Raw genomic sequence first — 72,089 nt, forward strand, 5'->3', positions numbered from 1 at the left:
TTTCATTATGTCGTTCAGGCTGGTCTCAAACTCCTGACCTTGGGATCCACCCGCCTCGGCCTCTCAAAGTGTTAGGATTACAGGCTTGAGCCACTGTGCCTGGCCTCAAGAGTCCAATTTTCAACAAAAAATTGCAAGGCATACCAAGAGAGAAAAATATGGCCATTTTCTCAATGAGGCAAATCCCTTAAGAACATAAATGCAAAATCACAACAAAATCAAGAAAATTGAATCTAGCAACTTATAAAAATTATCATATACCGTGCCCTAATGTCCAGACCCGGCCTGTTTCTAAATTTTATATGAAAATGTAACTGCCCAATGGGTTCACCTTGCCCACTTCCTAGACAGAGCATATTTATCAAGACAAGGGAATTGCAATGCAGAAAGGGTAATTCACACAGAGGAGGCTGTGCAAGAGACCGGAGTTTTATTATTACTCAAATCAGTTTCCTGAAGCATTCGGGGATCAGAGATATTAAAAATAATCTGGGCCGGGCATAGTGGCTCATGCCTGTAATCCCAGCACTTTGGGAGGCTGAGGCAGGTGGATCACCTAAGGTCAGGAGTTCAAGAACAGCCTGGCCAACATGGTGAAACCCCCTCTCTACTAAAAACACAAAAAAGTAGCCAGGCGTGGTGGTGAGCACCTGTAATCTCACCTACTCAGGAGGCTGAGGCAGGAGAATCGCTTGAATCCAGGAGGCGGAAGTTGAAGTAAGCTGACATTGCACCATTGCACTCCAGCCTGGCCAACAAGAGTGAAACTCAGTCTCAAAAAAAAAAAAAAAAAGAAAAAATGATAATATGGTGGGTAGGGTATTGGGAAGTAGGGAATGCTGATTGGTCAGGTTGCAGATGGAATCATAAGGGGTCAAAGTGAGGTTTTCTTGATGTCTTCTGTTCCTGGGTGGCATGACAGAAATGGTTGAGCCAGATTACTGGTCTAGGTGGTGTCAGCTGACCCATCCAGAGCAGGGTCTGCAAAATATATCAAGTACTGATCTTAGGTTTTACAACAGTGATGTTATCCTCAGGAGCAATTTGGGGAGGTTCAGACTCTTGGAACCAGAGGCTGCATGACCCCTAAATTGTATTTCTAATCTTGTAGCTAATTTATTAGTCCTGCAAAGGCAGACTGGGCAAGAAGGGGGTGTGTTAGGGAAAGGGCTATTATCAGTTCTTTTTCGAGTCAAACCATGAACTGAATTCCTTCCCAAAGTTAGTTTGGCCTACGCCTAGGAATGAACAAGGAGAGCTTAAAGGTTAGAAGCAAGATGGAGTTGATTAGGTCTAATCTCTTTCACTGTCTTAATTTCCTCAGTTATAATTTTTGCAAACGCAGTTTCAAAAAATGCAAGGAACCCAGAATATATAAAATGATCTTGATAAAAAGCTAATTGGGATAACTTACACTTCTTGATTTCAAAACTCACTACAAAGATATAACAATCAAATCAGTGTACTACTGCATAAAGATAGATACAAAATCAGTGGGAAAGAACTGATAATTCAAAAATTAATCCTTACATTTAAGGTTAAATTGTTTTTGCACCTGTGCAAAAACAATTCAATGGGCCCTTTTCAAATGATTCTGGGACAACTGAATTCCCACACCAAATATAATAAAGTGGAATCCCTACCTCAAATCATATACAAATAATTAACTCAAAATGAATCAAAGACATAAACATAGATATAAAATTATAAAATACTTAGAACAATACACATGAGTAAATCTTCATGACCTTGGATTAGTCAATACTTGCTCAGATATGATATCGAACATATGAGTGACAAAAGATAAATAGGCAAACTGGATTTTATTAAAACTAAAAACTTCTGTGCTTCAAAGGACATCCTGAACAATGTGAAAAGAAAGCCCACAAAATAGGAGAAAACATTTGTAAATCATATATCTGGAAAAGGACTTGTATCTCAAAATGAGGAAATAGCAGACAAACTCCAAATGAGGAACACTCTATTAAAACAAAAGGAATGGAGACTATGTTCTTCAAAAATCTCAATGTTCTAAACGAAGAATTGTGTAAATGTTACAGACTAAAGGAGAATAAAATGACATGGTACCTAAATGCGATACCTAGCCCTAGACTGACTCCTGTGCTAAAGAATAAAAAATTACTATAAAGGACATAATTGGTCAATTGACAAAATTGGAATATAGATGTTAAATTAGGTCAAAGCTTTGTATTAATGTTAAATTTAATCAAGTTAATAGCTACTAAAATAATAACTCTTAAAATCAACAATAAAATGACAATATTCCAATTAAAAAACAAGTAAGGAATTTAAAAAGATGTTTCTCCAAAGAAGTTATACCATGTCAAATAAGAACATGGAAGTTGCAAAACATCATTATTCATTATCATCACTGCATTTGCAAAAATGTAAATCAAAACCACAAATCAAAAACAACCAGCTCACACTCACTAGGATGGCTATAATTTGAAAAAAAAGGAAAATAACAAGTGTTGGTGAGAATGTTAAGAAACTGGAACAATTACACATTGCTGTGGATGGAGAATGTAAAGTGGGGCAGCCTCTATGGGAAACAGTGTGGCAGTTTCTCAGAAAGTGTTTAAAGAGTTACCATGTAGTCCAGAAATTTCATCACTAGGTATATGCCCAAAATAATTGAAAACATATGTCTACAAAACACTTATACATGAAAATTTATAACAGCATTTTTATAATAGCCAAAAAGTGAGAATAATCCAAATGCCTATGAACTGATAAACAGATAAGCAAAATGCGGTATATCCATGGAATGAAATATTATTCAGCTATAAAAAAAGTGCTAAGAATGCCATGCTAAGACATGGGCGAACCTTAAAAATACCATGCTATGTGAAGGAAGCCAGACACTTAAAGGCCACATATCATATGATTTCATTTACATGGAATGTCCATAATAGGCAAATTCATAGAAACAGCAAGTAGATTAGCATTTCCTGTGAGCTGGAAAGAGGGTCAGAAATGCCTGTTAATGGATATTAGGGATTTTTTTTAGGAGGCTATGAAAATTTCTGAACTTACAGAGTGATGATTGCACAACTCTGAATACACAAAAAATATCAAAGGTTTTATTTCGTAAGGTGAACTTTATGGCATGTGGATTATATCTCAATAAAACTTTTAAGAAACAATAGACAAACAAAAAGAAAACAAAAAGAACACCAATATCAATGACAAGAAGAATTATTTCTTACCCCCAACTTTTCTCAGTCCAGGCATTATTCTTTTTTGTTTAGCTCTATTGAAATATAGTTGATATACACAAAATTGCACATATTTAATATATACATTTTGATAAGTTTGAACACCTGTATAGACCCACGATACCACCACCACAATCATACTAATCATATCTGTCAGCTCCAAAAATTTCCTTGTGTTCTTTCTTGTTCTTTCTGTAGTAAGAACATTTCAAATGAGATGTATTCTTTTAACATACGTTAAAATGTACAACACCATATTGTTAACTATAGGCACCATGTTGTACAGAAAAATCTTAGAATTATTCATCTTGCATAACTGAAACTTTACATCCAATGAGGAAAAATTCCCCATGTCCTTCTTACCCCAGGCTCTGGCAGCTAATAGGCATTTCCCTGCTTCTATGAGTTTGACTATTTTAGATACATTATGTAAGTGGAATCATGCAATGTTTGTCCTGCGACTCACTTATTTCATTTAGCATAATATTCTCTATGTTCATTCATGTTGTCACAAATGGTAGTGTTTCCTTTATTAAGGCTAAACACTGTGCCATTTTATGCATATACCGTATTTTTAAATCCATTCATCTGCTTGTGGGTATTTAGTTGTTTCTATATCTTGGATATTGCAAATAATGCTGTAGTGTTCATGGAAGTACCGATATTTCTTCAGGATCCTGATTTCAGATCTTTTGAATATATACCCAGAAGTGAGATTGCTTATGAAAGGAAGAAAAGAAAAACTAAACCTTAAGAATAAGCTTAAGTAAAGATGTGAAAACTATAGTTTTCACTGAAAATTATAAAACATGGATGAAAAAATTTAAAGATTTAATATTGTTAAAATGTCCTCATTACCCAAAGCAATCTATACATTCAGTGAAATGCCTATCAACATTCCAATAACATTTTTCACAGAAATAAAAAAAGAATCCTAAAGTTTAAATGGAACAACAACAAAAAAACCCCATATACCAACATGATCTTAAGAAGAAAGTTGGAGGCATTACACTTCCTGCTTTCAAAATATTACAAAGCTATGATAATTAAAACAGCATGGTACTGACATTAAGACAGACATATAGACCTATGAGACAGCATACAGATCCAGAAATAAACTCTCACATACATTGTCAGTTGATCTTTGAGAAGCATTCCAAGAACACACAATTGAGAAAAAATATTTTCTTCAACAACTGGTATTGAAAAAATGAAACATCCACATGCAAAAGAATAAAATTAGACAGTTATCTTACACCACACACAAAAATAAACTCAAAATAATGACATAAACATAAGACCTAAAACTATAAAACCACAAAACTCCTAGGGGGAAAAAAAAAGAAACTCGGGGGAAAAAAAAGAATCTCAGGGGAAAAAGCTTCTTGACATTGGCCTTGGTAATGATTTTTGGATATGACATTAAAAACACAGGGGAAAAAAAGCAAAAAATTATAAGAAAGACTACATCAAACTAAAGATCTTGTGCACAGCAAAAGAAACAATCAATGGAATAAAAAAGACAACCTATGAAACAGGAGAAAATATTTTCAAACCATTCATCTGATAAGGAGTTAATATCCAAAATACAAAAAAAAATCACCTACTTCTCCATAGCAAAACGAAACAAAATACAAGTAACCCAATTTTTAGAAAGGACAAAAGACTTCAATAAGCATTTCTGGAAAGAAGAAAGACAAATGGCCACTTGATTTAGGTTTAGGAAAAAGTGTTAATCATCAGGGAAATGCACATTAAAGCCACAGAATTATCACCTCATGTCTTACCTGTTAGGATAGATATTATCCACACCCACACCTACCTATGAAGAAAAAAGTGTTGGCAAGTATGTGAAGAAATTAGAACTCTTGTACGCTGCTGGTAACAATGAAGAATGATGCAGCTATTATGGAAGACTGTATGAGGGCCCCTCAAAAATTAAAAAAAAAATAAAACTACTAGCATCACTCTTAGGAAATAGATTTCCTGGTGTTTTTGATGCATCCACATATTTCCTTAGCTATAACATGAAAATACATTTGTTATTTTTCACTCAGATTGTTTTTCAATGTGGTATTCTTTTCCTAAATGATATCTCCCAAACATATTTTCCTTTCTTTAAATTTAGATCACCTTCTCTGTAATTCTGGGGCCTATTAAGAGCTTGGCAGATAAACAATATTTTGCAAATGTTGAACCAAATGAAAGCAATGTACTTTAGTCTCAGCCTTTGTTAACTCATTGATGACTTTAGATGGGTTAGTTATATCATCCTGCTCAGCCTCGGTTTTCACATCTTCAAAATGTGGATAACAATAAATTGTTTCCACAGTTTTACTGTTTAGATGAAATGAGATCATAACTGAGGACCTCTATTCTGAATTTTATTTTTTATTCACTTGTATCTCTAAAATATATTCAAATATCAATATCAATGTGGATAAACCACATTGCTAATTCTTTCATTTCTATTATTGTGCTTAATTATTTTTACAAACACATATTGTGCTAATGATATGCTGGATTTAAGTAATTTATACATTTTAACAAACTGCATCTGCCTAATTACCCTATGAATTGGGTTCTATTATACCTATTTTATAGATGAGTACATTGAGGCACAGATAAGCTGCCTAGGTTTATGTCATGATTCACAGAGTTTGGATTTAAATCCATTCGTGGTGGTTTAATCACTCCACCATTCTGTCTCTTGGCTGGAAGAAACATATATTCTCAGGATATCCAGCAAATATTTTTATAAAATGTTAAAACACAAGAAACAAAGTTGGTGTATATATGTATTTTAATATATACTCAAAATTTCTGTCCCCAAAATGTTGCCCAGCCCTACATAGACCACTGGAGGTCCAGAGCTGTGCTTCTCGACCTGTAATATGTATATAAATCACCAAGGGTCTTGTTAAAATGAAGACACTTTTTCACTTGGTTTGGAGTGACCCAAATGTCTGCATTTTTAATAAGTTCTCAGCTGCTGTTGATATCATTGGTGGATGGGTAAGACTGTCGGCAGCAAGGTTACAAACCCCTGGAGGCTATAGACAGGAAGTGTTGTGATAGTGATGGAGTTTTAGGATGATAGTGATGGAGTTTTAGGATGATTTTTCAGGAAAAGATGAGGCTGGAGAAATCTGAACACCTTCAGATATCTTTTTCTGTCTTAAGTTCTCTTCGCATTTTCTTGCAGTATAATTACTTTAAGCCTTTCAAGTTTTATTTTATATAATACAGAAAAATCAAATTCTTATCCATGTCCAAATTATCACAATTAGTTTGCAGATATCTTACAGTCAGAATATGAATTATATACCTGACTATCACACAGGATAAAGCAAATTCTAATATCCATGGTAAGAAAGCAATCACTTTCAGATAGAATGGAGGGCTGAGATTCAGAGTTATTTGGATTCTGCTAAGATGGTAGCAGAAGAAACAGAGGACATAAGGTATGCAAAAGACCCTGGAAAAGAAGTGAAAATTCAGTTTGCGAATAGTGTGTATGAGGTGGTGAAGGGATCTGGCCAAGATCATTTTAGGCAGTTCCAGGACCCACTTAATGCTGCAAGTATGCCACTTTCTGACAGCAAACAGCTGCTTGAGAAGGGATACCCTCAGGAGTGAAGCTGATAGCAGAAGAGGAACATCTGGAAGAGAGACACAGGGGTGAGATGCCTCCCTTGTGGCACCTCAGCCTATGTTTCAGAAAATGCAGTGCTCACAGAACTTTTACTGCTTCCAAAAGCACATGACTCCTAATTATGGAATCAGGAGCATTTGTAGTTAGTTTACAACCTTGATTACCTCATTTGTCATACAATTTTAGCAATGGTTCTCTCATTATTTATATACACCAGGCAGGGAAGAAGGAATGGGAAGCGAGGGAGAAAGACACAGTCCCAAACATCAACGTACTCATTGTTCAGAGAGAATAATAGAAAATTGTAATTAAAGAGGATAATTTCTATAACATAGGTACTTTCAGGCACAAAGGGAAAGCATGTTGGGAGAGTCATTCTGCCTGAATCAATTGACAAAAGGGACAGTTTGTAGATTATGTGACCCAGGGAGCAACAAGGAGTCTGCTTCTCCAGATCTTTCCCAATAACCTGATTTTTTTTTTAAAGCATCTGCTTTAGATCTGTAGATGGAAAAGGTGAGGTCAGTAGCAAGGACAGCCTCTGTTAAAATCTGGCCTACTTAGGGTGCAATGCCAAGAGTCCTTGGCCTAATCTTATTTAGAATAGCACATTAATGACTTTGCAAGGAACAGAGATTTTATTAAACTTGACAATGCTGTTTCATTAATTAACACAACATTCCACCAACACTCATGCATTCGTTCCTTTACCAATTCAAAAACATTTATTAAAGAATTTCTCAAGTATACCAACCTATCATCAAGCTTCTTCACATGTTTGAAACTCATTTCATGTTAAAGCCTGTCATTACATGCCTATATTTAGCTATTTATTTGAAGATGATGAAATGCTTAAGACAAATAACTTCATAAACTGATAACATTCAAACCTTTCCTGTTAAATGATAAAAGTCAAATGCCTTTGTTCAAAACATCATAAAAAAATCACACTGGGCTATAGCCAATCTTAGAGGCTGTAAAAAAGCAAAACTGAGACCCATAGAAGGAGAATGACTTAGTAAAGGTCACACTGCTAATTGACAGCTGTGACATTTAGAATTTAAGTTTTGCTCCAGTGAGTTTCTTTTTGAGAAAATGGAGTTTTGCAGAAATCAAGCAAATAACCTGACAAGGTAGAGATTTCACTGATGGTAGGGGGAAAGCTTCAGAAAGACTGGGAGAAGCTGAGAGAAACAGCAGAGAAGGGAAGGAATGATGGTATATGTGATGTGTCCATTAGAGTTTATTTTAAAGGAATCCTCAGTCTCTCAGTGAGGTGGCAGAGCACCATGCATTGAAGGACAGATGATGACATTGCTTGGCTTTGGATCCCAGTTCAGTCTGCTACTGGTGATGTGAACTTCACCTACGTATTGAAACTCTGTGTCTTAGATACTCCATCTGAAAAGTGCAGGAAAATAATACACTATCTCACAAATTACTGAGAAGATTAAATTATGTTCGCACATTTCAGAGGAAGTGAATAGCCTACTCTCCAAGTTGTGTTAATTCTTATTAATTATGGCACTGGCCTCCAGGAGGACTGTGTTTGTCCTGAATTTGCTGCTCTTATGGAGAAATAGAATCGTTGAGGAGGAAAGCTTGAATGATGAAGACCTTGGGGACTTACTGTTCAACATGTAAATTTTGAGTTCCAAGGTGAGGGATGGAGTTGTAAAGTACATATTCTTCTGTGTCACTAGAAAATCAATCACACTGATGTGAGTGGATACAGCAGTGCAATCTGGAGATAAAAGGAGAAACATTTAAAAGCATGTGTAGTACAAATGGATGAATGGTTAAAACACAATGTCCTCATTTTCTATGGTACAATAATGAAATCCTAAAACATCAGATATGTTAATGATCATTGTAAGCATATTAGGGATCATTTAGTCCGCAGGACCATTTTACAGATATGGATCCTGATATTTTCGAAAGCAATTTTTATCAAGATCACATATTACCACATAGAATAATTGGAAGACAACTCAAAGGTTCTTGACTTTCAGTCTAGTAAACCCAGGCAAGTAGAGTTAGTCCTAACCAAATTAGCATGGGCAGCATTAGCATCTTTTACACGTGGATTCCCTATTTCTTTGGTATTTCCACCCTGACACACAGTCTGAATTTCTTTTTTGTAGAATGGACCAAAACAGAAAGTATCAGAAGCTAGTGACTAGGCAGCGTAGGGGAGGCAAAAATTTAGCTCTATCCTCTTAGCGTCTCTAGCCGAGCCTAGGGATTAAATAGACGTATAATAGATTAACAAAGGAAAAGCATACACATATGTTTAACATGACTTGGGGCCCTCATGGGAAAATGAAGACCCAAAGAATTAGCAAAACCTAAGTACTTTTATGTCAGGTTGAACAAAAAGGGGCAATTATAGAAAAGTAACTAAATTATGTTGTAATATAAAAAGATGGTAAGAAATTATTTTAATGAAGTCTGTACAGAATTGTGTTAGTTATGACTCCTCTTTGAAAAATGTTTTATTTTCCCTAATTTAGGGAGGACATCTTTCACATGGGAGCTTTTCTCTGCTGCTTTTAGGAAGAAAAAGGAGATTAGGATGCTCTTCCTACATCTGCTGTTTTTCAAGTAACTTTAGCTCAAAATAATCCTAAGCCAAAGTGGCATATGTGAAGTGACATATTCTGCTACTCATCAGTATCCAGGGGCAGGAAAACAGCCAGGAGTTCCAGGAGCTAAGCCTTCCACGTGGAGTAGCAAGACCATCAAGCAAACAGGTTATCAGCACAGCCACTGCAACCAAACATGAGTGAGTGAAGTACAGTCTGTACTCCAAGATTATATTGTGGAGGTCTAAACAGAAACACAGCATCAGAAGAATGTCTGTATTGAACTATGAATAAACAGCAAGGGTGTTACCTCTTCCTAGAACAGTAGAATTTTATGAAGTTTTAGGAACAAGAATTAAAACAAGAACCCAGTTACAGTCACCAGAACCAGGCCATAGGGTCATAGTAGTACTAGCTAACAGACTGACTTAATGTTGAGTCTCAGAGATAGCCTTAGGCCCGTCACATTTCTGCTGATTTTAGGAATAAGTTGCCAAACTTAGGAAATACACAAACTTGCAGTAGGGCTAAGAGTCCTCAGCAATGTCAGTTTGAATGTGTGTGAGCAAAAAAGTCATGAGAATCATTAAAGGTGTCTGGCTTCTCTGGTTGGATGTCCTGTGTGCTTATAATCTTGAGTGCAAGTTAGACCAGTGGTTCATAAACTGAATTGCATTAACACTAGAGTTACTCAGAGATGCTCCTGGCTTCTAAGGTAAAGGCAAAAGGGTCAAATAGTTGGGGATCCCATTTCTCATTCTCCCATTTTTTTAAGTCACCCAGGCTGGATTGCAGTGGCATAATCACAGCTCACTGCAGTCCTTGGACCCAAAAGATCCTTCTGCATCAGCCTCCTGAATAGCTGGGATTATAGGAGCATGACACCACATCCAGCATTTTTTTTTAAATTATGGGGTCAGCTGTGTTGCACAGGCTGGTTTCATAAAATTTTCCCACCACAGCCTCTCAAAATACTGCGATTAGAGATTTGAGCTACCAAACTCAGACTCAGTCTTCTTTTACATATTTCATATGTAGGACTTGATATAAATTTTATTTAAGAAAAAATAATGCTACCAAACTCTGCTCCAAAGGTCCTAGATCTGATACACAACTTTAGAAAAGTTTCAGGATACAAAATCAATCTACAAAAATCAACAAAATTTCCATACACCAACAACTTCCAAGCAGACACCCAAATCAAGAATGCAATCCCATTCACAATAGCAACAAAAAGAATAAAATACCTTTGAGTATGGCTATCAGGGAGGTGAAAGATCTCTACAGTGAGAATTAAAAAAACACTGCTCAAATAAATCGGAGATGACGCAAAGAAATGGAAAAACATTACATGCGCATGGATAAGAAGAATCAATATAGTTAAAATGGCCATACTGCCCAAAGCAACTTACAGGTTCAATGGTATTCCTATCAAACTACCAAAGACATTCTTCATAGAATTAGAAAATAACTATTTAAAAATGCACATAGAACCAAAAAAGAGCCTGAATAGCCAAGGGAAATCTAAGCAAAAAGAACAAAGCAGGGAGCATAGTATTATCTGACTTCAAACTATGTTACAAAGGTACAGTAACCAAAACAGCTTGATACAGGTACAGAAACAGACACATAAGCCAATGGAATACAATAAGTAAATAGCCCAGAAATAATGCAACACACTTACAGCCATCTGATCTTCAACAAAGCAAACAAAACAAGCAATAGGAACAGGACACCCTATTCAACAAATGGTGCTGGGGTAACTGGCTAGCCATGTGCAGAAGATTGAAACTGCACCCCTTTCTTAAACCATATGCAAAAATCAACTCAGGATGGATTAAAGACTTAAATGTAAAACCGAAAACTATAAAAACCCTGGAAGATAACCCAGGCAATATTATTCTGGACATTACAGTGGACAAAGACTTCATGACAAACCTGCCAAAAGCAATTGCAATAAAAGCAAAAATTGACAAATGTGATCTAATTAAACTAAAGAGCTCTGCACAGCAAAAGAAACTACCAACAGGGGAAACAGACAACCTACTGGATGGGAGAAAATTCTCGCTAACTATGCATCTGACAAAGGTCTAATATCCAGGATCTAAAGGAAACTTTAATTTACAAGGAAAAAACAAACAACTCCATTAAAAAGTGGGCAAAAGATATGGAAACTTTTCAGAAGAATATATACATGTTGCCAACAATTATGAATAAAAGCTCAACATTACTGATTATTAGAGAAATGTAAATCAAAACCACAGTGAGATGTCAAAACCACAATGAGATATCATGTCACAATAGTCAGAATGGCTACTATTAAAAAGTCAAAAAATAGCAGATGCTGACAGGTTGCAGAAAAAAAGGAATGCTTATATGCTGTTCATGGGAGTGTAAATCATTTCAACCATTGTGGAAGACAGTGTGGTGATTCCTCAAAGACCAACACAACAGAAATACAATTCAGTCAAGCAATTCCATTACTGGGTATATACCCAAAGGAATATAAGTCATTCTATCATAAAGACACATACACACATATGTTCATTGCAGCACTATTCACAATAGCAAAGACATGGAATCAATCTAAATGCTCATCAGTGGTAGACTCAATAAAAAATGTGGTGCATAAACACCATGGAATACTATGCAGCCATAGAAAAGAATGAGGTCATGTCCTTTGCAGGAACATGGATGAAGGTGGAGGTGACTATTCTTAGCAAGCTAATGCAGGAACAGAAAATCAAATATTGCATGTTCTCACATTTCTCAAATAACTTAAAACAGAATTACTATTCAACCCAGTAATCCCACTACTGGGTATATATCCAAAGGAATAGAAATCTTTCTGTCATAAAGACACATGCACAACTATGTTCATGACAGCACTATTCACAATAGGAAAGACATATAATCAACCTAAATGCCCATTAACTGTAGACTAGATAAAGAAAATATGGGACATATACATTATGAAATACTACACAGCCATAAAAACGAATGAGATCATGTCCTTTGCAGGAACATGGATTGAGCTGGAGGCCATTATCCTAAGTGAACTAATGCAGGAACAGAAAACCAAATACCACATGTTCTTCCTTTTAAGTGGGAACTAAACATTGAGTACACAAGAACACAAAGAAGGGAACAATGGATATCAGGGTCTACTTGAAGGTGGAGGATAGGAGGAGAAAGAAGATTGAAAAACTACCTCTCAGGTACTATGCCTATTACCTGGGTGATGAAATAATCTGTATACCAAACCCTCATGACATGCAATTTACCTATATAACAAACCAACACACATACCTCTGAACCTAAAATAAAAATTAAAAAGTTATAAAAATAAAGTTGAAAAACCACTATTGAATGTCATGTCTCTTTTTCAAATCTTTCCTGTCCTGATTCCCATTCTTTCAAGTTCAAGTACTTGTGAATATTATTAACTTCATTGAACTCAGATATTTACATGCAATAATAGAATTATTCATTCATTTCTTTATCTGTTATCTATCTATTCATTCTCTCAGCAAACACTGAGAGGATATAAAGCACATAAAATATGAAGCACAATCCTGTGTGGTGACAGACATCCAAACAAACAAAAGAGTATTGTCAATAAAGTACAGATATAGATTTCTGACATACAGTGTGGAGAAACAAGCTCTGCTGGGGGTGTGGTGGTGGCGGGGCAGGGGGTGGTGGTGGGGGATGGTGGCAGTTAGGGGCCTCCTGGAATACATAACATGGATTTTTAAAAGGTTGTTTGTCTCAATCACACAATGAGAAGTAACTTGTAGTCTAAGAGACCAACATGTTCAAGGACACACTGAATTTTTTTAAAAAATCAATAGACCACTTCTGCTGGTTACCATATTAACATTGCAACAGGCTCCTCCTGACTCAAAGTTAACTTTTGAGAGCCTTTGTGGAAGGTTGCTAGAAGCCTGTCTTTGGTGTGGCTCTCACCACTGGCTAGCCCTGGAGAGTATAAAATCCTGGCTTTCTTGTACCAAAAAAGTTTTTTTCTGATTTTTTAAAAATCATGGGAAATATCACCTAATACAATTGTTAAAAAATAATTTGTCAGTAAACTACCAGCCCAAGTTAATATGAGGCTTCAGGAAAAAGACCTGACAATGTGACCCTTTAGCAACAGAACATGGTTGTTATTATTATCTTATTTGATGTGATGCTTTGGCATTGGTATGAACACATGCCCAACTTCAGAGGGTCTGATTTTGACAGCAATATCCTTGAGTTCCAGCCTCAGAGGGGGCTGATCTAGCAGGCAAGTGAGAATCCCTTATCATTCAGAGTTGGAGATGTTAGGATATTTTAATCTTTCCAAAAATATCAGGAGCGTTCATTAAAAGCTTGAAGGGATCAATTCATTTATAGACAAAATAAAGACTCGAGAAACTTTGCAGTAGAAACTTCCAGGAGAAAGAACAGAACAGACTGTATTAAGAGAGAAGCTAGTTTTAAGAAACAAAAACATAGAGCTATTTTGTGCCTTGAGATACCACCCTGTCACAAACAAGGGAAGCAATCCCAAATCGGCGTACCTGTCTTCTCTCCTTCTCTTTCCCTCAGGAGCCTACCTAACGATTCGTAAGAGAAGTCCAGGCATGGGCCTCACTTTCACATCTGCACAGCGGTTCTGGACACTGATGGACCTCATGAACAAAGGGCTCTCAGCGGAAGAACACGATATGTCAGAGTTGACAGCCATTGAGAAAGCACATACCTGTGATTTGTGACTCAGAGGCTTTAGGGGTAGGCTGTTTTCTGAGTGTTGCTTTGTTTTTGTGGTTCGTATTTTTTTTTTCTTATTATCTCCCTGTAGACTAAATCATATTCATGATATTTGCAATGGCTTTTTGGTCTGTGACTGCTTAACTCAGATAATTAAACCAAGTGGAGAGTTCTAATGGGATCCATTTCATGGAGTCAGGTCTTTGTGAAGTGGACTTTGATGCATTATACTATTCCCTGGTCCTTGTCCCCTAAATGCTATTATATAGTAAAGAAGGTGACTGGTCTAGGTGAAAACAAAATTAAAAATCAAAAGAAGGCCGAGCGTAGTGGCTCATGCCTGTAATCCCAGCACTCTGGGAGGCGAAGTACGCAGATCACTTGAGGTCAGGAGTTCGAGACCAGCCTGGCCAACATGGTGAAACTCCATCTTGACTAAAAATACAAAAATTAGCTAGGCATGGTGGTAGGCATCTGTAATCTCAGCTACTTGGGAGGCTGAGGCAGGAGACTTACTTGAACCTGGGAGGTAGAAGTTGTAGTGAGCTGAGATCACGCCATTGCACTCCAGCCTGGGCAACAAGAGTGAGACTCTATCTCAAAACAACAACCAAAAAAATCAAAACAGAAGCATCACAACTACCAGAGGACATACACTAAAATAGTTCCTTCCTTCCTTCCTTCTTTTCCTTTCTTCCTTCTTTCTTTTTCTTTCCTTCTTTTGTAAACAAATTAGTTTATGTGTGACATTATCTGTGGTAACAGAAGTGCAGTGAATATCCTTAGCCCACCTGGTACTGAAAAGAGTACCAGGGTATATCTAGATTTATAACTGGGTAGACATATAAATCTAGGTATATTCTAAATTGTCCCATGATTTTCCCTCAGTGAATGGAAGTCAATGAAAAGTTCATCATTGACCATGACACCACCAGAAATCATATTTTGATTTTATCCTAAAAAATTCAGTCAGATTACAGGAAGAGAAAAAAACAACAACAAACGGAAAACCTGAAAGAAGGCCTACAATGAAACTATCAAATATAAACAAGTAACAACATTGGATTGGACTTCAAAATAACATCAGACTTGTTACTACTGATATCAATCTTGCGGAATGGGTGCAATGCCTTGTGAAAGGAACATATCTTGGGCACCCCAGATCACTAACCTAAAAGGAAAATTCAAGCTGGAAACTCCTCAGGGCAAATCTGCCTCTGATTCTATTCAATTATTTTCCTGTTCACTGAGATGGATGCATATTCTGACTGTCTCATTTGGAAAGGCTTATCAGAAACTCAAAAGAATGCAACCATTTGTCTCTCACCTACCGGTGACCTGGAAGCCCCTTCCCTGCTTTGAGTTGTCTCTGCCCTTCTGGACTGAGCTAATGTACTTCTTACATATATTGATTGATGTCTCATGTCTCCCGAAAATGTGTAAAACCAAGCTGTGTCCTGACTACCTTGGGCACATGTCATCAGGACTTCCTGAGGTGGTGTCACGGGCACACATTCTTAAGCTTGGCAAAATAAAATTTCTAAATTAACTGAGACCTGTCTCAGATTGTCTGGGATTATAGCCTTCAACATTCTGGGAGAAAATTATTTTGAAGCCTAATTTTTATATCCAGTTAAATGATAAAATATGAGGAGAAAGATAATAGTAAATATGCAAATACTGAAACAAAAACAAACCAAACCTTGAAAGTTTTATCTGACCAGTGTAGGAAGCTAGGACATGGTCCTTCAAAATCAAGGAAATAACCTAAGAACAAAGAACTCATGTGATCTACAAAACAATGAGCCAAATGCAGAAGTAAAGTGCGCTGAATTTGCAGGTCCTCAGCAATACAGAGACCTGGAGGGCAATCTGTCCACATTGGTGCTGGAGGGCTAGGGCTCTATGAAGAAAGAACAGTGACAAAAAGGGAGACAGTTAACCATCTTATGTGTTTACACTAAGGGATAGTTGATTTAAGCTGCTGTCCTATATTTTGGGATACAGGAATTCCATAAATAAAATAAGTGGCAAATATTAATTGCATGTGAAAAAATTAACAAGGAAAAAAATGTAAGCCTAGTTCATAACATGAGTCAGCAGGGAACACTAGTTCACACTCATGGTAATATAAAACATTGATTTAATCAAATGTAAGAGATTTATTCAAGGATGGAAAGAAGAAATGCACTTACAGAATGCAGTATGTATGTGTGTTTGCCTGTGTATGTGTGTGTGTTATTTTGGGGATAAAATGAAGTTAGATTTAGTATGGACATTGGAAGGGAATGGCCATGCTTCATTCTAAAGTTTAATGTTGTAAATTATACAGTACAACTTCCACTTTGATTGAAACATAAAGTAAGGCTGGGCACAGTGGCTCAGGCCTGTAATCCCAGCACTTTGAGAGGCAGAGGCAGGCAGATCACTTGAGGTCAGGAGTTCAAGACCAGCCTGGGCAACATGGTGAAACTCTTGTGTCTACTAAAAATACAAAAATTAGCCGGGCGTGGTGGTGCATGCCTATAATCCCAGCTACTTAGGTGGCTGAGGCACAAGAATCACTTGAATCCAGGAGGCAGAGGTTGCAGTGAGCAGAGATCTTGCCACTGCACTCCAGCCTGGGCAACAGAGAGACACTCAGCCTCAAAAAACAAAACAAAACAAAATCAGAAACATAAAGTAATATATAGGTCATTTTTTCAGAAGCTGTTGATTCAGACCATTGTGTTCTAGAGTTGATGTTTTGAAGGAGTGACATGCTATCTCTCATAATGCTTAATGTTACTAAAAAAAAAATCTGGGAGAACTTGTGGAAATAGGCAGAGCTGGAAGAAATAAAGGAAAGAGACTGAGGATTGCTACTTCTCTCTTCATAATCAGCCTGTGTGTCATTCCAACATGCATGCTGCAAATTGCTTATTACAAATTCTGAAGTATGGATGCAACTCAGTTGGGTCTTTTTTCTTCTCTTCCCCACCCCTTTCTCTCTCCCCTGCTGCCCAATAATCTACAATTTTGAAAGTGACTTTTGCAAAACTGCTCATCTATCCCCTTTTAAAAATCTAAGGTGTGCTATATAATAATTTGTTTATTTTCTGTGAAAGGAGTTGGGTACTGCTCAGAGCAAATCTGCCTCCCATTCTATTCAAAGTCATCTCTTTGGTCACAGAGACAGATGCATATCTGATTGCCTCCTTTAGAAAGACTTAGCAGAAACTCAAAAGAATGCAACCATCTTTCTTTCACCTACCTGTGACCTGGAAGCCACCAGTCAGGGGTCCTTGCTTTGAGTTTGCGCTGCCTTTCTGGACAGAGCTAATGTACTTCTTACAAACATTGATTGATGTCTCGGGTCTCCCTAAAATGTGTAAAACCAAGCTGTGCCCTGACCACCTTGGGTACATGTCATCAGAACTTCCTGAGGCTGTGTCATGGGTGTTGTCTTCAACCTTGGCCAAATAAACTTTCTAAATCAACTGAGACCTGTCTCTAAATTTTGGGGTTCAGATTCCTATAGCACTTACTCTTATTTATTATGAGTAGGCTGGTTACTTTTTTAAAAAAAATTATGAAACATTTTGTCAGGGTTCTGTTGATTGGGATTTTGAGTTAAATGAGCTTTGTGCTTAATAGTGAACAGTTTTCCTCCTGGAGAAGAAATTGTGCTGGCAGAATTAGGATGAGCCAGTGTTTGAGGCTATTTCTGCCCTCCAGTTCCGCCTTTCAAATTGCATTTTTTTTTCCTGAGAAATGATAATGTTAAAAATTTGGCCAGGTGTCTTTTTTGAATGTTAAAGACCAGACAGACCAAGCTCTGATTTGCCAGTCAGTTACTGGAGACTAATTTCAGGGTTTTATTTTAGATATCTAGCTTTACTAGCTTCACTGATTCACTAGCTTTATATTTGTTGCATATGTCACTAAGTAACAACTTATCTAATTTGTTAGGGACACGTGTGACCCTCACTGTCATTAACTCAGTTTCAGCTACACAAATTTGTGAGGATTCAATATATTGATGGATTAATGTCTGGTACACTATCCATTGTGAGAAAATGTGATGAATAACCCTGTTTGTAAATGAGATTCTGTAGCCAATGTTTGGCCTACTTAGGAGAGCAAATATACCTAATGGGTTTCATATATTAGCTATCTCTATGCTGATCGATTCTGCTTCTGATATGGCCAATAGATACATTAAAAGGGTTGCTCCTTGAAAACAGGTCCTAAGCAATATATTCTGATTACCAAGGGATTTTGAAAGTAAAGTTTTCTTTTATCTGCAAAGGCTTACTTGCCTTTAGCTAGAAATAATCTCTTCTTTTTTTAGCTATGAATTTATTTAGGTATTTATCCAACATGAATTTATTCAGTATTGGGTTTCAAAGATGAATGAGACATGCTCTGTTCTCAAAGTTTGTATAGTTCATTAGAAAACAGATATGTAAAGGATTAGGGCAAATTTATTATTTTAAAAGTGCAATTGTTCTGTTTATTTAAGGTATGGATGGCTCAAAGGGACAAAAATGCTAAGATTTTCTCCTAAGGGGACAGATGACATAGTGGGTTCCAAATGGAGAGAATGATGCCCACATAACTCAAAGAAACATATTTCTTATGGGAAAAGTAATCTGTAGCTCTGCACCATGAGAGAAGGCTAGAGATATAGCTGTATGCCATGAGAAAACAGTTCATATAATAAACTCTAGGACCTGAAAGTGTAGACAAAATGAGATGCCAGTAGAGATCTGTTGATGGTCATAAACAAATGAATAATGTGAATAGAATTTCAATTAGAAGGCTGTGCAGAGTGGTTATAAACCTGGAGACAGGGCTTTAGTTAAGGTACCAAGTAAATCAAATATGAAAAAAGGTGGACCAGACATTCCTGCCATCAATGTCAAAGAGTTTCAATTTCTCCACATTTTCATCAATACTTATTATTTTCCATTGTTTTTGATTAGGTATGAAGTAGGTGTGAAGTGATGTGACATGATATTTTATGTAACTGTTATATATATCTTTTACTCAATATGTCCTACATTACCAAACATACAGCAGATTATATATATATGTATATGTATTATATATATAAAAATACAAATGTGTAACTGTCATTAACTCAATTTGAGCTACACAAATATTTTAAATTTATAAAACTACATATGTATTATATATACACACATACACACACACTTATATATGTCATTTGATTATAATTCAAATCAGGACGAATCCTTATAGAAAAGTTTTCTTTAGGTGTATATTTACAGAAATTTGGAATATTTTTATAGCCAACATAAAATATTGTGGATGTACAGTGACAAACTGTGGATATTCCTAAAAGGGAATGCTAACAGCAATGAGAATAAGCTAGCTACTGCTGCACGAGAAAAGAATGGATGAAAATCACAAAGATAATGCTCAAAAAAAAGAAGTTGCACACAAAAGACTACATATAATATAATACCATTTATATTTTAAAAACATACAAAAATATATGATGTTGGTAGTCAGCATAGATGTTTTAGCCTTGGATAACTAATGCCTGCAAGGAGATATGAGGAGGGTCTAGTCAAGTTCTGTTTCTTGTTGTAGGTGCCTGTTACACGTGTGTGTTCACTTCACCAAAATTCCTCAAGCTGTAAACTTATAATTTTTATACTTTTCTTCATAGGGTTTTTGCAATTAGTAAAGGAAGGAGAGGAAACAAAAACATAAGAGTTTTCTGTTTGATAAAAGCTTTCATGGATTTTTTTCTGAAGCTGAATTACACAAGTTTAAATCTTGGCCCAGTCCAGAAACAGCCATGAGACATGGATTATCACATGTCAAATATCAGTGCCTCAGTTGCCGTAACTGTAAGACTGGAGGATACATATTTCCATGAAGGGTTTTTTAATGACTAAAATATATAATATGTATATTTTTCTGCCACATAATAAACACTTAGTAAGTATTGCCTCTCTTTCTCTCCATCCATCATATGTGTGGTATCACAAAGCTGAAGTTATTTTTAGCAGTTAACATGATGAAATTTTAATAACATCTTGCAACTATTTAGGATATTTATAATTAGCCTATTTAAGAGTAAATTAAAATAATCAGCCTTTCTTTTAATTTTCTCATTTTAGAATAGCTAAAAAAGTAAATATAAATTTTTATTTGAGATATTTGTGTGGTTCCATAAGTTATCATAAATTATAACTTAGAGAAAGAAGAAAGATTCCTGAGCAGATTTTCTTCAGCCATAGCTCATGGATTTTCTCATTTTCTCATTTTTAGCTCATTATATATTCAGGTTTTTAAATCATACTCCACCAACCCTGAGGTTCTGAATAATAAGTCATGATTTCTGTCTTAGAAGTTTGCATTTTCAAAATTGTTAGGTGACTGTAATAGTTACTTTATGGACCATATTTTAAGAAATACTGTTGTTCTTGTCTTCATCCTATTTTACCTCCATCCTTTTTATTTATTTTTTATTTTTTTCCTCTGCTGTGCTCAGTATTGCCGGGATTACACAGTGAGAGGAAGAGAAAATTAGTAGTGTCCCTCTCCCTCACCTCAGAGTGGATATTTAACAGTCCAGGTGTGAGTTAAGGGCAGAGTCCCATCCATGACTCTACCTGGCACCTGAGAGCTCCACCTTGGTTTCATATTCCACCAGTTAACCCTTGATCCTCAGGCTCCATGACATCACAGCCTCCCTTTGTCCCTCTACCCTGAGGAGTGAAAGCGCTTTCCTGCTTTGACTAATGCTCAGATTGCCAGGCCCTCCTCTTTTTGGCTTCTTAGCTATTCTCTCACATTTTAAACCAATTCCCTGTGCTAAATTTCATGTACTTTAAATATTTGATTGAGTTTCTCGTTTCTGGTTTTAACCATAACTGTTATAACTCCCATAGTTTTTTGCCCTGACATTAAATTCATGATTTCAAATGTCAACTGTATTAATTAATTCCAAATTCAAGCTGCACTTAATGCCAGCCAACTGGAGTACAGGAATCAAATTGGTGACATGGAGCCAAGTATAAGGGTTAAACAGAAACACTTCTATGACAGGTCCTATTGAATTAGCAAGTAAGGATTTCATTTTTTCATTTATTCATATATTTATTGAAGTACAGAAGGCCACGAAGAGATAAAAAGAGGGAGAAAAATAGGTAAAAATGCTCACTGACTTGTTTTACTCATTAAGGTTGCCACACAACATCAAGCTAATAAAATAAGATTCAAAGACTACTGGAACTGAGCTCATTAAATCTTTCGGGGTCCACCATGATGCTTTGCATTAAGACTCCATGGAGGAAGAGGTAACTCCAATGCCTTTGTTTTTTTTCTTTCACCACAATGGCTTTTTAAATGTTGCTTTAATTGACCAATAAAAATTGTGTGTGTAAGGTATATAACATGATTTTTTTTATTTTAAGGGAGACAGGGTGTCACTCTGTCACCCAGGTTGGAGTGCAGTGGTGTGATCATAGCTCACCTCAAACTCCTGGGCTCAAGCAATATTCCTACCTCAGCCTCTCAAGATGCTAGAACTACAGGCACATGCCACCATGCCCGGGTATTTTTTTTTTTTTTAATTTTTAAATGTTTTTGTAGAGGTGCGGTCCCGTTATATTTCTCAGATGGCCCCCTGGCCTCCCAAAGTGCAGAGATTATAGGCGTGAGCCACCAAACCCAGCCTTCATAATGTTTTGAGATATATATATATATATACGCATTGTGGAGGAGCTAAATTAAGCTAATTAACATGCATTAACTTACATACTTTTCATTTTTTACTATGAGAACCCTTAAAATGTACTCAGCAATTTTCAAGTATAGAATTGTGAAAGGAAAATAAAAATCTGGGACTCTAATTTCACTAGGCCAAAAGAAAACAATGTAAGCTGAAAACTGAGTTGTGCAAGAAACTACCTTTCCTTTTGTTTCTAAGCATATAGCTACAGATAAAAAGTTAAATATCTCCACAAGTAGCTACTCTGTGTTCACCTTATCTTATGTGAAGTGCTGATTTACTGAGTGTGAGACAAATGTATAATTGACTATTCCCCTACCTGTTCCTTTTCTCTTGCAACATGTAGGTTCAGTAATGTGACCATACCCTCCCTCTTCCCCTTCCAGCTTGCCTTTCCCTCTTTAAATACTGAACCCCTCCAAATCATCTTTGGAGAAAGGCATCGACCTATCTCCTAGGCATGTATCCTTAACCTTGGCAAAATAAACTTCTAAATTTACTGAGAACTGTCCCAGATACTTTTTGATTTACAGAATACATTGTTATTAACTATAGTCACCATGATGTTCAATAGATGTCTTGAACTTATCCCTCCAATAACTTTTATTTCTGTTTCATGCTGCAAAGATTCTAGACTAGAACTGTGAAGCCATGGACTCTTATCCCAACTTTGCCACTCAGTCAGCAAGTGACTTGGGGCCTTGTTCTGTCAATATATAAAATTAGGAAGTTCTGAGCAAATCTCTACCTGTAATACACTGTGATTCTTGCTCATGTGGCTTTCTGGGTTTTTTTTTTTTTTGCTTGGTTTGATTGTTTGGTTATTTTTCTCCTTAGGCAGCAAGAAATAGCTGACATTAAATGACTCAATGCTAATGAAATGTATGAGTGCTTATAATGCCAACAGAAAAAAATTAATCACCTAAATAACTGCACATACGCGCTTTCCTGCGTAGCAACAGCCCTCTTCCTACTACAATAGCCAGGTCACACAATTTGGGCAGAATTATGATGCAACTTTGCTTAACTTGTCACAGAGATAATTGTATTACATTTGCACTGATGACATTTTATTCTACAGTAAAAAAAGACTGAGTTTTATACAAATTCTTAATATATTGTTAAGAATTAATATTCCTAATATGTTATTATTAAAATATGCTCAAAAAATTTTGAGGAATTTTAAATTTATCTTCAAACATATTTATTTGTAGTGATGCACAAAATATATCTAATTGTAGTGAGTTCACTATTTATCATTTATTGCATATCAATTTTAAAATATTTTAAAAATAAATTCTCAAAATTACAAATGAGGAAAGAAAGAGCAAGTGAAATACTTTTCTTTTTATGAAGAATTTCTATACACGCTCATCTAATCTTATGATTCTCTAATCTGATGTGTTAACTAAGCTCTGGAATCCCCAGAACTTCTGACCCATCCAACATCTCTGCCCATTTTTCTTATTAAACTATCAATTTCCTTTAGCTTTTCCTGAACTTCCCTTCTAAGATTAATTGTAGCATTCATTTTTGTTCACAGATAGTTTTTGTCATTATTACTTTATATTTACCATCCCCTTTTTATGCTCCTTAAATCCATATTGTTTACTTCCTTCTTCTTAACATCATAATGGGGACCATACTTCACTATTAGAGTGTTTCCTGTGCTCTATCACTCGTCACTGTCTTCACTCTTCAGGGCTGCACCCTCAAGGTAAAGAAACAAGGATGTATGCCTTTTCACTTTTGACAATGACCAAATGCTACATAAGATTTGTAAGACTACCATAACCATATATATATATATATATAAACACCCACATGTATAAATGTGTGTGTGTGTATATATATATATATATAGTTCTGATATATATATGGTTCTGATATATATATATGTATATGTATATATATATGGTTCTGATATATATATATGTATATGTGTATATATATATGGTTCTGATGTATATGTACATCAGAATGAAATATTCTAGAACCAAAAATGAACAATTGACATTTTGTCATATTTGCTTTATGTCTTGTGTATGCATAACTTCTCTTAAGCCATCAATTATTACCTAACAACTAAATTCCACAACCTATAATCAATCAACATCCATAAGTGATGTGTTTGTATGACTTCATTGTCACTATTCAGTGAATCTTGCGTCTTACAGCTCTCTCCTGTTAATCTCCAATTCCATTGGCCTTCTTTGATACTGCCATTAGGAGAAGCTCAATATTCTACCCAACTCCACTCTCGGCTTTTCTTCAAAATGACTTAGGATGACAGCAAGAGAATATTTTATGTTTTGGGTATTTTCTTTCTTAGGAATTTGAATTTCTATTTTGATCTAGCTGGATGGTAAGATTTGCTTGAGCCTTCTGGTGATTAGGCATCTCCTATAAAGATACTTTGATTAGCTAATTTGAAAAGATCTGCATCAGGTCTTTCGGAAAAATCTCTTTTAATGCTCCATTGTTTTTCTTGGTTTGTATTTTCCTTTATTTCCTTTTTCTCACCATTGTATTAATAAAAATTCTGAAGATTCTAAATTAAGGTACAAGCCTAAGAAAACACCAAGAACTAGTGTTGACATACTTTTACGGTTCTGAGACCTAGGTCTACCTGGAGAAAAGACAGAAGGAATCCTTGTACTTCTACATCATTAAACACAGTTACCTGGAGAACAGATTACGGCCTGAAGCAAATGCTTATAGAAAAACATAATAATGCCTAGAGCACACTTTCATTATCTCTCTTGTAAACCTAGTACAGATATAAGAAGTTTCTCAGTGTCAAGGTTTCCTTATCAGCCAAAAATATTTGGATGAAGGTGCTTGCTTCTTTTGTATGCTGGTGTATTAAAGCTTGCTGGTGTTTCCTGCTCTATTCATTCTTCAACAGTACATGATTCCCAGAATTCAAAATGTGATCCTGTTTGTTCTTTGCTCTGTATTCACAGAGTGACCTTATTTGTTTTCAGTTTTTCAACTGCTATTTCCATGTCATTAAGTACAAAATCTGTAGTCTTATCTGAAAATGCTCTCATGTGATAAACACATTTCATAATGCCTAGTGGACATTTTTATATGCAAATTCAGTGGCACTTAACATGTATGCAAGATAATTTATTATCTGTCTTACAATTTATGTCCCATTTATGACCCAATTCTCACATTTCTTTATTTCTCTTAATAATACTACATTTCAAAAAATTGTTTAAAGTTAAAAACACAACAAAAATGACAAAAAAACTTGGTGCACAATATGTGTCTCAACTCTGTGTAAATAGTCACTATATTCTGTCAATTGTAATTTAGCTATATCCTTAAATCTGATTTTTCTTTCTACCTATGCTGCCATTCATTTTATTGAGTCCTTATTATCTATTGCTTGAATTTCTTACTGCTGTCCATGCCAATGAGTTTATGATCACTCCAGACCATCTAGCACATGGCTTTTCACTTCCCACAACCATGGGGTAAACCTTATGCCTTACTCCTGTCTATATTTGCATTCTCCTTTCTCACTACCAGTATAACACTGAATTTCTCTCCATTACATAGATTAAATAGGACCAAAAATCAGCTCTATAGCTTTGCATTTAAAATGTCATTTGCCCTAAATGTTATTCCCTACTTGTATATGCGACATATTCATGCTCATTTTTTCAGGATTTCAAAAAAGTTTTTTTTTTTTTTTTTTTTTTGAGATGTAGTCTCACTTTGTTGCCCAGGCTGGAGTGCAATAGCATCGTCCTGGCTCACTACAACCTCTGCCTCCCAGGTTCAAGCAATTCTCCTGTCTCAGCCTCCTGAGTAGCTGGGATTACAGGCACCCACCACCATTTTTTTGTATTTTTAGTAGAGGTGGGGTTTTACCATGTTGGACAGGCTGGTCTCAAACTGCTGACATCAAGTGATCCGCCCCCCTCGGCCTCTCAAAGTGCTGGGATTACAGGCGTAAGCCACCATGCCCTGCCCAAAAAAGTATTTGTTTAATAAATTTTTTTCTTAACAACTGGAGAGCGAGTTAGCAGCTCAAATATCACATCCAACTGATATAATGTTAATAACATAATTTAAAGACATGTTTGTATGAGAATTCAGGGGTACAGACATCATATCTTCTTCAATCCATCTAGACATCCTTGAATGTATCCAACAATAGGGAAAGTTTATTACATACCTCGTGCTAGATAAAGAAAAGACAGAGAAAAAGAAATACCTACTGTACGCTTAAAAGAAATTCTCTCTGATCATGGGAAAGACATACAAACGAACTTTAAGAGTACATATGTGCAATGTAAAAACATAAACATGATATCTAGATAGCTCCAAGGGGAGAGTGATTACCTTTGTCTTGTACATAACCAGAGGAGGATTGCTTTCAGAAGTGATGTCTGATATGAAATTCTATGGATGAATTTGCATGGGCCAGGTGTATTGGATGGGGCTGGAGAGGACATTCCAAAGACAGAGGATGACACATACTAAAGCAATGTCTGTCTATTGAATTAATTGTAATGTTGCATTCAATCGTTCAACCAATGTTTCTGATAACTATTATATGTAAGGAACATGTGGTATTGAGGATTAAGGATTCAGACATGCTCTTGCATTCAGAGTTCAGAATGTACTATTATTACTCACTATCAGAATGATAAATATAATTGCCCAAATAGTAAGGATTAGCTTTCTGCCCCATTAATGCTTGGCATGGTTTATCAATAAGGCAGCAAATACACTGCAAGCAATTCATTATGATTGTCTTTCACATTAGCAAATATGAAATGATCAGAGAAAGCTCTGAAAACCCAAAATGCACTAAACTACAAAAACAAGAAAGCAATGTTCTACTAGTTGGAACTCCCAAAGATTTATTTTCCCCAGAAGCATGAAAATGGATGGGCTTTTTGATTTTTATCCCAGCGCCTGTTCATTCTATTCACCAAGCTGCTTAATCACGTGCTTCTGCCAAAAGAGTGGCAGGCCATATTTCCTAATACGTTTTAATAGTTAAAATTACAAAATAGTAGATGTGATTTATTTGATGTAGCAACAACAATTTGGGATACTCCCAAATGTTCTCCTGGGCTATTTTAGGCAAAAATCATCCTCTGGAAAGGGGAAATGTTTGGTATAAATGCAGTCAAATCTTGATTGAAGGCACTAAAATTTAAGGAGAAACAGTGGATAATAAAAGAACAGGTTTTTTAAGCATATGCATATATTTGCTGTGTCTAATGACACATTACTCTTTAGTTTTTTTTTTTTTTATAGTTAGACATTTAAGCTGATTGATTTATAATCTCTAGCCAAGTACCTACTGACTCAAAACCACCATTTAAAATGTTTGAGGTAGGTCAATGTGGCCTGGCAGAAATTTGAACACACATTTGGTTTTATACATTTCACTGTCCCTTAGAGCTTCTGTTAGATGTGGAGTTTCTCTCCAAGGACATGTCAGAGCTGGGCCTGTATAAGAGCTGATGTGGTCTAGCAAGAAAAAAAAAAACAAAAAAAAAAACACGGAGATCATAGAGAAAATTTTTACTATGGCAGGCAGGTACCTTCTCTCTCCAAGAATAGTATTCTCATAGTATTTAAAGATTGGGAAATAAACAAACACATAAGCAAAAGCATGTTCAACCACCCTAGTGGGCTCAGATGGGTCAGTCCCACTCTAATTGTCAAAAATAGTTGAAACAAACTTTCATCTAAACACAGCAAATAAAAATGCCCATTGCCTTGTCAGATTGGAGCTAATTCAGTGGGAAATCCTCCTTGATTTTCTGTATTATTCCATTCTCACACTGCTGTAAAGAACTACCTGACGAGACTGGGTAACTTATGAAGAAAAGAGGTTTAACTGACTCACAATTCCACAGGCTATACAGGAGGCATGGCTGAGAAGGGAGGCCTCAGGAAACACACAATCATAGCAGAAGGTGAAGGAGAAGCAAGAAGGTCTTCACATGTCCGCAGGAGAGAGAGCGAAGAGGGAAGCACTACACACTTTCAAACAACCAGATCCTATGTGAACTCATTCACTATTAGAACAGCAAGAGGGAAGTCTGCTTTCATAACCCAATCACCTCCCACCAGGCCCCTCTTCTAACACGTGGGAATTATAATCCAACATGAGATTTGGGTGGGGACACAGAGCCAAACCATATCAGTCTTCAGCATGTAAAAACAACAAAGTAAAACAAAAACAAACCTAATTTTTTAAATCATCTTTCTTGCTATATTTCAATACTCAGGAAATTCAATGTACCTTCCTAGAAATTCAGGTGACCTTCCTGTAAATTAATCATTATTTGTCTAACTACTTAACCTCATTAAAATCCTGAAAGCTCTGTTGTGTCACAATTTTGATAATGCCACACAGGCTGATCTATAGGTTAGAGGCAGTTTTGATTGCTCTTTTATGATGGGCAGTTAGGAATAAATGTCACAGACTCACAAAATGATTATAAGTTTTAAATATACTCATAAGCTCCAAATTTACTCACACACATGCACAACACAAATATTAGAGTGACTAATGTTACTTTTAGTGAATTTTGTTTTGTCAGATGAGAAAATGCCAACAAATTAGAGCATAACCTACAACTCTGCATTATGAGCTTCTCAAAATTAACAATAATATCCACCTGACAAATAACACATCGCAGTTGACTATTTTACAAAGGGTAGTGACTCCCAGGAGGCTAATCTAAAAACTTGTCTTCTCATCTTTCTAAAGGATGAAGGCAATAGAGAATTAATGTCATGTTTTTCTCTCTCAGGTGATAAAGGGAAAGTTGCTATATTGTTACTTTCTTTTCAGAGATGTAATCTGGCCTGTTACTTCAAACAGGATGGCCAACTAATTCCCAGTGGTTTCACAGCATGAATGAAACAATGGGTTTCTGGGCAATCTCTACAACCAAGTGACTAAGAACTTTATTACCCCAGCACAGTGGCTCATGCCTGTATTCCCAACATTTTGGGAGGTCGAAGTGGGAGGAGCACTTGAGCTCAGAAGTTTGAGACCAGCCTGGGCAACATAGACAGATGGCGTCCTTACTAAAAACAAACAAAAGAAAAGTAGCCAGGTTGATATGGTTTGACTGTGTCCCCACCCAAATTTCATCTTGAACGGTAGTTCCCATAATCCCCAAGTGTTGTGAGAGGGACCCAGCGGGAGGTAATTGAATCATGGGGGCGGTTTCCCCCAAGCTATTATTGTGATAGTAAGTTCTCACGACAGCTGATGATTCTATAAGGGGCTTCCCCCTTTGCTCGGCTCTCATTCTTCTTTTCCTTGCCACCATGTGAAGGATATGTTTGCTTCCCCTTCTGCTATGATTGTAAGTTTCCTGAGGCCTCCCCAGCCATGCCACAATGTGAGTCAATTAAACCTCTTTCCTTTATAAATTACCAAGTCTCAGGTACATCTTTATTAGCAGCATGAGAACAGACTAATACACAGGTGTAATGGCACGTGCCTGTAGTACCAGCTACTCTGTAAACTGAGGCAGGAGGATCTCTTGAGCCTGGAAGATAGAACCTGGGAAGTCGAGGCTGCAGGGATCCATGAGGTGAGGACGCCACTGCTCTTCAGACTGGGTGACAGAGCAAGACTCTGTCTCAAAGACAAAAAGCAAACAAACAAAAAATAACTTTTTGAAAATTGTGGCTGCCTTTCTACCTAAATAGACCAATTTATTTTGACCTTATTTATAATTCTTTGTTTAAGAAATATCTTAGCATAGAAATTGTTTATCCATAGTTAATCTAAGAAATTTTTTGAAAAAAAACAACATGGTACTTTTGAAAACCTGAATCTGGCACCTGCATTCTTTATCCCAGCCAAACACCAAGTGCTCTTTCTCTCATCCTCATTCTCTTACCTGTAGGAACAGGTATGGAACAGAGATTTGGGGAAAACACGGATTGACAGTTATTCCTCTCCAGGTCCCTAAAAGGCATTATACCTTATACCTAAAAATGGAATCAGCATTGACCCTAACCTTCAATAAGTAGTGCCAAGTTCACACACAATGAGCTCCTTCCTCCTTAACAGTGCACTCACGAAGCCTGTTCATGAAATGACCAATGCTGGAAAGCAGCTGTATAAATCCCTAATTGATTAGTGCTATGACCTTGTACACATCATTTCATCTTTCTGAGCCTCATTTTTCTTCATCAGGAAAGTCCAGATATTGCTCTAGCTCCCTTCTGCCTTCAACTAATCATATTTATATAATTATACAAGCAAATTTTTAGATGGATTCACAATTAATGTATTATGCTTTCATTATTATGTATTAACTCAAAAATAAAGAGAAGTAATAAACTGTATTGTTTATTAATAAAACTATATTTTTAAAGTCCTATCATCCCTCACTTCCCCCCAAAATGCTTATATTCTTCATTTTGGAACTTGCATGGCCTAATTCCTATTTTTTTTTTTTTTTTTTTTTTTGAGACAGAGTCGTCTTGCTTTGTTGCCCAGGCTGGAATGCAATGGCATGATCTCAGCTCATTGCAAACCCCATCTCCCAGGTTCCAGTGATTCTCCTGCCTCAGCCTCCCGAGTAGCTGAGACTACAGGCACATGCCATCACGCCTAGCTAACTTTTGTATTTTTATTGGAGACAGGGTTTCACCATGTTGGCCAGGTTGGTTTCAAACTCCTGACCTCAAGTGATCCACCCGCCTTGGCCTCCCAAAATGCTGAGATTAAAGGCTTGAGCCACTGCTCCCAGCCCTAATTACCTCTTAAATGTTCACCTCTTAATACTGTCACATTGGCAATTCCCAAATTTTGGAGCGGGCACATTTAAACCTCAGTGCTTAGACATTCATGCTTTTTGAGAAGATTTACTCATTCCTGCCACGTGGCTACTGGCTGGGTTTGGAAAATGGGTGGCAGTAGCAGGAGTCGGAAGTGCAGCGAGAGAAAGAGGTCAAGTAGGTATCATTCCTAGCCCTCTTTCCTGTCATTCTGACAGTGGCTGCATCCCACAGGACAAATCATCTCAGATGGCCATTCCTTTTCCATGGAAATGGACTCTACGGATCCAGTCCCGTCTTCTGTCATGTGAGGCCTAGGAGTGGGTGGTAAGTGGCTTTCTGTTGTTGCCAGTCTGTCGGGCTCCACTACCCTTACCTATACCCAAATCTCTTGAATAGCCCCTCAATTATTCTATTCATTTTGACCTTCAAGCTTGGCAACTGTTTCCTATGGGGTACTCAATGCTACGGTACTCTGTATACTCTTTTTGATAATTCTTCGAGATAAACCATTTATTATTTTTGTCTTCTCCTAAAATAAAATTAATTTTAACTGTTATTATAATTTTATTAATTACACATGAATGTGACTGAAGAAAACCCACATTTAACCTCTCTTATCAACCCATTCACTTATAAAGCTCTAGTATGGTTCTCCTTTTATTCAAATATGCATGTTTTCTCTCAACAAAAATTTCTGCCTATGTTTCACCGAGACAATGTTTTAGATAGTTTTATGTCTCTACATTTCTTATTGCGGTTGAGAATTGGATTTCGTTAAATTTTGTTTTCGAACTTATGATTTCTGGCATAATGTCACACTGTTTTGTATAACTGTATTGTATGCAGTCACTTCCAATTGCTTTATGAAATCGTTTTATGTAAAATAATTATAATTTTATTTTTTATATTTGTTTCTGTATCATGTATACACAGGCTGGAATTTAAACAGTGATGTTTAATGTAAATGCTTCACAATGCTTGAAAGAAGAAGCCTAATCTCACCATACTAGAGCTTCCCTAGAAGTGGGAGCTTCTGCTTTCCACAAAATCAAGATTTTTCTATAATTTTCAATAATCTTTTTATTGCTTTTCATGAGAGCAATTGGGGAACAGCAGTTGGGAAAAACAATAAGACCTTCATATTCTTTGAGCCATGTTTCCCAGAGGACAGGACTACCATATTGAGATTGCTAAAGCATCGGTCTATAAAGCAGACAATGATCTCTGTGCAGCTGGCTGTTAAGTATACTTAGACTCTACATTGTGACCTAGATTCTCCACAGACAGATGCCATGATATTGATTCAAGATGAGACAGTAAGATGTCCCTTATTTTGGCACTGGGCCTCAGGCACACATTCCAAACCAGTTTAAACTTGGCCATCCATTTTTCTTTGAGAAACTTTATTCAAAGATGTAACAGCCAGTGCACATTTTACTCATTGTATTTATTTTCTTCAAAAACACTACTCTAACCACAGAGAAGTAGTAACTAACATATTCCAACACACAGTTGTATTATGTTTCTGATATTAAGAGAAAGGACTACCAGGTGCGGTGCCTCACTCCTGTAATCCCAGCATTTTGGGAGGCTGAAGTGGGCGCATTACCTGGGGTCCAGAGTTCAAGACCAGCCTAACCAATATGGAGAAACCCTGTCTCTACTAAAAATACAAGTTGGGCATGGTGGTGCATGCCTGTAATCCCAACTACTTGGGAGGCTGAGGCAGGAGAATTGCATGAACCCAGGAGGCGGAGGTTGTGGTGAGCCGAGATCACGCCATTGCACTCCAGCCAGGGCAGTAAGAGTGAAACTCCATCTCAAAAAAAAAAAAAAAAAAAAAAGAGAGAGAGAGAGAGAGAGAGATAGGACTTTTAGCATTTCACTGTTCAGTACAACAATGACTGTAGCATATCCTGAATCCAAAGCCCTTTCACACATTTTCCATGGCAAAAATCTCATATGCATATTTCTCTATTCTGCTTTACAAAAAATGCATGATCTCTCACATCAGAAGCTTCACGGTTTTGCACATTTACTCTCTCTATATATATATATCTATATTCTAACTCCATCTGCCTGACATGCCATCTCTGATATTTCTGAACTCATTTGTTTTCAAAATTCTGTCTTGAAGCATTCATTAATTATTCTGTTATGATAACATTCTGAATCACATTGAAATTCCAGTGAAATCTTGTTTAAGCCAACTCATGGTAATAACAAGTAAAACAATTATAATGTCTAAAATATATTAAATTCTTAGCATGATTGAAGTACTAGGCCAAACGTTGCCCTATATGTAGTCACAAACATATATGTGCATCATATGCAAATATACACACAGATTATATATTGACATTATATTTGTAAGGTAGATATGTTTTCATTTCTATTTTGAAAAAATAGAAACTTAGATCAAGATATTAACATTAAATCATTTGTTTATTGGTCAACACAAATGAAGTTTAAGAGGTCTTTTTCCATTTTTCTAATCCTAAAAAATTAATTTTTACTTTATATGCAAATGGAAAGCCTTCAATGCATTTTCTTCACACACTACCCAGCCTGGAAAATATTTGTTATAACAATATGCAAAATCCCATTTGAGGAATTTGAAATGACTGGTGATATGTGAATTGGACTGGAGAGGTAAGGATAGAGTAGAGAATATCACTGCAGATAGCAAGGACAGATGCAATAAAATTTAATCTCTGCATTTACTTGTAAAATATTTCATTTTTATCTGTTACTTTGTGAAAGAGGTTAAGAAGGCAGAAGGCGCGAACCTTGTTGACTGCACTGAAGGGAAAGAAAAATGGACAGAGGGTGCACTCACTGCTGTCTCCAGAGACAAAAGGAGCAAACATGCTCTGGCATAACCCTTAAGAAAGTGCACTAAGGGAAGACAATTATGCAAAAGTGATCAAAAACAAAGTACTCTCTAATAGTGGCATTTCCTCTGGAATTTTGTAGACAGAGATATTATTTTGACAGAGAAGACTATCCTGGTATCCCTGAAATCAAACATGTAGGGTAATTTTATATGTAAATGTAATTATAGATGAATTAAACCAGTCATGTGCACAAAGAATTTTAGGGTAATACTGGCTGGAGATTGTCTGTAAAGCTGGCTGGGCAGATTCCCGGGTTGCCAGTGTATGAAGCAATTTTCACGATTTAGCAACACATCAATCACCGTTGCTGTTCCTCGAATTCCAAAGGTTGCTGGCCAAATGATAGATGACTTATCAAGATGATCTTTGGCTTCCACTTTTATCTCATTTTTGTTCCCCTGGACATTGAACTCTATTCCCTAAATTCTGTCTTTATGGCAATTTTTTGAAACTTTTTGAGTATTACAAATCAGACAAACATGAAATAGTTGAGCATTGTAGACTCTTAATGGAAATTCAAAAATAAATTTTCATGAAAGCTATACCTCCCTCCTGATATAGCATTAATAATTATAACTTAAATGATTTCCTTTTAGGACACTAAAATGTTTGAGGTGAGAAGTCAAAACATTTACTCTTGTATTTATGAAGTGAACAGAAATATTGGTCCTTAACAGTTTGGTTGTACAGGCATTGTCATCTGTTTAGGTAGTTTGTCATGATGATGAGGACTAAGCTCTGTTTTTTTTTTAACTTACTCAAATTCCTTTCTAAGGAGTCTGAGGAGTCATGACCTAGAAACCATAAATTCTCATGAGATGGGTTTTTTTTAACCCCATATATCATGACTTACTTTCCAACCTGACTCTGGCATAATGAGGAAGAAAATAAAAATGTTTTACCCCAAAATATATTTCCTTGCCATACCTTGAAATTGCCTTGCAAAGTCTCTTGTAGGAAAAATCCACATTCTATAGAGAATCCTCTTCACCCTTTGTTTTCCTTCCTTCCCGCCCAGATCCAGGAGATAATCAACGAAGAGCCAGGCACCCATTTAAATCCGATATAAAACAATTTACAACCTGCTCTCTCTAAAGTCTGCTATCTAAGAGCTCCCTCTGGATAATAAAACTTGGTCTTCACAATCATTTTTCTTTAACCTGAACATTCCTTTCTATGGATACCAGGTCTTCAGATAACCTCAACCAATTGTCAACCAGAAAATGTTTAAATTTACCTACAGCCCGGAAGCCCCTGCTTTGGGTTTTTCCACCTTTCTGAACTAAACCAATGTATTTCTTAAATGTATTTGATTGATGTCTCATGCCTTCCTAAAATACATAAAACCAAGCTGTACCCCAACCACCTTGGGCACATGTTCTCAGGACCTCCTGAAGGCTGTGTCACTCATATTTGGCTTGGAATAAATCTCTTCAAATATTTATAGAGTTTGACTCTTTTCATCGACAATGGTAATTGCCCTGGCTGTATGACTTTCACTGGTGAGATGGTGATTAAGATGGCCTTAATGGGCCAGGTGCAGTGGCTCACGCCTGTAATCCCAGCACTTTGGGAGGTCAAGGCGGGTGGATCACCTGAGGTCAGGAGTTTGAGACTGACCTGACCAACATGGCAAAACCCCATCTCTACTAAAAATACAAAATAATCCAGGTGTGGTGGTGCGTGCCTGTAATCCCAGCTACTCCAGAGGCTGAGGCAGGAGAATCGCCTGAACCCAGGAGGCGGAGGTTGCAATGAGCCAAGATCGCACCATTGCACTCCAGCCTGGGCAAAAAGAGTGAAACTTCATCTCAAAAAGAAAAAAAAAAGGAAAAAAGATGGCCTTAATATCCCTCTCAGTTTACTTTAGACAAATTTCTTCCTGACTTTTTTTTCCCTTACCTCACTTTTCTTGGTGCATTTACATTAGAACACTGGATGATTGCAAATTCTCTCTGCCCTTTAGGGATGTAAATCTTTTTAAAAGCCTGTTGGCCAGTTTTAACATGCAGGAATGTTTTTCTTGAAGGCCTGGGAGCCATCCCTTTGAAATGTAATCATCAAGGAAGAGGGAGTTTTCACCTTTCAGTCTCTACGGGAGGGCAGGAGCCTAACTTTTGACTTTCATAAGAAACAATTAACAAATGAAATGGCCTAATTACATTGATCAACCTCCCCCCAGCTTCCTCCAGTACATTTTTACTAGCTCACCCCAACATCTGAAAGTCTTTTAGTCTTTTGTTTCAGTGAAATTGAGTTCATTCTCTCTCCCCTATTGCAATAGTCTTGAATAAAGTTTTCTTGTCTGTTTAACTCTATCCAGTAAAATTTTTCTTTGACAACGGCTAAAGGACATGTGAACCTGTTTTAAGAGTCAGAAAAGAGAGTTTATTCTGAAATCTGTGTTTTCAAAATGGAGTTTCTTATACTTTGCAATCTCTGAGCATCTAGTTATAAATATTTTTCTTTCTTTCTACTCGTATATTGACAATATAAAAGCCCAGAATTCAACTGTTGATAACTGTGAAGCAAATTTTATAGTTGACTTGGCTCTCATGGCCAGGGATGATCTTAGCAATCTAACCAAGCATAACATAACCTCGATATTTGTAGACATGAATTCAGTTCATGCATACATCCTTTCTTTTACAATTAAGGAAAAATTATAATTTAATACTGTTCTAATTCACGTAATGACTATTCTTCTAATATAGACATTTTAAAAATTCAGAATGCATGTTCTATGGTGTTTCAGACAGGTTTTACTTTTCTCTATAGTCCTAGTGAAATATGGTGGCAGAAGATAAAAGAGTTCTATATGTGATACCCTGGGCCCAAGGTATACAAAAGTCTCTTATCTAGTGTGATTGCCAAGATTTTAGGGCCACATCCGACTAAAATCTATCCCGGTCTGACTTTTTTTATTATTAGAAGTAACAACAAAATCTGTTACTTCAGAAAGCCTCAGTTGAAATTACAAGTAGTAGCTAAGGAAAGTTCTCCAGACACTTTCCATCAACATGAGAGTATGAAACAGGGAAGATCTGAGTGGGAAACTGGAGAGTGAAAGGAGTGAGACTCTCATGCAGGGGGAAGGTAAATTAGCCAGCACTGAGCAGCGGGGTTTCCAAGGATGCTAGGCCATTAATGGTCTTTTTATAAATTATTAAATTTTTAAATATGACGAATGGAAGTCATGAATCAGAAGTTGATAAATTATTGTAGTTATAGTTCCAAATTTTGAAATTTCTGTCTAGGTTTACTAACAAAACAGCCAGTATGTTTCTAATTTAGAAGACAAAAGATAGACACATTCACCATAAGAACAGCTATTGTTTGGGTTTTTCTAGTTAATTACTAATTTCCTCACTTTGAAGAGACAACAAAGAGCTTCTCTGTTCTGACCTAGTGAGAACTTACTCATAGAATACAGATTTATCACACATAAGGAAATGTAAAGTAAGCTTTATGGTATTGCCACCTCCTGGTCCAAGAACAGAGAATAAAATTGTATTTAGTGCAAAAAAGAATTGTAGCTTTTACTACCATATAGAGAGAGCAAGCCCCTAGCAGGGACGAAGTGAGCATGCTTTCCTAGATTTGGCAGACCTTGGGGAATGGTGAGTCAACTGAGACCAGTCAGGATGGACAATAGAAATCCCACAGTGGGTTCCAGCAAGTACAAGAAAATAGAAGTGAATGTGTTTCCATTCATTATTATAAAATCTATTACTTCAGATTAAACTGAGAAGAGAATTAAAGAACTTCACTTACATGGGATTGACTGGGTGTTGTTTTAACTCTTACCTACAGCAGAAAATTCCCAACCCTCACTGCTCAAGCATAGACCACCCTTCACTTGCCTCAAACACAATCACTAAACAACCATTCATACTCTTATTTTAACGTTCCATTTGCCTCTAAATTAAACAAAGACAAGAACATCATTGTAGCATCCTGTGTACATTTTAGGACCAATGAGCTTCATCAAATTTAAGATAAAAGTTGGCAATCAAATATACTAAAAGAAAATCATTACCAAGGGGCCTTTGCTAGGAGGGAGCAGGTGCTCTCAGGGTAGACTATGGATGCAGAACTCCAATGGCGATAGTCATCAGTGGTCAAGTCCAGGCCCTAAATATTTCCTAGGCAATGTTGCAGATGAAATATATGCCTCATTTCCCTTGTCCTAACAGATGAATTTCTAGCCACCAAATGCCACAGCCAACTCTTGATTTTTTTTCATCATGCTTAATGACTTCAAACCTTGAAATTAAAAGTCAGTGCCATTGTTTTGGGTGTTTTATATATATATATTTTTTTGGGAATCAGATTTAGAAGGCAATCTGATTTAACATACCTCCTACCATTGCTGGTTTAGAGTCATCAGTTTGAAGCCAAACCTGGACATGTGTAGCTGACTCTGATTGGAATATAGAAGTCATGCTAAGGGCAACAGCATTTCTAACCTTGTTTCCCAATCTCAACCCAGGTGTCCAGAGAAGACCCTGCCAATTCCAATCTTACTGTTTCAAAACAGAGATTTGGCCCTTATAAGTACCACCAAATCTAGCTGCCCCTCCAAATAGGGTTCTATTTTCCTGTTATATAGTTGCAAACAGCTGTTAGGCAGATTTGTTTCAGGCAATGGCATAAATCATTTTTCTTAGTTTAAAAAGCACTTAAGTTCTTAAATCTTTTGTTCAGGAAGAAAGTCTAAGCCTTTAAGAAAACCTTCTGGTTTAAGTTAGTATGTTTGAAATCATGAGCTCTGATGCCTTCTGGAGAAAAATAAAATAAAATAAGAATATGTTTGGAATCTAAGATCCATGAAAATAAACATGTTAAAGTCTTTCGTTTTTACAGTTATAAATGTAAGAGATCAATAAACATTTCAATTCATTTATAAGTAAATCAAAATGTTTATTGATCCCTTAGTTGAAATTTGAAATTTTAATTTTTGAAAGTCGTATTTAATTTAGGGTATCCATGGAGACATCAATACATGTAGCTGTCAGTGTTCTATGCAAAATAAAAGTATGTTTGGATAGAAACCATATAGATAATAACAACAGCTCTCTATTATTATTAGTTTAACTCAATAGGCCGGCTACTTTCAGTCCATTTATTAGAAAAAATCTCATAACTACTCTCTGCATAGTAGGTTGAAGCACATTAAATTGTAACATTTCAACATTTTTTTTCAAAAACAGCAATTTCATAAAGGTCCAATTTAATAGCTATTCCAGGCTCTATTTTGCTGAAGAGAAAAGTGAGGACTAAGAGGTTAAGTAATATGCTCCAAAAAATAAAAAGCCTGCGGTTAGCAAAAATGGTGCTCAAAACAGTCTCTCTTAAGTTCAGACTTCAGTAACTTGAGGGTCTACTGACTTGAGGTTCAAGCCTGAGAGTCTATTGATTTCAGGATCCTCAAATCGCCATTGTTTTTTTCAATCAGTTCAGTTTGGCAAACTGCCTAAGAGTCATAAATGAAAGTAAGATTTTTTTCTTACTCTGTATAATACATGCACTCAGGCTTTTTGAGCTTGACTTTGAGTACAGAACCAATCTTTTAGGACCAGAGAAAGAAAATCACGTATTCCCAAATAAATCAGGCAGAAGGCTTCTTGGTTCTAGGTGCCACTTTGAGCTGGGTTTTTAAAACCAGATAGGGGTTTGCAGTGCTGGAGAGGAGGGGAGTTCCTGCTTGGTGCACCTGCTTGTGCAAGTGTTATTGTAATCTGATATGAATAGCATCACAATTAGCTTCTGTGATGCAGACCTTTGGTTTTTCATATGTCTCTCTTTCCCTCTTTCTCCAGACAATCCCATCCAAAGTCCCCACTGCTGGTTCCCTTTTGGCCTGTTTCTATATCACTATAGTAAAATGTGACAAAATCCAAATACTTTCAATCAAACAAGTCATATGACCAAGTAATGCACATTATAAGAGGAAGCATTATGAACAATCAAAGCTTTAATAATAGCTCTAGACATTTCTAGTCTTTCAAACAAAATAAAAAAATAAAATCAGCTAAGTTTACCTTTTTACAAAACTTCATACTCACTTAAGATCGTTTTGATTTTATGACCAACCACAAAATATATAATTCTTTGTGGGCCATGAGAAGGTTTAGGCTGTCATGAAACAAAATATATAGCTACTAAAAATGGGATTGCCATATGATTTAATATATAACCTGGGATCTGAGAAAGTTAACTCTATTTGTTTCTTTAGTTGTGATCTCTGAGCCAGTGCCAATGAAGTGAGAGCAGATTTCCCAAATAGTGTTTGTAACATGATGCTGTTCAGAAGACATTAACAAGTGTTCTGTGTAGGAAAAAATATGGCCCATATGTTTGGCAAATACCAAATAACTCATTCCCCTGTGGCAGATCCCTATTACATGACATATGAAAGTCTTTGAAATTTCCCAGGGGTGAAATAACCTATGCAACATTTTAAACTTATTGTACTACAAACCTATCCCCAAATTTTCTCTGACCTTGGCATAGTTCCCCCCCCCACACACACAAAAGATCTATTCAGATGTGCTGCAACACTACTGTTCAGCAGACCTCATTTTGAGTGGCATTGACTTAGAGGAGGAAGATCTGAATCAGGATCAATCAGAATATTTATTAAGCAATTATTATGCTAAAAGCACTCTGCTTCATGCTCTTTGTGAAACATGCATATGAGAAAAAAATTACTGCCCCGACCTTGTTTACTTTCTCAGCAGAACAGTTAGACATTATTAGGGGTTGAAATGTGTTCTCACAAAAGACGTTGAAGTCTTAACCCCCAGTGTCTGGTGCTGTGACCTTTGGAAATAGTCTGAGGTCATTAGAATGGACCCAGATCCAACATATAAAGGCAAAATTTGAACACAGGGACACACACACACAGGTAAAAACACCATGTGAAGGTTGGAATTATGCTGCCACACGCTAAGAAATGATCAGAAGCTAGGTGAGAAGCCTGGAACAAGTTCTCCCCAAGCACCTTCAGAGGGAGCATGGCCAAGCCAGCAATACATTGATCTCAGAATTCTAGCCTCCAGCACTGTGAGACAATACATTTCTGTGGTTGAACACCCAGTTTGTGGTATTTTGTTTCAGCAGCCCCAAGAAATGAATACAGACATATTCACAAAATAGCAGCTAGTCATGTGGCTCATTATTTAAACATCAAATGACTAGTACAGGTAATGTTCATTAAAGGAGTTCAGAGGAAGTAAGACAGTATGAAGTCTAAACATGAAGAGAAAACTGAGTAACTGAGAAAGAGAGGAAGATGCTGCTGGTTGACTACTAATAATTCAATCTCATTCTGAAAAAAAAATTACTATGGAAAGTGATGGATATCTTAAATTGCTTACTTGTAGTAATCATTTCTCTACGAATATGTATATCAAAACATCATACTTGTATACTTTAAATTTATACAATACAAATTAATTATTTAATTAATTATAAAAACTCTCCACTTCATCCTGTTTTTCTCACTGACCAATATGGTTTGACTGTGTCCCCACCCAAATCTCATCTTGAACTGTAGTTTCCATAATCCCCACTTGTTGTGAGAGGGACCCAGTGGGAGGTAATTGAATCATGGGAGTGGTTTCCCTCATGCTATTCTCATGATAGTAAGTTCTCACAAGATCTGATGGTTTTATAAGGGTATTCCCCCTTCACTGGCTCTCATTCTTCTCCCTCCTGCCACCTTGTGAAAAAAGATGTGTTTGCTTCCCCTTCCGCCATGATTGTAAGTTTCCTGAGGCCTCCCCAGCCCTGTAGAACTGTGAGTTAATCAAACTTCTTTCCTTTATAAATTACCCAGTCACAGGTATGTCCTTATAGCAGCGTGAGAATGGACTAATGCACTGACTGAACCTGTCTTCTAGGATAAATATTGAAAACAGCAGAATTTTGTCTTTCTACCCTCCCCTCTTGCAGCAAGAGAAATGGATGTGACCCAGTGCTGGTCAATGGGAACTGACAAAGTTTGCAGGGGGTTCCTGGAAAATTTTCCTCCCCAGTTAAGAGACACCTGAAGAGAATGCCACATTTCTTTTTCATTGTATGTGATTATATTTAAGTGAAGCTGGAATGTCTATGTTCAGTGTTCTTCCACGGGGGAAGAAATTGGTGAAAGACCAAGGGTAGCAGGTACAGAAGCATCAGGGTTTATAAAAATGTCAGTGTGCCATTGCCCCAACTCTCAACACACCTTTTATACAGACTCCTTATACATAAGCTAATATAATTCTTTAGCAGTTTTAGTTAAACATTATGCTATTTGCAGGGATAAAGATAATTCTGAATGACGAGAAAGAAAAGGAGAAACAGAAGGGTAAAAGAACGACATGATCACAGATGTAGAGTCACGGTACTTAATCTATTCTCAGGGCTCATCTCAACATTGTTAAAAACCTTTTCTATTCAAGGATTTTACTTGAATACTATGTCATCCTCTAGGCCTTAACTGATTTGCATTCCTCCTTTGTTTGAACTAATATCCTGTCTTCCAACTGAGTTGCCAAATTACCTAATCTCTATCTTCTGAAAACATAATTTATTCTGTCCCTATGTTGTGGTTGCTGATACACAACTTCCTAGTTCAACTGCCTACAGTTTTACACCGCATCACTGAGCATGTTACCCGTTGGGAATCCATCCAGGTATGCACCAACCTCAATTCTTGCCTCCTCAGAAGAAAGAATTCACCTGAGGGCCATAAAGCAAAAGGGGAGATGGAGGCAAGTTTTAGAGCAAGAGTGAAAGTTTATTAAAAAGCTTTAGAGCAGGAACAAAAGGAAGAAATGTGAACTTGGAAGAGGGACAAGTGGGTGACTTGAAGGACAAGTGCACAGTTTTACCTTTTGATGTAGGGTTTTATGTGTTGGCATATTTCTCGGGTCTTGCATCCCTTCTCCACTGATTTTTCCCTTAGAGTGTGCTGTCTGCATGTGCAATGATCAGCTAGTGCTTGGGAGGGGAGCATGCGCAGTGTTTACTGGAGTTGTACTCATGCTCATTGAAGGCGTTCTTCCCTTTACTGGTGGAATGGCCCTGGAAGGTCATATACCAGTTTAAGTCTGCCATTTTGCCTTTTAATGTACATGCTTAAGCCTTTTCACCCAACTCATGAGATCTTCTTCAGGAAGCTGCTGATCAGCATTTTCGGGTATTTCCTAACTATAGGGAGACTGCCTTTCCCTGGTGCTGGCTGCAACCAATTATTTTAGAAAGAGAGTTAACAACTGCCTGGCCATCACCTGATGGTCGCCTGACATGGCTGGTTGTGGCAGAGGCTTCTTCTGTCCTGCTTATGTTTGCCTAACTCTCTACTATAACAAGAACAGGCACATGATGCCATGCAGGAACTCAACCAATTCACATTGTATGAATGCACGGATGAATGAATAAGAATAAATGGGTGCCTCTACTGCTTCAGTCACATAGTTCTATACAAAAGTATCTAAATCCAGATGATTTTTTCTGTTGTTTTCATGCTAGGTACACTCTTAAGTATTGAGGATACAGCACTGATTTGTGGTACTATGCACAAAGGAAGGCCACTGAGTACCTCTGACAGGATTAACTTGATCAGATTTTGGCAGAAGTGTTGAGCATGGAATAGGAATTGTTTAGGAGAAAGTTATGAACAAGTGACTCTGTAATAGCACTGGTCATAGAGGATGGAATTTTGCTGAAATCAGTAAAAAGGGTCCTAAGAATAACAACAAAGAGATGGAAGAGGTAACATGAAGTTGATGAATACTTGAAGACATGTACGAGTCTGCAATTTTATATAGATTTTTGGCTCAGGTTATTAGCCAGTGAAGAGGTAAGATGTGAAGTAGACCAGAGAAATCAGAGTTTTTGTTGTTATTATTTTAATAGGGAAGACATCAAGATCAATTTTGGAGATTCTCTGTCTCCGTGCTAATCTGAGGGTAGAGCAGTACATTGCTTGTCTTGCAAGTCTGAACATGGAGGGAAATGTACCACACTATTATCCTTCATGTGAAAGATGGGAACTTATCACAGGATCCAAAGCAACACTGACTTGGGCACATTATTATCTGAATATTATGTGAAAGACACTTTTAAATTTATTAGGATTATGTTAAAGGAAACATAAATCCACTGAAAGATAGTGATGTTTTATATTTTTAAGGAATTTTGTTTCACTACACTATAGACAACATGATGCTGATAAATGTATGGAATCATAGAAACTATGCTTTGTTATCAATTTTATGGCATAAAGTTAGAGCTCTTTCTTAGAAAATATGCAAAACAAATTCTCTCCTAATGGCCTCAATAGAAAAAAACACACAGATATCTCTACAGTATCACATTGCTAGTATTATAACTAAAGGTCAGTTGTCATATTTACTATCATATCTGATATTTCAAGGGTTTATAGCTTATCAAATCACATCTGGCAGAAACTTGCTCTGAGGCTTTTCAGCTTGGTTTAAAAAGGTTTTTATTCTGTGAAATATGTACTATGGTAAATTTTATAAAGATAATAATTTTGTCAAAAATTTGGAGAAATTTTGGAGATAACTTTTCTCCCTGCTTTTAAAACACAAACCTGGGAGGGATATCTTGCACAAATACTTAATTAATTTTAGCATTTGGCACTGCAAAGTTAGATTTGCCTATTTACAACTAATTCTTGGGACATCATCTGCTAATGCCATTATTGTGGCAATGTTGGCAAAACTTGGAATGTTGTCATTTACATTATTTCTAAAGAAGCAGTGTGTTTGGATAACACACAGTAAATAGAATAGTACTCAGATGATGCAAACTAAAATACAATATTTTTAAAAAATAAAATCCCTTGATATCGTGTTTTTCATTTTTTAGGTGATACAGAGTAAGAGGGAGATGACATGCTGAATTCAGAAGGCCAGGATAAAAGAACTGGATTAGTCATCTAGTATAAGTCACTACATAAATTAAATATAATCTAACCTGGGTAACAGGTCTGAAAATATCCATGAAGGGTTAAGTGCTTAAAACCTGAAATTTGACATGCAGAATTGAAACACAGCATAGACCCTGAGTGGAGACAAGCACCACAGTAGCACAGTCCATAAGTAAGGCAGGTTTCAGCAGAAACTTACAAGTGAGTAGCAGCAAAATACTCACGGTTTCCTGAGCCCTCATCCTCTCACGAAGCAGAATGATCCAGGAGAATGTCCCTTATTCCTGGGCTGTTTCACAAATCAAGCAGGAACCTGAAAGGAACAGGGTCACTATCACTTTACTTCACTCTTTATCCTTTTCTTTTTTGCTTTTCAGACTCTATAATTTCAAGTGACCTATCTTCATGTTTGCTTTTTTTTTTTTAATTCTGATTGTTGGAATCTGCTGTATTAAACTTGAAATTCAATTATCTTATTGCCAGCTCTAGAATTTCTTTTTTGTTCTTTGTGAAAATAATTTCTGTCTCTTTGTTGATATTCTTGAATTGTTTATATCTCAGTTTGTCTCATTTTTCTTTAACTGTCTATTCATGATTTTCTTTATCTCATTGAGCAAATTTATGACAGCTATTTAAAGTTATTGTCAAGTAAATCTGAAACCTGTGTTTCTTTAGGGTTGGTTTCTGGAGATTTATTTTGTTAATTTGGATAAGTCACATTTCACTGTTTCTTTGTATGCTTTTGTAGTCTTTTGTTTAAAATTAGACATTTGAAAAAGCAGCTACTTCTAGTCTTTGTAGATTATCTCTATGCAAGAGAAAACTTTCACTAAACAACCAGTATGAAAATTCAAGGTCTTTTCAGGTCTTTTCTGGGAACATATCTTTCCTGGGAAATTGTGCATGTGTATGTAATTTCCCAATTCTTTCATATAGATGATGCTTTTGAATGTGTTATTTTGCTGAAGTGTCTCACCCCTGCCTCTTCTAAGGGTCTTAGATGTTCTATTGTATTCCTCTGTCTACAGTCTCTTGTCCCCAGGCACTCACAGGTCTGGAGTCCCCTTGCAGCTGTCACACACTGCAGCCCCCAGTATTGCATTCAGTGGTCTCCAACCTCATGCTCAAACCATGACAGTATTTCCAATCAATGCTCCCAGTTAGGCAAGATGGAAACCAGTCACTCAAGAAGCCCACAGATAAGCTAGAACATTGCAAACAAGTTCCACACTTTTCCTTCTGGTCCTGAGGGAGAAACTGGAAATTGGACAGTTTTCTCCCGACCATGCCTGGCCCCACTGGATAGAAAGGGTGGGATAAGGGTAAGCAAAAATGCCACACATTTTCTATCATTTTGAATGTGGCCTTTTCTTTGTTGGGGGTTTCTCCTGGTGACTGCAGATTCTTAGCTTGTTTTTAGAGTTCCACAAAATTACTTTGGACTGTAATGTTGTTGTTTATTTGATATTTCCATTGTAGAGCAAGAGCCTGGACTTTCCTATTCTACCACCTTGCTTCACTGAATTCTGGACCATTCATTTTAAAATTCTGTTTTATCACTCCTCTTAAAATAAAATAATTTCTACTTCTATCCTTAAGTTTACTGACCCTTACTTTTTCCATATTCAAACTACTGCTCAGTCTACCTAACTTGTTAAAATTTTATACATATACATATTCTATTTTAAAAAATCATTTACATATTTTGCTGAGCCTTTTTATCTTTTGTAGTCTCTGAAAATATTTATAAAAATCTGGTCTAAAATCTTTTTTTTCTTTTTTTGAGATGGAGTCTCGCTCTGTCGCCCAAGCTGGAGTGTAGTGGCGCGATCTCGGCTCACTGAAAACTCCGCCTCCTGGGTTCACACCATTCTCCTGCCTCAGCCTCCCGAGTAGCTGGGACTACAGGCGCCCGCCACCACACCTGGCTAATTTTTTTGTAGTTTTAGTAGAGACGGGGTTTCACCGTGTTAGCCAGGATGGTCTCGATCTCCGGACCTCGTGATCCGCCAGCCTTGGCCTCCCAAAGTGCTGGGATTACAGGTATGAGCCACCGCGCCTGGCTAAATTCTTAATTTTGTAACGCCAACATTTGGTTTATATCAGTGTTTATTTCCATTCACTGTTTTTTTTCTTAGTTATGGGACACATTTTCCTGTTTCTTTCTATAGCGGACCTTTAGATAGGATCTTAAAGATAATACTTGGTAGAAACTCTAGATTCTCTTCTTATGAATCATTTTGATTTTTTGTTCTAGCAAATAGGTAAATTACCGACTAATTACCTTACAACTGTAGAGGCTTAGTTTTCTGCTCTGTTATATCTTTCTCTTTGAGTTGTGCCCTTAATCATATTGTAAACATTATAGCTCAGTAACAGATTTTACTAAAAAAACTTGGTTCTATTTAGGTTTTCACGTTTATTCCAAGGTGCTAGTTAAGCTGATGTAACTTGGTAGGACACATTCTAAACTCGGATTCTAAAGGGGCTAGCAGTTAAAACTCTCTGCCCAACAGTCGCATCGTTCTAACTGTTGCTTCATATTAGGCTCATTGAAGTCTCCACTGCACCTGGGTACCTCATCAAACACCAATGAATTTGAAAGGGTTTAAACTAAGCTTTTGAGACTCTTCCCTCTGTAGCTCTCTCTTGCCTGGGAATTCACCTGTCTCCCCAAATTTCAACCACTCTGGCATCCCTGAAAAACACTCTCTCCGACCTCATGTCAATAAGACTTCATACTTGTATTGGCTTCTAGACATTGGTCAAGGTAAAACTGAGAAATATTCTCAGAAGAAAACCTGAACATAATGTGCATTTCACACAGGGAAGTTCGTTCCTTCAAAGAGGTAAATTCACTCCAGTCTCCATAGGGTTTAGGCCACTCCATAGTCACTTCAAACAATGTGTGCTTTTAAAATTATTTTGTTCAAAGTTTATTTTTGTTATTTAAAAGATTGATCTGATTCTAGCTTCTCCACGGTTAATAAAATACATAGCCCATTAAATATCAATTGGACACCATTAAAGTAAATAGAAGTCAAGATCAGGTTGAAGAGTTTCTGAGCAAACAAAGCCAGTTAGGCCTTATAAGTTACCTTAGGCTTGCTTGATTTGCAAACATAAGCAAAACTTAACTTGAGCTATTTCTTGTAAATGGCTGTATTAAAAACAACAATGACAATAACAGAACTTAAGCTCAACCAATCAGAAACAGCCAAGTAACTTATAATCTGTAACTAGGAATTTTCCAGTGGAAAAGACTAAATAAGGCAACCCAGTAAGGTTATACCTAAGTATAAACACTGTTATACTGGATAAGGTATAATAACAACCAATCAAGTATTTTCTTTCCTTTACTGCAGTGTCTGTTCTATAAAAGCATCTTTCTTTTTCCTTGGTTGGGCTCCTGGACCACTTCTGATTTGGAGCTGCCCAATTCATGAATCATTGTTTACTTAAATACACTCTTTAAAAATTTTACTGTGCCTTAGTTTACCTTTTAAACATCATTATATGGAACACCCCAAATAGGAACAAGAAGAAGATAAAGTACAGAATATATTCTGGAAAATATGATAATCAGTGTAATAATAGCTATGATCTATGTTTGAATTTATAATATCTGGCAGAAATAAATTTTCCACGTTGTCCTATATTAAAATCATCTGCCAGAATTTAAGTGAGCTGGATTTAGTGTCCATTTTTTATTTTTAAGGATAAGGAGCAGTTGACAAAAAAAAATAAAGTTAATTGACTATGTCTTAAGTACAGCTCTAAAGTGTTACTAATAATTATACCATCACACAGTTATTGACCTAATTTTGATTCTCAATTCTTGCTGGTTTTTGTTTGTATATGAGAAATAAATTTTAGTTTTATTATAAATGAAGGAACGCTTTGTTTCACTCTGTTACTTCTCTCTTATCTTTTTTTTTTTGTGGAGAGTTAGAGCGAACAAGCCATTTCTTCTATTTTTTGTTTCTTGTCATACAAAAGAGCAAAAGGGTTTTTCTTTCCTTGTTTTATTTTACAAATGATGGTCAACATTACCAAACCTATTGTTTGAGGTATAGTGGCCAAAATATGCCATTTCTTATGCCTGGCAAAAAATTATAGGGATTGCTTTGTGGCTATATCCACATGCAATTATCATAAATTGCTTGTAAACTGAGATTGCATGAATAAACATCATGGGCAGATACAAATCATTCGTGGAATACTTTCTAGTCACCTGAAAAATATTTTAGCATCAAGAATAAGCTCAGTCAGGAGTATTCACTAATGTGTAGATACTGTGGATTGAAAACTATCTGCAGAGATCAAATACCTAAAACATCCATTGTTTGTAAGTCTAGTATAAAAGATAAGCAGTGACAATTTTTAGGATTACATTAAAGAAAACAAAAAATAGTGAGCAAATTCTTGAGTATTAAGAATAGCAAGAATAGAATAGCAAAATTGTTTTTTACTTGGTGTACTTTAGTATGATGAGGGAATACTTTATTAAATTTTACTTTAGGGAATCTAAGGAAAAATAGTTTAGAGAATTTTTTGTTACGAAAGAATACATGGTAATATATCATTTAATCACATGTGTAGATTCTTGTGACTACCACCAGTAGCAGTGGTAAAAGTCCTGACTTTCAGCAAGCCCTCTTCTGATTTTCCCTAGCAAGAAGTGGAGGGTTGCCACATTTCTACCAGGTGAAGATGGAAGTCCAAGCTCCCCATCTAGTCCCAGCTGACACCATGGGAAGGAATCCTTTCACTGCCAGTGTGAATGAAATTTTAGCGGCCTACTTGAACACCTCTGATACCCATCCTCATGGGGAACCTGGGTTGCCTCATTATAGCCTGGCAAATGTGGAAGTCTCCAATCTCCATTCAAACTTAGTTGCTGTGAGTTTGAATGGATGGCATCATAATTTTTTCTGACAGAGTAGAGCAGTTAATGTCAAAAAGTTTTCTGTCTGCTAGGCTACCCCATTTCCTACTCTTTTTGGGTGTCTGTCTTTTGGCTAGAAAGAACGTTTATCCAAAAGACCTTCTTTTTTTTGCCATTGCTCTGCAGTGCTAGCTTTTACATAAATCAAATCTCAGTTTTTCTGGGACTCTTTCTATTTCATTGTTCCATTTATCTGTCTTACACACATATCTTAAATTCCTAATCGTATAATAGTCTTAATTTCAGGCAGAGTCTATCTGCTTCTCTCCTATTTCTTCTATTAATTTTGATCTTCTTAATGTCTCTCAATATTTTAATTTTTTAGTTTAGACATCTTGCACATTTTTGTTAGAATTATTCCTAGTCTATTCGATTCCTTTTTCTGTGCTTATTTTCCATAATTGAAATTACCAACAATATGATAAATCATATTTATGGAATGCAAACTCAATATTATAAATGTTTATTTTCTCTCTAAATCAATTTATATTTTTAATAGAATCACAAAGAAGATACTCATAGATTATTCTATGTCAATATGAATTTTAGGAAAATAAAAAGATTGACTTTTTTTTTTTTTTTTGAGAAGCAGTCTCACGCTGTCACACAGGCTGGAGTGCAGTGGCATGATCTCCACTCAGTGCAACCTCCGCCTCTTGGGTTCAAGCAATTCTCGTGCCTCAGCCTCCTGAGTAGCTGGAATTACAGATGCATGCCCCCACATCTGGCCCTTTTTTTTGTATTTTTAGTAGACACAGGGTTTCACTGTGTTGGCCAGGCTGGTTTCAAACTCCTGACCTCAAGTGATCTGCCCACCTTGGCATCCCAAAGTGCTACAATTACAGGCGTGAGCCACTGTGCCCAGCCAAGATTAACAATTTGATACTCACATATTTCCCAAAATGTTATAAAAAATATTAAGCATCATTGAAAAACCGATTCTATCAGGTATGAAACCATCTTTCTTAAACATTCCTGTATTGATTGGCAATTTGAATAGATTTCAGTTAGTTTTAAGATTTACATTGACAGGTTTGAGGTAGCTTCAATTTTCTCAGGTAATTCATCTATGTTATCTTATTCTCACTGACATTAATGTAACGATGCAAAACATAAAGCTTTATAAAGGGGAGATGTTAGATTCTGTGACAAAACTCTTTCCTGTTCCTATTTTACTTACTAATCAGAGTTAAGAAGATTACACTTTTGGGGGCTTTTGGGCTGGCTGAGGTACAAGGAAGGTGCAATCTGATGGATAAGAGTTTTCAGACTCCAGCTGAGAGTAGTTAGAAAGGGCAGTGCTTGACAAGAATCTACACTTGAGTGGAGAGCAAAGCCTGTAACTCAGAAAAATAATGATTCTGCTTAAATCCAATCTGATGTTCATTCTATAACAAGCAAAGGGATTTTCTGTAGAAACAGGTAAGATATGACCTCATCTTTTTATCTTTTTCTCTTAGAATTCTTTATTTATCTGGGATAAATTACTTCCTCCTTCAGATTTGTATTTATAGTAGTGGGATATCCAGTATTTATACTTAGATAAACACATGAATACATTACTGGGAAAGGCATTTTATAAGCCAAACAACACTGGAATGTAAGTCCTGATGACAGAGTTTCATGTCACCATCATACAAACTGTACACATCAACATACAATTCATAAAAATCATGTTGAATAAATTTTGGCTTATTATTTAATATACATAGGATTCACTTTTCCACTTTAGAACATGAAAATTTGTTTATGCAAAAAATAAAGTTCTTTCTGATTGAGCACACACATCTATTAACTTCCTTCTGAAAATTTTATTGTGTCATTCCCCCAACCATTTGCTCACAGTTTAAAACATACTGCTCTTGGCCAGGAATAAGCAATGTATTCTTTTACTCTTTTTATAAAATCAAAAAATTGAAATCAATGGAGCATAGTAGTGGTATAAATAATGCAGAATCAAAGTTGCAATAAGTGTGGAATTTTAATGAATTTTGATGGATAATTGAGAGAAGCACAACTATTTCTTGTCTCTTAATTTAGTGCCATTTTTTAACCCTTTTAACTTTTTGTAATATTGTGCACACATTTTACAATCTAGATGTTTATTAATTATTTTCACTTGTCAGTCATAAGCTTTTTAAATCAAATCACCTGGAAACAGTTTGTTTTGAGTCGACTAATGCATAATTCATTTTTATATTCATGAGTTATTCATGGAGTTTCTTGCAATGCCAAAGAAGATTAAAGTGCAATACTGTGTGAGTGTGTGTGTGTGGTGTGTGCGTGTATGCATGCACATGTGGGTTGAAAGAAAGGGAGAATGAATGTGACAGCAAACTACAGGTGTTGAGGGAAAAAAGGCCTTACTCCTATGAAATTGAGCTCATTTATCTTCCTTCCCATTTTATCCTAGCTTCTTCATCTTCCTCCCACCAAAATGTAATACTAGTATGGGTTAGTGTTTCCCAGTAGGATGAAATGTAGTTGCTCATTCAAATTCCTCAAACCAAAAAGCAATCAATACACTATGGCAGGTATGTTGTTCTAGAAGAAAATTGTTTTTGTGCATCTTAAAGGAAGAGCAATGAGTATCTGGGTGAAGAAAATCCACCCTGGAAGTAACTACATTTATCTTTCTTCAAGAGAAAAATTATAAAAAACAAAAAAAGTTAACTGTAAAACAATGATTAACTTAAATCTCTTTCATAGGCATTATATAACACCATCCCAAAGGAAAAGTACATCAGTAACCTAGAGAAAGTAAGAGAATGCTGTGTAAAGCTCAAGGAAAATGTGGATGTTCAGTGCATTTAAATTACATACCCAAGTTGATATTCAGTTTATTTAGGGATGTATGCATTTCTTTTTTAATGTGTACTAAATTTGCAGTAGGATGAGTAGCAATGGAAGTCTAAATTTAAGATAAATAGTTTCCTGCTTGTTAACATTAAATTGACTCTGTAAAGATTTTAATGTAAGATGAGGTGGGACTTAAGGCACCAGGAAATAAACATCATTAGACGTATTGAGGACTCTCTGACACTTCAACATGTGACTATATCTGAAGGATGAATATATAAATTTTCATATAGGTGAACGACTTTGAGAAAAGAAAACATTTGTAGAAACTGTTGGGTTGAGATAGTCCAAATTGAAGTTGAATTTGGAGTAAAAGTCCCTACCACCAAACTCACCAAAGAGATTACATGACCAGTTATATGGACTTTATTTAATTCAAATTCAGTAATAATATTGTGTGCTAAATAACCTAGTTATATTCTATATATCAGTATATGATATACGTATGTTGTATATGACCAGGACTAGGGGGAAGTGACAGGGACTTTTCTTGAGTGCAAAATTTAATGAGATGACAAAACAGTAATCAAGATAGATACTTATTTTTATAGATATATTTTTATTTAAGTTGATTTATATGAAACTAATAATTATTTTTAAAATAATTTCCACTTTTAGGTTCAGGGGATACTTGTATATGTTTATTACATGAGTATATTGCATGACACTGAGGTTTGAGGTATAAATGATCCCATCATCCAGGTGGTGAGCATAGTACCCAATAGGTAGTTTTTCAGCCCTTGCCCCTACTCTCTCTCCCCTTCCAGTAGTTCCCAGTATCTGTCATTCCCATCTTTATGTCCATGTATACCCAAAGTTTAGCACTCACTTATAAGTGAGAACATGTGATATTTGGTTTTCTGTTTTGTGTTAATTTTCTTAGGATAATGGCCTTCAGCTGCATCCATTTTGCTACAAAGGATATGATCTCATTCTTGTTTATGACTGTGTAGTATTCCATGATGTATCTATACTACATTTTCTTTATCCAGTCTTCCGTTGATGGACATTTAGATTGATGCCATGTCTGCTATTGTGAATAGTGGTGCAATGAACATCTGAGTGCAGACATATTTTTGGTAGAATGATTAATTTTCCTTTGGGTATATGCCCAGTAATGGAATTGCTGGGTCAAATGGTAGTTCTGTTTTAAGTAAAGATCAAAATGTAAATTAAAGATAGGATAGGCATATGCTTATTTATGCATTCTAATGTGCTGCACCTGCCTAGTTAATGAGCTTGCAGACCCATGATCAAGCCCTCATCCTAAACAGTTTTATAACTTTTGAACACAAAAACACAATATTAAATTTGGCATAATTTCACAATTTTCTTTGCATATGTATGTTCTTAGCACAATATATCAGGTCCTTCGCAGCTCCACAGAGTCCGTTGTTTGGCGGCAGCAATTCTAAGCTATCTTTTTGGAAAATCAAGGCACCTGAGGAGCTTCCCTTTGCATTCTTTCCTAGCATGGGTGGCATGAGTAATACTGATTTCTAATAACATTAAATTGTGTCTCTATTACAGAAGCAACCAGAGAAGCCACTCACTTTTTGCAGAATTGTGCAATGTATGTATATGCAATTGAAAGTTGCTAAGATATTTTATAACCATAAAAGCAGAATTTTGATCTGTTAAGTAGAATAGATGCAGGATTTTAACATGGAAACTTTACTCTTAGATGGACCAGTGGAGAGATGGAGAGAAAAATGGGTTTTAGTACAGTCCTACAACTTTAAAATTAAGATCCTTCCAAATAGAAATTACCTCACAAATTTAAAACATTACACAAAATATTTTTGATTGTTGTAGTCAATTTAAATCGTATTCTTATCAGAATAGAAAATGTGCTAATTGATACTAGCAATTTATTTGACATCATTGTTTTGATATTGAAATGAGATTGTTCTTTAAGTGATTGTATGTTGATACTATTTTATCTTTATTTTAAATGTAATAGTTGACACCTGCAAATAATGTATCTATAATATGTTTTATTTATATAGCATGATAATACATGGAAAATCATGAACATGTCATTTGTGAAAGGAAAAAAATCTTGGAACCCCAAAATAACTAAGCTAAAAGGAAAAGTCAAGATGGAAACTGCTTAGGGCAAATTTGCCTCCCATTCTATTCAAAGTCATTCCTTTGTTCACTGAGATAAATGTAGATCTGATTGTCTCTTTGGAAAGTTTAATCAGAAACTCAAAAGAATGCAACCATTTTTCTCTTATCTACCTATGACCTGGAAGCCCCCTCTCAAGTTGTCCCACCTTTCTGAACCAAACCAGTGTCCATCTTACCTATAATGATTGATGACTCATGTCTCCCTAAAATCTATAAAACCAAGCTGGGCCCTGATCACCTTGGGCACATGTCATCAGACCCTCCTGAGACTGTGTCATGGGCGTGCATTCTTAACTTTGGCAAAATAAACTTCCTAAATTTACTGAAACCAGCTAAGATATCTGGGGTTCACACATTCAACTACACTAAATGAAATGTGTGTACACAATACATTTTTTATTTATAGACTCGATCACGATTTCCCAACATTTAATAATACGTTTAGCCCAATTAAATTTATTGTGATTTACATTAAAGTTGGGTTCACTATTTCCATGCCTTATTTCTTATTGCTGCCTTTTTGTTAATTAATATTTGTTTTACTATTTTAAAAATTTTGTTTTTTTAATTTATTTTACATCTGCTGGTCTAGTATTTATACAGACTCTGATCTAGTCATCCATAAAACTTTAATGTGCATATTTAATGATGTCTAAATTTAAATAACATTCTAAACCCTCTCCTTCATCTTTTTCTTGTGTCCTGAGCTTGGCACTCCAACTGCTGGAACCAAGATATGATTTTTTTTAAGTGAATGGTTGGGTTCTTGCAGACCTCTTTTGCCATCTCTGGGTTCATCACTGCTACGAAGAATATATCTTATTCATAAAATAGGTGTTCTATTGGCATAGGTAACTTCAGGGCACCTGTCATACCATACGCATATAATTGGAAGTCTGTTTATGTTATCTTTATCAGGTAATGAATGATATGGCTTTATATGGCTATGTTGAATTCATTTTGTTGGTTTGTTTTTGCAAAACTCTCTACTGATTAATTATATTTGAATTCCAATATTTCCCACTAGATTAGAGGTGTCAAAGTCACCTAATACTGAGCTTTGTTTAGATGATCATTATTTAATAAAATTATTTTTTATTTTATATATAGTGAAATGATTAGCACAATTAAGTTAGTTAACACACCTATGACCTCACCTAAGTACCATTTTTCTTGTGTGTAAAATAGTATTTAAGATCTACGGTCTTAGCAAATTTCAAGTGTACAATACATTATTGTTAACTGAAGTTACCATTCTGTACATTAGCTCCTGGGAATTTATTCACCTTATAACAAAGTTTATACCTTTTCGCCAGTATCTTCTGATTTCCATTACCTTCTTGTCCATAAAATCATCATTCTATTCTGTTTCAGGAAATTCTAATTATACCAAAATTAATTGGTGTATTCCTATTTATAAGTCTTCTGAGCTAAATTGAATTAGTTTATAATTAAATAAATCATACATGCTATTGTGACTTTCAGTGTACTTCTATCTTCTTAATACAGTCATTACCAATTATTCTAAATTGCTTTTGTATCTCTGTAGATTTCTTATCCATAATTATACACTTGTGAGTTTTTTGTGATTTTTTAATATTTTTGATTATTTTGTCTTAAATTTACCTATTAACAGAATTATTAGTTTTATTAGTTATACTTTTCCCCCTCTTTTAAAATTCATTTACATATTCTTTAGTTGTTCCCATCTCTAGGCACATTTTTGTTTACCTTCTAATAGCTTGCTTTAAAGAGTTAAATTATCATCTCTGAGGCATTCCTGAAATCATGTCACATATGATTTAATCATATAATTGTTGTCTTAGTGGCACTACAAATCTTGGTTCTTCTCTTCCAGTCACTGTCTTTGTGACTTTTGGCACATCACCCCTAGTCTGCCTCAGTCAACTCTTCTCTAAGAAAAAATTGATAATAAGGATATAAGTACCTCATACAGAAGTTATTAGGATAAATGAGGTAATAAATGCAAACTGTGCTTGGCAAACTGTAAGGTTTACATAGATATTACATTTTAGTGTTGTCATCATTATTATCATAGTTTTTTTTCACATTATGAGAATCTTCTTAAAGTGTCTATAAGTTAGCTTTAGTGCTTTTTAAATTTTACTATTAATTTCTATGCATATTAGCTATGTTTATTGCTGTGTTTCGATAATGAATTCTATTTGCTTTTGCTATTGATTTTCATTTTCAATCTGGCCTTATAGAGAATTTTGTAAAACATTAGTTTCATTAAGACTACAAAAAAAGTGTACTGTATATGTGTATGCAAACTTTTTCTTTACGTTATTTAGATCTTGTCTATTATATATTTTTGTTGAAATTTTTATGTTGCAAGTATCCTGTCTCATCATCTCTCAGGCACATGAGGACGTTAAATTTCTTAACCTCTTTGGAGTTAGGAGTGCAGTTTATATGACAGGTTATGGTCAATAAGTAAGTAGAAAAAAAAAAGTAAGTAGAGGTGATGTGTGTTACGTTCGCACTTAAGCATTTAACAGTCACCCAAATACTGCAGCCTCTTATTTATTTATTTATTTATTTATTTATTTATTATTTTTTGAGGCAGAGTTTTGCTCTTGTTGCCCAGGCTGCAGTGCAATGGCACGATTTTGGCTCACTGCAACCACTGCCTTCTGGGTTCAAGCGATTCTCCTGACTCAGCCTCCCGAGTAGCTGGGATTACAGGTGTCAACCAGCATGCCTGGCTAATTTTTTGTAGTTTTAGTAGAGACAGGGTTTCACCATGTTGGCCAGGCTGCTTTCGAACTCCTGACCTCAAGTGATCCGCGTGCCTCGGCCTCCCAGAGTGCTAGGATTACAGGTGTGAGCCACCGCGCCCAGTCGCCTCTTCTCTTCTTTTGTGACAAAAGTGAAGGAAGTCTTTGTTAAAATGTCAAGTCAAAGTATCCAACAGCCTGAATCAATGAGTCATCATATGCAGGACTATGGCTTTAAGGAGTCCTCAGGTCTGCAGGGGACTTTGAGTAAATAAAAAACAGCTTTTTGTTTTCTTAAGTCACAAAGACTTTGGGATTCTTTGTTAACTAACTTAGTCATAATGTCATCATCCAAGACAATAAAAAAGTAAAATAAAATAAAGTAAAACTAAACTTGAAATCGAACTTGAGGACAGAATGTATTTGAATTAATGAGCAAAAAGGGCAGTGTGTCAGGCCAGAGAGCACAGGCAAAGTTGCTGAGAGTTGGTGTAGAGATCAGCCTCCCAGCATCTACCAGGTAAAAGTTTGGACTATGAAAGGTGGCAAGAGGACTGGCCTGCACAAAAGGCCCTGCTTCCAGGATTCTCAGCTGGTCAAATTGGTGACAGAGAAAACAGTGAAACTTAGCTGCAAGACATGAGTACAGGAGAGATGTAGAGGATGTAAAGGTTTCCAATCTTTACTCTGATCTAAGGCACTGATTACGATTTTCCAAGATTGCTACACTTCAGAGAAATGTAAAACTATCCAGGTTACTAATAACTATTGATTTTTGCACAGCAACTAGCAAGAGGGATTATAGTCAACTATTCATCCAAGATACAGGAATATATTATAAATATATCACATATGAAAATTGTGAAAAGAAATAAATATATCCATGTTTTATTCTAAAGTTCAGTGCTAATCGACTTTTTTAAAGAACTTACTGCCTTACAAAAAGCATTCTTACAAAAAGCCAATCAAATCTCAGGTGACTAGGTCAGTAGGGCAATTTAATGCCACTATGCCACTGTAGTTTCATTTACCAGACTCATGTGGTAAAACTGTAAAACAAACTAACAAAACAACAACAACAAAAGACTATCTAATAATTCTCTCTGGGTAAATTATAATCTTCCATGTATGTGATTTGACTGTGTAGCAATGTTGAGTTTGTCAATGACACAATGAAACTGCCAGGAAAGGTCAAGTAAGACATAATCACATGGAAGGATGTCCAAAAAATGGTCTTTAAAAAGACAAAGTGGATATAGGTGTCTATGAATAAGAAAAGGACCCTTATTCCAGAAAGCTGGGCAAGAAAGATGTAATCTCAAACTTTGAAGAAAAACAGCAAAAAAAAAAAAAAAAAAAAAAAAAAATTGAAAACACATAATAAACTGTAAATTATAAATTTAAACTTGTTCTTCTTACCTTTAAATATAGTATATATTGATTTTTGCTGAAAATGTTTAAAGGATGAAAGAAAAAAGGAAGACTATTTCATCAAAGATTATTTATTGTCATTTTTAAGTGTTAGGCTCTATAAAGAATGCAGTAGACGTATGTAAGTGTGAATAAGATTAATAAAGTCCTTGCTGTCAGGGTGATGATAAGGGGAGCACTTTCAGAGTAGCATTCTCTGCAACATAGGCATTCTGCTGCACTTTTAAGACACTCAGGAATATATGCCCAGTGTTGGTTATTGCACTTCAAAGAGACTCCATTGTAAATCTGCTTTGGATTTTTGTTTATTTCTCGGGTTTCATTATTTTTGTTCTGAGATTAGTTAGATTCTAAACCGGTAGTTAGTCTTTCCTCATATATGAAGTATCTTCTTATGTGGTTAAGACTATCTTTTCAATATCCATCTTAGTCTCTAGCTGATGATCATCAAATAAGGCCTTAGTTAAACTAAACTAGTTCAGAAGTGATAGCTCATGTTAAATAGTTCTACAATTTGGTCCAACATAGGAAAAGTAGATTTTCATCAGCTGATTTAGTTGAAGTCCTTTTCTTTTCTTTTCCTTTCTTTTCTTTTCTTTTTGATGTTATATTGTATTTCTTGTGAAATACCTTATTTCCAAGGTTGGCTATTCTTATCCTGTTATGATGTAAACTTAGGTTTCCTAAGCTATTTTTCTCTGCTTGGTATTAACAGATTTTCATTTAAGGGAATGCAGAAAAATTCCATTAAAATGGAGGAGAGGTTTTAAACAATAGTCCAAAAATACTTAAAAGTATTGAGACATCAAATATTTCTGTTTTAATAGAATCAAGAAGAAAAATACTTTGAAGGAAGGGAATTTATAAAGAACATTAATATTTTTGGGACATATCTTGGTCTTATAGATAAACTATCAAAGAAGAAACCTTAGCACTGTTTCTTACTTTCTGTATGATTTGGAGCAACTTATTTAATTGCTCAAATATGGTAATCTCATAGAATTGCCTTTGTCATTACATGCAATAGCTGAATAGTTTTTTAAAGGTACTTTATAAAAATTTTAATGGAAAAAAAAAGAAGAAAGGCATATTTAAGGAAAACGACCTTTTATATGCTAAATGCCCAACTTCATTATTCTGAGATGTAATGCCAACAAGTAATTAGCAATATTTTGTTATAATATCATTGTATTATAAATTTATTAATATATTACTGTTTATGTTTCTGTGTTCAGGAATAGTCTCCTAGGGCAAATATTTGATTTTTATAACTTGTCACCTTACAGCTCTTTTATTTTCACTTGTATAAAGAGCTAAAAGAAAGAGTTATCAAAATATACATGAGAAGCCTGTGCAGGTAGAGTATCTGAGATCATTATTCACCTAAGAAACCCTTGAATCAGCAACAGGAACACTTTGGCATAATACCTTGCATTTTAGCTGTGTGCAGAAAATGGCCTAACAAGAGGAGATTTAATGTACAAATCTCTCGTTTGAGTTTGCCAAGCAACATGTTATATCAATGAGCTTCCACTACTGAAATCTCCTGTGAAGGGGAGGAATGCTTCCGATACGAGTTATTATTTTCAAATATAGTTATTATTCAGAGGTTAAACATAAGTAAGTGTGTTTTTAAGGAGGGCACTACCATGTTGGTTTATTCTTCATTTACTCCTACGTCTTTATTTTTAACCCAGCCCCAAGCCCCAGATGTATTAAATAATGGCAATTATCCTATCAGCTTGTCTTCTCTATTTGTCCCTATGGAAAACAGTTGCTGCAATGAATTAAAACATAAGTAATTCAGATAAATACAGCTATTAAAGTAACTCTCCTTCATCAAGAAAGCCAGAACTGGTCCCACTTTCCTGGGTAATATAGGGATAGTTTCCCCAAATGTTTTTTTCTCTCCACTTTTTAAGGAGCACTTTAAGTGTCACTTTACTGTTTGGCACAATTTCCATTGGTTATAACTGTGCCCATCACCCTCCTCACTATTGTTTCCCTCCATAACCCACTCTCTCTCATGCACTGGCTCTGGAATTTTCCAAATTCTGAATCACTTGATCAACTCAACTTTACAAAGTATTTAAAATAATATTATATCAAAGTTAATATATAATAATGTTGATTTTGATATAAAATAATACTATGCCCATTGCAAATATTATACTGTGGATTTTTTAGTTTAATTTTATTTTTATAAGACTCTAAAGAAGGCATTCCTTGATTAAAGAGTCATTCCAGAACTCCGGAAAATATGTTTATAAATTTAGGCTTAGCTGTGCTATTTTTTTTTTTTTTTTTTTTTTGAGACGGAGTCTTGCTTTCACTGCCCAGGCTAGAGTGCGATGGTGTGGTCTTGGCTCACTGCAACCTCTGCCTCCCAGGTTCAAGCGATTCTCCTGCCTCAGCCTCCCAAGTAGCTGGGATTACAGAAGCCTGACACCACACCCGGCTAATTTTTGATATTTTAGTAGAGGTGGGGTTTCACCATGTTGGCCAGGCTCATCTTGAACCCCCGACCTCAGGTGATCCACTTGCCTCGGCCTCCCAAAGTGCTGGGATTACAGGCAGGAGCCACTGCACCTGGCCTAGCTGTGCATTTTTAAATGAGAATTTGTATACAAATTTCTCAGTGGAACCCTAGAGGATAAATGGACCATGTCATGCTTCACGTCTTGCTGTGCTCTGTTGATGTCAGTGCTATTTGGACGAGAGCACTGTTGACTGTGATCCTATGTCTCATATGATTGCTTGTCTAGTTAAAATCAACATACGCAAGTCCTGTCACAACATTTTGATGGTTTCATGTAAGATTTGGAATTTAAATTGGTGTGTATTTGTTAGATGTCAATAATACTGTCAAATAAATGGTATTTTCTCTCCATTGAAACTGATAAACAATTGAAATATTGGATGTAGCATAATATGGTTAGGAAACAAAAAGACAATACTGCCTAAAATGTGTTCTACTGACATGTCAATTGAAGAGTTTTTTAATAATAGAGAAAAAAATGAATAGAATTTCAATACAGTTTCCAAAATAGTGTGACATTTGAACTCTGGCATGCTCAATGGAATAGTATACAACCTTTAACAAAATGATAACATAATAATCTCGAATAAACAGCTATAATAGAATGTAATTAAAGTATGACCACACTTATTTAAGAAAAAAAACCACATACATGTTAGAAAAATAAATAAAATAAAATCAGACCTTAAAAATTTGATCAATCTACTTAATCACCATGGTCTATTACACTTGAAAATTGTGACCATCTGGATTTTCATGGCATATCTATTAGGACTATATATTGAGATGATCTCTGTCACCATGACTTAGTTCTTTGGTTCAGGGAAATATTTCTTATGAAAGATAAAACCCTAAACCAATAAATAATTTTACTGTTTGTATTAGGAATTTCCTGCAGACCAATTATCTAGTACAACAGTCTCCTGACCTTAGGAAACTATTTAAGAAGCAATAGTTTAATATTTAAGACTAACCACAAAACCTTTGCTTTGCCATGTCTGCCAATCCTAGAGTATTAACATCAGAGACCTTGTCCAGTCTCTAATAGTTCCTATCTTGGGAAAATCTACCATAAAACACTAAGTCCAGACTCCAAAGTCTATAACTATCTACTTTGGCTCCCAACTTCTTAGATGCTACTAAGTGTCCTTAACTCTTTCAAGCTGGTGTTCCCCCTTATGGTAGTGAGTTATAACAAATTTAGCTCTGCTTTATTAATATGCTACATGTTTAGGAGAGTTCAATGGAATGTTAAAAGGCAAGCTGACTTTGACTTGATCTTGAAAGTCAAGTTGACCTTTGTAGCAATAGACAAGGATATCAACCCATTTACTAATACCTTCCAAAATGGACTGGCATGCTTTCACTAGATTTTGTGTCCTTCAGTCCTAAAGCTTAACTCTACACCAAAAGTCAATCTCTAATTAAGTTCCTGCCTATGTTTGATGGTCAGTTTGATTATTTACCTCTTATACACTTTTTCTCCTCTACATATACTTTTTTGTTTGTTTGTTTTGAGACGGAGTCTCCCCCTGTCACCAGGCTGGAGTGCAGTGGCACGATCTTGGCTCACTGTAACCTCCACCTCCAGGGTTCAAGCGATTCTCCTGCCTCAGCCTCCTGAGTAGCTGGGACTACAGGCGTATGCCAGCATGCCCAGCTAATTTTTGTATTTTTAGTAGAGATGGGGTTTCACCATGTTGGCGAGGATGGCCTCGATGTTCTGACCTCATGATCCGCACGCCTCGGCCTCCCAGAGTGCTAAGATTACAGGCGTGAGCCACCTTGCCTGGCCTACATATGCTTTTTAAAAGTACTCATTTCTTTGATATTTTCATTCTGTGGTGAAACCTAACCCCATAATCACATTTTTGGATCCAAAGAATTTCATTGTCACATTATTATTATTTTTTAGTCTGTCTATGCTAGACTGTCTGCTTGAAGTAAATATTTCAAACAGTTCTTAAGAAAGTGAATATTGACAAATTTGAAATATTTTTTCAGATAATTAAGCCTGTATTTTATTAAAATTAACTGCTCAATGGTTTAAGGAACTCTTTCATACATTGTATATTTCAACTATACCTGTATGATTATCCCTGTGGTGTATGAAGAAAAAAGTTTTCAGTGTTGGTTAGATAATTAATTCAATTATATGACTCGGTGATATTTTTCATATGATCAGCCTACAATACCTTGCTGTCATTACTGAAGTAAAACATTGTACGATTTCTTCCTCATATCATTCACCTTTGTTTCTTTAATACCACATGGCCCTAAAGGTCAAGCAAATCTGACTTTTTCTGGATAATTTTGTTGTAGGAAAGAGAAGGTAGTTGGAAAAATAAATGTTTCCATATAGAACTATGCTTTGTCACGACCTTACACTCAAAAGATAAGGATCTTCAGAGCAGGATGATGTCACATGTTTCACTGACTTTCTCGAAATAAATTGCTTACTAAATCTTATGGTAAACATACATGGAATTGATCAGACAGCTTAACTCTTATGTAACTATGACACAATGGAAGACTAAAAAGAACATTCAGGAGCAGCTGTTTCACAAATGCTTCTAATTTTACTCTTCATCTCAAAGCCATTCATTTAAAGTTCCCTGAAAAAAGAAAAGTGGTACTTACTGTACCTCCTGCATGTAGCTGGCTACTATCCACCTTGTAGTTCTCATGGAGACTTTCATCCAAGTAAGCTTATGTTTTTTTGTAAAGATTAATTAGTTCTGAAAGTATTCTGGTAGGCCTGGTACATACAACGCAGATGTGAGGAAAATACTGAGGTGGAACCGTTTATTCACAGTGCCTGGTCTACTATTAAAAATTAAAAGCCAAAAAAAATCACCCCACATTCCTGATTTTTACTAATATATGGGATTTTGTGAAAGCCAAATTTTTTCCTTATAGGTCCTTAATTACTTCTACACTTGTGCAGTAATATAATGTCTTTGAGACCAAAGGAAAGTCAAGGAAATTTCTTAGCCATTGGCGGGAAATCAAAGACACAAACCAGCTACAACCAACTTTGTCCATTATTTTCCTACTACAATTTACAAGATAAACTGTGTTCGCATGTAAGATATGAAGCTGAACAATACACAGAGTTGTTGGTTTTCAATTTTTATTTAAAATTGGACTAGATACAGACTACTGCACAAGGCAGAAAATTGATCTTCTCTATAAAAAATTTTTTAAAAACCTGGTAAAATCATCAGCCCTTATTTTAATAGCCAGTGCAGTAAGTTTTGAAATGAACAATACTGTTGTGCTTTTATCAGTTCATCTTTCGTTTCTGTTACGTTTCAAATTTAGGAAAATGTACTCCCATCTGTGTACGATAAAATGAAAATGAAGGACATGCACGGTGGCTCACACTGTAATCCTAGAACTTTGGGAGGCCGAGTGGGTGGATCACCCGAGGTAAGGAGTTCGAGACCAGCCTGGCCAACATGGTGAAACCCCATCTCTACTAAAAATACAAAAATTATCAGGGCGTGGTGGTGGGCACCTGTAATCCCAGGTACTTGGGAGGCTGAGACGGGAGAATCGCTTGAACCTGGGGGGCGGAGTTTGCAGTGAGCCAAGATCATACCACTTCACTCCAGCCTGGAGAAAAGAGCAAAACTCCATCTCAAGGAAAAAAAAAAAAAAAGAGAAAAAAAAAAAGAAATGAAAATGAAAAAAAAAATGTAGGGGTCGTGTTGAGAATTATTCACAAAATTATATACTTAGTGAAGACCTGCCAGTAAATTTATAATCTAAAGTTGAGACTGCCTTCATCAACTGTATGTTTTGTGAGTTCTGGGATTGTAAAACAATTTTAACATTAATCTTCACCAAACAGAAAGATAGAAAAGCAAATGTCCTTTATCAAATGACCCGATAGTTATTAAAGAGGGATAAAATGATTTTGGACAACAAAAACAACTTGTGTTATAATTTATTATATGCTTTTACATGCATTATAATCCCCATAAAACCTAGTGAGGTGGATATCATTTTTATCACTGCTATTGTCCCTCAAATTAACTTAAATGATGAGAGAATATTGCTTTATATACACATGAAATATAATTTATGTCTGAATAATTCCATTTGTCTCCATGATACAACTCTTTTCTCCAGTGCCAGTTGGACCTATAACAAAATTTGTGTACATCCAGACTGTATTTAAACCAGAAATACAAAAATACAATAATCTATGACTCTCAGCCCTTGCACTTGAACTAGTTTCCTTCTAGATATTTAAATGTTGACACGAGTATATAGAGACTACACCAGAACTGTGCTCTAGGTAATTAAACACTGTGATCTCTGTATTCCCAGGAATTCCTATAATCCCTTTGGGCATCAATATTAGAGATTACACAAATTTCATCACTGGGATTCTGTCACATCCTCTATGGATATCAGCTTTTCACTAGTGCCAGAGTCTATTCTATAATGTAACTTAGTTATCTGAGTTCAGTGTCTCTCCTCGTTCATCCAAGGCTAGTTACTGCTTCAGACCAGATGGGCACTTCTAGCTCTTAGCACCATTATTTTTCTACCTACTGAATACATGAATGGTCACTGTCTAAAAAGTTCTTCTACCTTCACCACATATCACATTAAACTCTGGATATTAATATGAGCCCAGATTGTGCCACCATTTACTACATACACGTTCTGACTTTCACCCTTGCTACCCCCCTACGGCAACACGACTACTGATGGGCATCCTCCCATCTCTCTTTCTCTCCTCTCTGCTCTATCTTGGTCATTTGATCAATTTGGCTCATTTAATCTGTGCTTTGATCTTAAAACATAAAGCAGCACATTATCTTTCCTGTGCAACAGTGTTTTACCTCTCTAAATTTTTGGTCCACTTAGTTATTCTTGTTATTTTCCTTCTTTATTTTAGATCTCTAGCTTTATAAGCAAATAGTTTTATATGCCCTAGATTCTTTTTGTTTCTCAACCTCTTGTATCTCTTCATTTGTCTATTGAGCTTTATCTTCCTACTTAGTATTGAGCCTATTTATTTCTCCAGTTATATTGTTGTATATAAGGTCACTTAATATTGACCCAATTTATTTCTTCGGTTTTATTGTTGTATAAGGTAATTCTCCACTCCAGAATTTGTTTAAAAAAATCCTGTTAGATATACTAGCACCCTCTCATTCACAGTGGAGGGGAACTAGGACCCATTTCAGGGAGCCCAGGTTTCCTGATGGTTTGCTGTCCATTTGATGTCAGGAGTAGCTCAGAAGCTCATGTTTTGCACTTGATTATAGTGATCTTTTGACAAACAAACCAGAATGGAGTTATTTGTGCTAAGTGATACATAATCCTACTGAACTTTAAAATGGGCCAATTTTCCAAAAAAAAAAAAACAGATTCCAGTCAACGCGAGTCAGAATAATAAGAAAATTCCCTCTCTTTAAACTTTGAAACAGCCAATCTGCTTTATGTTCTTTCATTCTTCTTTCTTCAGCCCTCTTCTGCTTATAAAGCCAAGTTCCTCTGCTCAGTTCATTGGAACACTCATTCTATTGTATATAGTAAAGTTATTCCCATTATAGAATTGCAAATAAAAAACAATTAAAATACTTAAACTAAAATTCTTATAATTTTGTCTTTCGGAACTTATTATGAAAATCCAGAGAATATTATTATTATTTCGGAACTTATTATGAAAATCCAGAGAAGAGAAGATGAAGACCTGAGTCAAGTTTGAGGTAGTGAAAAAGATAATTCAAATACAAGTCTGTAGAAATCAGTGACTGTCTATTGACTGAATGTAAGAAGTGGCTGAGGAGAGAAATACATGACGTTCCAAAATTTTTCATATAAGAAGACAAAATGAATGGTGCAACCATTGCTAGCATTTAAACAACTCAGAAAAATAAGGAGAAGAAAGATTTGGGTTCACAGATGATGTATTCAGGTTTGTTAATTATTGTGATAGATACAGCCAAAATAACATTTATCTCAACACTTTGCTTTATTCATTTCTCTTTTACATAATGTTGTTTCTATATTTGTCCCATCATGGCAGAGTAGCATAGGCATAAAGGTTCATATCCCAAAGCCAGATGGCCTGATTTTATATCCAGGATCAAAGGTTATAGCTTGTATGAATGGGGGCAAGTCATGTCTCTAGCCTGATTCAGTTTACTATCTGTAAAAAGGATCTAAATATATAATTGGCAATGCCTATCTCATGCGGTTGTAGTGAGAAGTACATTACTAATATGTGTAAAAAGCTTATATAATTGTGAACTATTATTATTATACATCTGCTCTATTACATCTGCTCTATATTTTCTCAATACATCCCACTGAAATATTTTCATTTACATAACTCACATTGTTTTAAACACAAATTAATTATTGTTGCCCATCCCTTCCCCTGAAAAATGCCTAGCTATGAACAGTATTGTCTGCACCTTTACTTTCTGTGCAGCATTATAATTGGTATTTTATACATCCTATAAAAATGTATTTGTCACATACATGTAGTAGCCCATATGATTGATAGGAGCCATAGAGGTGAGAAAGGATGTTAAGTATTAAGAATAGACTGTTTGAATCAATTACCCTTGGGGAGATGGAACCTAGAATCATCTGTATTAGAGTGAGGTTTGAAGTGTTTGAATCAATTACCCTAGGGGAGATGGAACCTAGAATCATCTCTATTAGAGTGAGGTTTGAAGACCTCAAATTCAGGGTCTTAAGTACAAAATAATTTTGAATTTCAAAAAGAGGGCAAAGACAAGAACCTTATTTGAACCGAGTTCTAAATGTAGAGCATTGCACGGATAGGGAGAGAGATGGTCTCTGAACTAGAGATGGAAAGTGAAGAAAAAGCAAATAGAAACCAAATCGGAAGATTTCAATTGTCAGCAAATGGCAAACTGAGTATTCTGGGAGCAAATCCCTGCTGCCAAATAAATAGAAATGCTAGATAATATATTTTTAAGAAATGGTTATAATAAATGGATAGTGAGTGAAATGACAAAGTAAGATAACTTTCCAGGCCGGGTTGGCGGGAGGAAGAATAAATATGAAGAGGAAAACACAAAACTGAGGGATATGCCTGAAGGTATTTGTAATATCAGGAATAGAAAACTGGTGTTTAACTACTACTCCTGGAATGTTAATAATTCTTTGAGCTCTTCAAAAATAGAAAGCTGGAACTGAAAATTCCACCTGAACACAGATCTCAGAATATTTTTCTTTCTATAAAACAATATGATAGAAAAAAATAATAATTCTATCAGCAAAGTAAAAAAGCCAACATTTTTTCTCCTTGTCTTAAATTTAAGTGAAAAACCATATTGAAAACCAGCCCCTGGAATTCAAAATGCAGCTCTGCTCTCATCTGCATTTAGCATTTCAATGTATAACACTTGCATAAAGAAGAAAATCCCAAGTGCATGCATTAATTTAAAATCTGTTGAACTTGGTAATCTGCAGAGGATGATGTAAATCTGATATGGAGAAAGTAACCATAAAACAAATCCCTTGAGATGCCCAATTAACTGCCTAAAATTCTAAGTTCAAGCACAAATATATGTGTGTGTGTGTGTATGTAGGTACGTGTATACATATAGAAACTTGTCCCCATAATTTTGACTTGGAATAAATAAATGATCTTTAGACTTATCTTCTCAGAATCTACATATATTGAAATAGTAAATAATTATGGTTAATATATTTGAAGAAAAATACATTTATTATATGTCTAAGAAACAAGATTATATGTCTGAGAAACAAGATTATATGTCTAATAAACAAGAAACCATTAAAAATGACCAAACATATTAAAAAGAAAATTGTAATAGTTTTTCTAGAAAGGAAAAATGAAATCAGTGAATTAAAAACACCTCTATAAATCATGCTGCTATAAAGACACATGCACACGTATGTTTATTGCGGCACTATTCACAATAGCAAAGACTTGGAACCAACCCAAATGTCCAACAATGATAGACTGGATTAAGAAAATGTGGCACATATACACCATGGAATACTATGCAGCCATAAAAAATGATGAGTTCATGTCTTTGTAGGGACATGGATGAAATTGGAAATCAACATTCTCAGTAAACTATCGCAAGAACAAAAAACCAAACACCGCATATTCTCACTCATAGGTGGGAATTGAACAATGAGAACACATGGACACAGGAAGGGGAACATCACACTCTGGGGACTGTTGTGGGGTGGGGGAAGGGGGGAGGGATAGCTTTAGGAGATATACCTAATGCTAAATGACGAGTTAATGGGTGCAACACACCACCGTGGCACATGTATACTTATGTAACTAACCTGCACATTGTGCACATGTACCCTAAAACTTAAAGTATAATAATAATAAAATAAACAAAACACCTCAATGAACAAAATAGAAGCGAATTAATAACAAGTTTAAAAAAAGACAATAAATAACACAAAATACAAGCAAAATACACAAAAAAAGTGAAAAATTTAAGAGATAATGGTAATGACTGTGGGTGTACTGGAAACAATATAAGGCACCAAACTTCAGATTCAAGAAGTCTAGTGAATCTCCACAAATAAAAATAAACAGAAATTCCTGTCTAGGCATATCAGCCCCGAAAGTCTTAGGAAAATCTAGAAAGGGAGAAGAAAAGCAGATGACTGGCAGATTTGCATTAAGATGATATATTAACAGCAAAAATATTTGTCTGAACACAGTGGGAAAATAACTTCAAAGTTATAAGATAAAATTACCATGTACTATTAGTGATATGTTCTATAATTTAACAACAGGAATTGAGAACTTACTACCAGCAGACTTTCGATTTAAAAAATTCTATAATTTTTTCCAGGAAGAAAATAAATAATCCCAAAAGAAAACTGTGAAATACAAGAAGGAAGAGTCTACACAGAAAAGTGTAAAAGTTTAACACCAGCAAGTGTTTATCTATGGATGAACAAAACACATTAAACAAAACAAAAAAGACTAAGTGTAAGTAGATGCCAATAGTAGCATAGAATCCATCAGTGGAATACTGAAATACTAAGCATCCTAAAGTCCTTAAATTGTCTTAAAGTTGGATAAGAACAATGGATAAATTTAGATTTTTAAGTGGTATCTTAAAATTTAAAGGTAAAAATAAAACGATAAAGTAAAACAGGCAAATAATAGTTAATACAGATGAGGGACAAAAATAAGTAAAAAGGTAAAACTATACCAAAAAAAGCATATAATAAAAAAGAATAGATAAGGTATTCAAAATGCAAATCAACAAAATAAGTTGACAGGTTTTAAACCAAATATATGATAGTAAATTGGGTTTAGAAGATGTTCTTAATCCAATTATGTATATTTAAAAAGAAAAAATATAATAAACATTATCCAGAGGAGTAAGAGAGTAGAACTATTCCCTTTAAAACACAATAGGCCGGGCACGGTGGCTCACGCCTGTAATCCCAGCACTTTGGGAGGCCGAGGCGGGCGGATCACGAGGTCAGGAGATCGAGACCATCCCGGCTAAAACGGTGAAACCCCGTCTCTACTAAAAATACAAAAAATTAGCCGGGCGTAGTGGCGGGCGCCTGTAGTCCCAGCTACTTGGGAGGCTGAGGCAGGAGAATGGCGTGAACCCGGGAGGCGGAGCTTGCAGTGAGCCGAGATCCCGCCACTGCACTCCAGCCTGGGCGACAGAGCGAGACTCCGTCTCAAAAAAAAAAAAAAAAAAATACAATACAGATATGTCTTCTATTACTGATTCTATTTATGGTAGTGGTGGTTTTAAGCAGCAGAAAAAAATACATGTTTTATTTATTTATCCCCATGGATATTTAATTTGCCTGCAAAAGAAAAAAAAAGGTAATCTAAATACAAATCATTAGAAGTAATAAGTAATAATAGCCACAGTATTTAGTATAAAGATAAACGTATCTTAGGATTAAGTGTATGATAAAATGAGTAAGTAAAGAGATAAAATAGGGAATCTTATGCATCTACAGTTCAGTTTAAAATATTGTTTTTAAAATGATACCAATTAAATAGTCAGACAAAAAAGATACCTAGGAATAAATCTTACAAAAGATGTTCATAGCTTTTACGGGGAAAAAAATGAAGTTACTGAAACAATAAATAAAACCAAAATAAATGGTGCAATACATTATAATTATATATATGAGAAGACAGGATGGAAATGATGTACATTTCTCACATTAATCCATAGTTTAAAATATTAAAGAAAGTATTATAAGTTTGAGAACCTAATAAGCTTATCCTAAATATTACACAGAGCAACACAAAGTCCAAGAAGGACAAAAATAATTTGAAAACAAACAGGGCTGATGAACTCATCTTACCTGATATGAGCTAGAAAAATCAATAAAGTGAGGTATTGGTGCAATGATAAACAAATAATTTGAGTGGATTACAGACACACAGAGCCCATGCATATATGAGTATTGGTACATGCCCTTTGTGTAGTTCAACACTGAAGCAAAGGATGAGATTTAAGAAAATGGTTGTGGTACAGTTGTTTCTGAAGCTTAAACCACTTGGGAAAATCAACTGGTTTGGATTAAACCACTATATTCAAAAGCCACCTTTTGTAAAAAATAAAATAATATAAGCATTTATCTTTATAACAGGAAAATAGGGGAAATGCTTTAATTAGGGAAAAAACAGCCAAACCATAAAATGAATATCAATATCTTTGACTTTACCTCATACTTCAAAACATAGAAAAAGGTAAACAATCAAACACCTATAAACCAACAGAACAGAGAAGAGAGAATCCAGAAATAAATACATCAATTTATA

The 72,089-nt window shown here is 35.7% G+C and overlaps 1 long non-coding RNA gene across 1 annotated transcript, besides 2 other annotated features; it reads right to left on the bottom strand.

Annotated features, from left to right (window-relative positions):
• Positions 1 to 7,939: 7,939 nt before the first annotated feature.
• LOC105374833 (uncharacterized) lies at positions 7,940 to 44,915 on the bottom strand. The gene is made up of 3 exons (XR_940306.2): positions 44,853 to 44,915; positions 8,525 to 8,638; positions 7,940 to 8,295 (listed from the first exon to the last, which is right to left on the bottom strand). It is a non-coding gene; the product is annotated as an uncharacterized LOC105374833 (long non-coding RNA).
• Positions 34,365 to 35,237: an enhancer, noted in NCBI's record as "NANOG-H3K27ac hESC enhancer chr2:83510083-83510955 (GRCh37/hg19 assembly coordinates)". NCBI's record gives its function as "activates a minimal SCP1, AML or CMV promoter by ChIP-STARR-seq in naive H9 embryonic stem cells {active_cell/tissue: H9 hESC(naive)}" and the evidence as "EXISTENCE:reporter gene assay evidence [ECO:0000049][PMID:30033119]".
• Positions 35,238 to 36,109: an enhancer, noted in NCBI's record as "OCT4-NANOG-H3K27ac hESC enhancer chr2:83510956-83511827 (GRCh37/hg19 assembly coordinates)". NCBI's record gives its function as "activates a minimal SCP1, AML or CMV promoter by ChIP-STARR-seq in naive and primed H9 embryonic stem cells {active_cell/tissue: H9 hESC(naive and primed)}" and the evidence as "EXISTENCE:reporter gene assay evidence [ECO:0000049][PMID:30033119]".
• Positions 44,916 to 72,089: the final 27,174 nt, after the last annotated feature.

This window comes from Homo sapiens, chromosome 2, assembly GCF_000001405.40.
Source record: "Homo sapiens chromosome 2, GRCh38.p14 Primary Assembly".
Classification (NCBI taxonomy): Eukaryota; Metazoa; Chordata; class Mammalia; order Primates; family Hominidae; genus Homo; species Homo sapiens.